This window comes from Macrotis lagotis, chromosome 6, assembly GCF_037893015.1.
Source record: "Macrotis lagotis isolate mMagLag1 chromosome 6, bilby.v1.9.chrom.fasta, whole genome shotgun sequence".
Classification (NCBI taxonomy): Eukaryota; Metazoa; Chordata; class Mammalia; order Peramelemorphia; family Peramelidae; genus Macrotis; species Macrotis lagotis.
The window spans coordinates 61,941,190-62,013,278 of NC_133663.1; the positions used below are offsets into that span (position 1 = coordinate 61,941,190).

The following is a 72,089-nucleotide window of genomic DNA, read 5'->3' on the forward strand; positions in this document are numbered from 1 at the left end:
CTGTGAAATTCAGTTCCCCCATACGTTATATTGGAAAACATCCTTCAAGTGGAACTTTGGACCTTAAAAATGATTGCCCCTCCTCCCTACCAAAAAAAAAAATCCTTGCCTCCGTTTTAAAATTCTGCACTCCTCTGAGCTTTCTTGAGAAGTAGTCATACTGGGGTGGCTAGGTGGAGTAGTGGATAAAGCACCGGCCTTGGAGTCAGGAGTACCTGAGTTCAAATCTGGCCTCAGACACTTAATAATTGCCTAGCTGTGTGGCCTTGGGCAAGCCACTTAACCCCATTTGCCTTGCAAAAAAAAAAAAAGAGAGAGAGAAGTAGTCATACTGACCACATCTTAGCCAAGATCCTGGCTGTATCTTATTTCAAGAGTTTCTATTAGCTTTCTTAACCAGATCAATCCCTCTTTACAATCTCTCTGTAAATGCTCTGTAATTTAGCATGAGATTTTGTCTCTGTTCTCATTAATGTGTGCACCTCTGTCAGTGTGTGTGTGTGTGTGTATGTGTGTGTGTATTTTAAAATATCTTATAATATCTAAAAGATCAAATGTCCATTGGGAGGCAGGTCTTATTTATCACAAGAATCTAACACTTTGCTCTAATAAAGTCCCTTAATAAATGCTTATAGTTGGCTGCAAAGACACCTCGATTGGGGGAATCACTACCTTATAATTAAATCACAGCGCCAGACAAAGAAACATTACTCTTTAGTAGAGGGGCTTTGCAATACAGGGGACTAAGAACTGGTGGAGGTCTGCAGAGAGAATCCTGGTCCCTCCATAGACTTCACAGGCCCTCCTGGTGTGTGTCCTTGAGGCTGAGTTCTTTATCTCTGTACCTTTGCATAAATAGCTCAGGTCACAGGCTACATTCCTGAAGATGCCTTTCCTGGTCCCTCCAGCTTTAAGTGCTTTTCCTCAAAGGTTATCTCCCACCCATTAGGTATTTAACCTTACAGATTCTATTAATGTGCATGTTTTCTCCATTCTTAGGATGTAATCTCCTTGAGGGAAGGGAGAGACTGCTTTCTTTTTGGTTGGTTTGTTTGTATCACTGGTGCTTGGCCCAATGTTGGATACATATAATAAAGTACATATATATATATATATATATATATATATACACATACATATATATATATAATACATGCTTGGTGATTTATTGTTTATAACCAGAGCTCCCACAAAGTTGGAGTCACTCAAAACCTGTTGCTTCAATTTTCTAGATTAGTCTCAGTTTCCATATGAGATCTGGAGGAAAAAACCTTGCCAGGACTTTATTAGCTCTAGGCTTCTTTGATTGCCCCCTAGTTACTTTGGGGGTAATTTTTCTCCATTTTAAAAAACTAAATAAGTATGCATATTTTAAGAACCTTCAATAGAATGTGCCAGGTAAGGTGCTTTGAAATCTCTGATTTCTTTGGTATGAGAAATTTTCAGGGAGAAAACACCCAGGTCTGCCCCTTGACTCTAAATCCAATTCCCAGCTCCTCTAGAGATCATTTACAATCACTTTTCTGGTGTCAAGATCCTCTTAGTCGTCTGGTGAAATTTATAGAGACCTTTGCAGAATAATGTATTTAAATACATAAAGCCACATACATAGGTTGGTAATACAAGAGATTTTATTAAAATAGTTATTTTAAAAAATCATAGACTCTAGAGTAGGTAGCTGGGATTTTAATTGAACCAACTTCATTTTTCAGATGGGAAAACTAAGACCTAAAAAGAGAAATGACTTAAGATATCAGAGATCTACATCTAGAAGGAACCTCAGAGACCACTTACCCCTCTCATCATTTTATAAATAAGAAACTGAGAGCCAATTTGGGTTAATTTACTCAGGGTAACAAAGGGGATATCTTAGTTTTTGAACTGATAGTTCTTGTCTCCATAGCATATCCAGCATCCTTTCTACCTCTCCTCTAAGCTTAAATAATTAGCAAGTAGAAGAGTGGAATTGAGACCTATAAGACAATACTCACTTTTACCTCTCCAGGCTTGACTATTGGTGCTTAACGGTTGAAGCCATGGCAGTGACTTTGGCAGGTGATAAGAAGCAAGCCTACAAACATAGGGGAAATGACCTATAATTAGGGAATCCCATGACTATGCATTCTAAGGTTTATAGTATTTTAGGGAAGTGATCTCACTTGGTTTTCACAATAAATCTAGGAGATAGGAGCTTCAATTATTATCTCCCAGCCTCAAATCTCTGCCCATCCCAGTCTATCTTCCACTCAATTAGCTACATGATCTTCAGACAGTGCAGGTTTGATCCTATTACCATCACCACCTACTCTTCTATTTAATAAATTCCCCTGACTCCCTGTTACCTCCAGGATCAGATATCAAGTTCTCTGGCTTTTAAAGCTCTTCATAACCTGGCCCTTTCTGTTTTTTTTTAAAACTTCTTACACCTTTTTGTCTTTCACTATTCAATGATCCAGGGATTCTGGTCCTTTCAGTGTTCCATGAACAAGACACTTTATCTGCTAAGTCCAAGTATTTTCACTGAGTGAACCAATGCCAGGAAATTTTCTGCCTCTTCATCTCTATTTCCTGACTTCCCTACTTTCCTTCAAGTTGAAGCCAAAATCCTACATTCCACAGGAAGCTTTTTCTGGATCCCCATAATTCTAGTGCCTTTCATATATACATACATACATACATACATATCTTATATAAATAATTATAACTATTTTGACAGTTATTTAATTAAATATAGCAAATAGTTCTTTGTGTGTGTGTGTGTGTGTGTGTGTGTGTATAAAATCTATTATATTAGTAAATAATGCTTTACTTGTGTCTTCCATTAGATTTCTTGAGCTTCTTGAAAGATAGGGTTGTTTACTAACTTCGTTGTATCTCCAGTGATGAGCAGACACCATGTGGCACTTTGTGATAATAATAATAATAATAATAATAATAATAACAAAGCTTATTATTGTGATTTTTAGGAACATGAGATCCTTGAAATCGAAGACGATTAGTCCAGAGTTAACTAAAAAGCGGTCAAGTTTTTGAAAAATCTGAAACCTCTGAGGTCAAATTTACTTTCCACTTCATCAGTTATGAAGGTTTGGGTGCTGTTTTTTCAATTTTAAAATGGGTCTGATAATACTATATCCTCTAAGGCTCAAAGCAGTTACTATATGGAGGGAATTTGGGGGATAATGGGGGTGAGGAAGAATTAGCTCTAGTTTCAAACCCATTCTCTGATCCTTATCTATCCAGAGGCCTTGGGCAAGTCACTTTACTGCTCTAGGTCTCTTCATCTTCATTTTTTTTAATTGGGGGGGAGAGGATTAGAAGTCTGAGGTTGCTTCCAATTCTACATTTATATATGTAAAACGCTGAATATATAACTATGCAAATATCAGCTATTGTTAATATACGAATCATTTTACATTTGTTCTTCCCAACAAAGGTTTGCCCATTTTTCAGATGAAGAAACTGAAGCCTATAGATGTAGCCTAGTGACCTTATCAATGCAGAAGAAGGGAACCTTTGAAGTCATCTAATCCAACCAATTGATTTTACAAATGAGGGAACTAAGGCTTGAAGAATCTGTGTGACTTACCCAAGACCCCTAGCTATAGATAATTAGGAATAATAGGTAGCAGAGAGCTCAATGAGACCAGCTCCTTGTTCATCAAATCCTGCATTCTTTCCTCTATCGCATTCTTTCTTAAACTAGAAGAGAGTGTGGAATTGGTAAGGTGAGGCTGAGAAGCATTTCCAGTTGTGCTGCAGCAGTAGCTCCGCTTGAGTTCTGTCCCTTCCTCCTCCGTCTTCCTCAGCTCCAGGGTGTGGAGTCCCAGAGAACCATGAACTCACAACTCTTTTACGTATTGCCCCAGAGGTTTCCTCCCAGCTTCTTTCAGTCCAGCTAGCCAAAGGTCATATGAACTGGGAGGAGTAGCTTGAGGAGTAAAGCATAAATAGTCCCAGGTAGGTTGGGATATCCCAGAAGAGGCAGGTTCAGGACCCCAGAGATATCTAAGGTCTTATAGGAGCAGCAAGGAGTCCTTTACCAAAGTAACCATGCTCCTAGTGCCACCGAGGGGTTGGTGGCTGCTGCTGCTGTTGGCCCTGCTCTTTGGTACCCATGCAGAGGGCAAACTCAGGAATTTGTTCCCTGGCAGCTTTCCTAAAGAGAAAGATCATCCAGATCAGCAATGGGTTTGGCAAAAACTGGACCATTTTGATCCGAAGTGCAAGGAATTCTGGAAACAGGTAATGGAAACTAGAAAAAGAAAAGAAAGGCAAGCTGGGGCTTGACTCCTAGAACTGACCAGGTACCCCACAACATTACTTTGGGCACAACCAAAGGAAGGAAGGTCCAGAAAAGACAACTTATCCAACCCTCTTATTTTATAAGAGTAGACACTTGTTAATAATCCAGTGAGATAACAAGTGGCAAAGGCAGGATTTGAACTCAGATATTCTGATTCCAAAGTGAATCCACTTTCCACTGAGTCACTCTGCGTCTAGGGGATAGTGAGGCTGCTAAGACTTAGGAAAGGTGAGGATCAATTACTGGGCTCTGCCTTGCGGGGGTCCAGCCTCTGCAGGGTCCTTGGAACCTGACAGGAGGGATAGAGTTGGCGAAATGAGTTGAGTCAACAAGGGGGTAAAGACAGGAGCAGGTTCACTGACTGTCAGCTGCTTGGATTTATTTTTATAGTTTCAGAATCATGTATGCTTCAAGCAAGCACGATGAGATCATTTCCTTGGTTACAAAAGTGTACAATTTTTATCATCAATCATATAATTCATGTGGTTACAAGTTTTAATCATGTGATTACAAGTTTAATTAATAATCATATAGTTAATTGATTTTTTATCCCTACTCAGACCATGATGACCTCAACCTGTCTGTTACCTTATTTATTACTACATTGTATAATTGTTAATTCATTTAAAGTTATTAATTAAGCAATTCTTTTAATGGAAAGTTTTTTATGTTTTTTGTGAAAGCAATGTTTTTCCATACACTTCCTTAACAATCTATAGTGAAGGTCTTTATGCTTGTCCACCCATGCATTAACTCTTACAATAACCAATTTTTCTTTCAGGCCTTGTTGGTAGAAACCACAGTTTCTGTGACTTTTTTATTCTTTCCCATGAAACTAAGGCTGCTGGAGTTCACATATCGGTCACCTGTACTAACTATTTTCTCACCATCTTTTTCATATATTCCTGTGTATGGTAAGGGGGGGAAACTATTAATTTCCCTGGAATTCTATCTGACCCATCTTGTATCTGTAATTCCCTGTATATATTCTGGCATCTCCTTGGAATTCCCAGTGTTGGGTTTTCCAGAGATTTCATAATGTTGAAGCCTTTTGTATGCCTCAGGGAGAGGCAGTCCTGTTAAATTTGGACAGAGTTTACAATCTGTTTTATTCAAGGAATTTTTCTGAAATCCTTCCCTTATAGTCATGCCCCTGTTAGGGTGAGTAAATATTGTAATCAATAATAGACCTATAAATATTGGTATGCATGAAATCCCTATGTATATTGAATAAGGAAATGTTCCATCAGGCAGTGTGACTGCCTTGAGTCTTCTTGCTGTGACTGTGTCAAACAGCTTAGAGACCCTGGCTCCCAACACTGCCTCATGGTCTGGAGTTCTTGGGGCTAGTCAATCATTTGTGGTACCAGCTGAAAAGTTCTTTAGTCAGCTTCTGATGACAATTTTTCTCAACTAATTTCAATTTAACTCGCTGTGCATTTATGAAGAGCTTTCCATAGTATGGGCCAGGTGGGGTGTTTGTTATGAACTGGGGATTTCTTTGGTATAAGGAACCCTCAGGAAGACAAAGTCCAAGTCTGCTACTGTTGTGTAATGTACAATCTTAGAGAGATTCCTAGAATTATTCATTCATGAGCATTTTGTAAGGTTTACTATGGACCTGCTACACATTGTGAGAACAAATGGAGATACAAGAACAAAATTCAAAACTGGCACAGCCCTCAAGTACACTTCATTCAGTCTGGGATATAATGTGTAAATGCATAGATTTAGACAGTATTTACTTGCTGGATCTAGCTTTAAAGGAGCAAGTTGATTGTAAAATTTTTAAGTGAAATTTGTATTTTGGAAATCAGCAGTTCCTACAAATCAGGGCTTGGTTTGTTTTCTTGGTTGACTAGTCATAAGAAAGTGTGATTAATACATATGAAATTAAATGTGTGTTCTGTACAGAGTTTTTGTCCCCAGAGAGCCTGGTTGTTAAACATTTACTGGCACACCTCAATATTGCTCTATAAACATTGCCTGAGGTCAGTAGGAATGCAGGAAAGTAAGCCTTGACCAGATTGGAGACCTGGAGAGAGGCAGGCTAATTTGGGAAGATGAAGCTCAGCTGGGCAGGTCAGGACCCTCCTCTTCTTGAATATGACATTAGATCTGAACTTTTTTTTCTTAGGTTTTTTTTTTTTTTAACAAGGCAATGGGGTTAAGTGGTTTGCCCAAGGCCACACAGCTAGGTAATTATTAAGTGTCTGAGACCAGATTTAAACCCAGGTACTCTTGACTCCAGGGCTGGTGCTTTATCCACTGAGCCACCTAGCTGCCCCTAGATCTGAACTTTTAAGACGACTACGACTAGGGGTGCTAAAGGGCCGAGGTGAGGAGGTATTTGAGAAAGACAGGAGAAAGACAGATGGGAGCAAGAGGGCTAGCTTACCAAGGCTGCTAACTGCATCAAAAGGAGATATGCATAATGAACCTGGAAAAGTAGGCAATTTGGAGACAGGTTGCAGGGCCAATAAACTTTCTAGGAATCATACAGAATATACAGTATGTGTCAGATGTGGAACATGAAGCCATTTTTTCTGATTCATTGGGGAGGGGAAAGAAAGAGACAGACAGCAGACAGGAGAGGGAGAGAGAGAGAGAGAGAGAGAGAGAGAGAGAGAGAGAGAGAGAGAGAGAGAGAGAGAGAGAGAGATACAGAGAAGAGAGAGAAAATGCTTTTCCTGCATGCATTAGACTACTCTCCATTTTAAACCTCTTACTGCATTTCTGTCCAGTGTAATACAAACTGTGGTCACTGATTAGCAGAGAAGAGGTTTTCACCTAGAAGGGACCAACAATTCAATATTTAATAAGTTTCCTATGATCTAAGCACTTTTATTTGCAGTATTGGCAATGAGAGGCTTCCAAACCAAACTTGTGAAAATATGATAAAATCAACATCTCCAGCCTTCTTCCATTTTACAAAGGGAGGAAAATACTTGCTTTACTTATCTCATAGTGTTGTGGGATCCCAAAGAGTATGTACAGAATAACTGACATTTCTCTGGTTCCTTTTCAACCTGAAAGGCCTTTAAATTAGTGAATTCATTTAAATTGTGAAATCAAGATGTCTCATTGTTGATTGATTAGGAAACTAAAGTTTGAAGCGATTCGTGTTTTACCCACTGATTTTACATAGTAAGTTTTGGAGGTGGCATTTGTATCCAAGGGAGATTTCCTGATTCCAATGCAGTACCTGATCTAACCAGTTCACAAATATCAACTACCACATCCAATCATCTTTGCACATGGACAAAGGGAGAAAAGCAATATTGATAGTCTGATATGTAACATCCATTTAGACCTAATTCAATTCAATTCAGTGGAAGGGGTGGGAGATAGACATTGGAAGCAGTTTTCAGTTTTACTATTGGGAGTCAATTCTTTGGGCCATTTGCTGGAATTATGTATCCACAGCTGAGGACCCACATAACCATCTATCTATCTATCTATCTATCTATCTATCTATCTATCTATCCATCCACATCCATCTATTATGGATCTCTGGATAGATACACACATGTGTATATAAGTATGTATCATGTGCTATATATACTATATATGCTATCTATGTATATATCCAGATATACACATATATTGCTAATTCATATTCTGTTAGACAAGTTCAAGTCTGCCTAAGGCCTAGTTATAAAATGGACCAATTGAAAAATTGCAACATATAGTAGTATTTGTTTATTTTTTTTTGTCTAAGGTGACCTTAAGCAAAGCAAGGTCCCACTCTGAGCCCAGTGTCCTTATTTGTAAAATGAAGTCTTGGAGATAATTTCCAAGATATCTTTTTTTTAAAAAGATTTTATTTTTTTTGAGTTTTACAATTTTTCCCCTAATCTTGCTTCCCTCCCCCCCCTCCACAGAAGGCAGCCTGTAGTCTTTACATTGTTTTCATGGTATACCCAAGATTTTCCAAAGCTAAATCCTCTGATCTTTTACCTAAAAATCAGCTTTAAAAGTCCATTTATCTGGAAACCTGCTAGTATGGGAGGGTAGTAGTTTTGCCTCCAATGGCTGGGGATTATACTGGAATCAGGTGAGCTACCTTCCACTGAAATGCTTCACAGAACCAGAAGAGGCAGAGGGGTGGGGGTGAGGATCTGCTTTCAGTTTTCTTAGGAATCCCAAAAACTAACCTCCAGACTTTAAAGTCATTTTTGCATATCATTCACAGTCCCATAATGTTTTTAAAGGCATAAAATCAAATTACAGATGATTACAAATGAAACCAATTATATTGAGATGCCATTTTCAAAACATTTTTTAAAAATCAATTCACAGGGCAGCTAGGTGGTGCAATGGATAGAGCACTGGCCTTAGAGTCAGGAGTACCTGGGTTCAAATCTGGTCTCAGACACTTAATAATTACCTAGCTGTGTGGCCTTGGGCAAGCCACTTAACCCCATTTGCCTTGCAAAAACCTAAAAAAAAAAAAAAAGAATCTAGTGGAACCCATCTCTGGTCAAACCATTTCTCCCTGACCTGATAAGTGACTATCCAACTCCCTTTTGTAGATACCACCTATGAGTTATTCTAATTCTTAGGAAGTTTTTCCTAATATACTGCCAAACTTTTCTTCACTACTACTCCTAACAATTACTCCTAATTGTGCATTCTGGGGCCAAGAAAATTACATTTTATTCCTATTCTATGAAAATTGAGCTTCTCTGATGTGCCAGGTGATATGGAAACAGAAATGAACCTCAAGGCTCAGGCCCTTGGCTAAGCTGAGGTTAAGTGACTTACCCAGGGTCACCTAGCTAATAGTGATCTGAAGCTAGACCAGTACTCAGGTATTCCTGCACTAGCCATTATATCACCCAGCTACCTCCCAGATTCTTTCCCATCATAGTTCTTGAAATTCCTTTAATACTCAGTTCAAGCTCTGCCTTCTCCCTGAAGCATTTCTTGAACAGTTTCTATTCCTCTCCCTCCCTAAATTGCCTTTCTTGTATTTTGGCCTTATTCTGTACATTGGTGTGTGTGTATACATATCTCTTGATAGAATGGCAGCCCCTTGAGGGCAAGCACTGCTTTACTTTTGTCTTTGTATTCCAAGTACCTAGCAGTTTCTGGAACATAGAAGATGTTTAATAAGATTTATTTGCCTGTACTCTTGTCTCCTCCAGGCTAAACAGTCTCAGTTCTTTAACCAGTCCAAGGTTGCCGTTAGTCTCCAGGCCTCTCCCAACCTCAGCAACCCTCTTGGCCTGCTCCAACTTTTCCAGTCCCTTCCTGAACAAGTCTGAAAACTGAACAGAGTAGGCTAGATGGGGTCCGAGGGGCAACAGAGTCCAGCAGGCCCATCTCTTATTCTGGATGCTGAGTTTCTGTTCATCCATCATCATATTACATTAGTTTTCTTGGCTGACTTGTGATTCGCAGTCCAGGAAGATTTCCAGATCACAATATCTAAAGTTTCTTAATGTTGTGAGAAACACTTCATGACTTTTATATAGTATTCTCTACTCCTTAAGAGTTAACTTATTTTCATTTCCAATTGCTGTAGTCAACCCTCTTAGAATAAACGTTCTTGGAAAGCAGAAATGATAATACTCAAGGTCTTGGGTCTGGAGTGAGATAAGGGATTCTTCTGAAAGGAAAAAATGCCACATTAGTACTGACAAAAAGCTCTCTCAGGATATCACTTTCACATTCACTTTCTTTCTAAAGACCACAGGCTTGTAGTTTAGGGAGGGAAAACCATTAGATTTTATCTAATCTACCTCATTTTGCAGATGAAGAGCCAAGAGGCCTAATGATTCTGTGATTATATTTGCTTTAAGAACTCAAATACATAGTTTTTTTGCAAATTGTCTCCCTTATTAGACTATGAGCTCCCTGTGGGCAGGAACTGTTTTCCTTTTCTTTGTATTTCCAGTGCTTAGCATGGGGCCTGATTATAGTAGGTGCTAAATAAAGTCTTGTTGACCTGATAGAACTGGTACAATAACTTATATGTTATAGATAATAAATGTTCATTAAATGAATTTTGAGGCTGCTGAGTGGCATAGTGCCTAGAGTTGACCTTAGAGTCCGGAAGCCCTAGTATGAAAGACTGGAAAATCTTACCTCACATATTTTTACCAGTTGTGTGATCCTGGGCAAGTCTTTTTTACCCTTTTGGAGAGTCAGTTTCCTCATCTGTAAAAAAGAGATTATGGTAGCTCCTATTTCCCAAGATTGTTGTGAAGATGCAATGTGAAATATATAGAGTACTTTACAATCCTTAAAATAGTGTCTAAATTATTTGTTGTCTAGACAGATATTATAAAAGGAAATTATGATTTCCAGATTGATCTATATGATGTGTATAATGAATTTATTTATAATTTAGGTTTTTTTTTTTGCAAGGCAAATGGGCTTAAGTGGCTTGCCCAAGGCCACTCAGCTAGGTAATTATTAAGGGTTAGAGGCCAGATTTGAACTCTGCCACTCCTGACTCCTGGGCCCGTGCTTTATCCACTGCACCACCTAGCCACCCCTATAATTTAGTTTTAAAATTTCATTTGCCCAGTAGCCTCTCACTTTGGAATCAGAGACCCAAAATGTAGCTTGAAATGATTCATTATTCTTAACGATCTCTACATTCCTATTCTTGTGTGTGTTAAGTGGAGTGAGTCAAAATTGGTGAATGTGTTCCCATCATCATAGGCAAAGTAATCATGATTCCCAAGACTAAGCAATCAACTTAGGCATTTCCACAGCATACATGGACACCTACATTATACTACACTCATGGGTTTGCATGAGAAATTTCTCAAGGCTTAGAAAAGATTTTATTGGGATCCACTTTCCCCCTCCCTTCCCACTTGCGATTTAGGTATGTAATCTCTGCCTCCATTATAGCAGGGCAGAGTTCTTTTCAGGAGAACTTCCAGTTTTCTTGTTCCTGCCTCAGAAAATAATTAATTAAACCGCTACTTCACGTCTGACACCCTGTCTCTGTTTTGACACTTCCAGGTTAGAGATAACGATTAAGCTATGGTCATTTCTGGGAAACAAGAGCACTGACTACACCACTTTTAGCATGTGTTTAGGTCAGCATTGTTTAGTGAAAAGAACACTGGGATGGGATTCTCCTGTTATTTTCTCCTGTTTCATGTAAGGACAAGTCATTGAGTCTTTGTTTCCTCATTGTCAGTGCTATGATGGATCTGTGATCTCTCATTGGAACTCTCTCCATGGGTACCAAGAATAACACAACTATGACTTTTCCTATATAATTTTCCTTTATTTCCTACTATAAGTCTTTCATAGGCAATCTATCTATCTATCTATCTACCCAACATGCTAGAGATTAAAGGTCTATAATAAGACCCTCTTTGGGGAATTTTGTAAACTTTAAAGTGCCATATGAATATTTGTCATCAGCAGCAGCACCATCATCTTTAAATATTTTTCTTTGCAGTGCCAGAATCTATTTTGACCAAAATGTTGTAATTATTTGTGACTAAATCAAAAAGTCTAATAAGTGATATCTTTGCTATTCCCTGAACTTGGAATTCCATCTCCTACTTCTTACCTCCTCTTGTATAGGCTGACTCTTGTCTGAGGGCATTTTCTATTCACCTCCACTTCTTAGAATCTGTAGCTTCTGTCAGAAAGTTCAGTTTCTACCACATCATTCACTGTAACCTTTCCTGATCTCCCCAGTAGTTAGCCTTTCTCCCCTTTCATATTATATTGGATTTTACACATGGAAACATGTATTTCCCAGACTAAGGGAAAGAGCTGTTCATCTCTGGGGAAGGTAAAGGCACTTAATAATTATATATTAAAAGGAAGAGAAAGGGAGAATTTCTTTTTTTTTTTTGCAAGGCAAATGGGGTTAAGTGGCTTGCCCAAGGCCACACAGCTAGGTAATTATTAAGTGTCTGAGACCGGATTTGAGCCCAGGTACTCCTGACTCCAGGGCCAGTGCTATATCCACTACGCCACCTAGCCGCCCCCCAGAATGGGAGAATTTCAATGTTGTTAATAAGGGAGTTTACAGGATAGTCTTTTAAGATATATGCCTCATTTTGCTATCATATTTCAAACTATTTTCAGTAAGGATTTAAAAGTCATACCGACTTACTTTACAAGGTGACATCTCTGGTTGGAAAATTTTATTCAGCTAGCATCCTTGACTGTACAGCTGCAGTCATTTTTACTTAGATCATTGTCATAGCTTCAAGTAGACTTCAGAACCACTCATCCTGATGAGCAGAAAGAGGTCATTACTGTGTGATTAGACACAAACAAAAGAATCTTTCAACTTAACCAAACAATGATAATCTTAAATTATCTTGTTATGTCTCTACAGAGGTACTTTATCACTGATTATTTCTATACACGAGGTGGCCCAGTTTTCTTAAAGCTTGGAGGAGAAGGATCTGCTGTTAATACATGGACAACTGGGAGTTCCTTGCTAAAATATGCTAAAAAAATGAGAGCCTTATATGTTTTGCTGGAGCATAGATATTATGGTAAAAGTCAACCAACCAAGTGAGTTGCCATTAGTATTGCTACTACTATCACTGCTTCTTTTCTAACACACACTTAATTTTAAGCTACCTCAATATTTGACCATTTAAACTGAGACAAAAGAGAAATAAAGAGATCAATAAGTTCCTAATATTTACCAGATCCTGGAATAAGTGCTGGGGGAAACAAAGAACAACAAAAAAAAGACAGTCCCTGTGCCAAGAAACTCACAATGAGAAGACAGTACACAAAAGGAGGCTAAAAGGGGAAGAAGGGCACTAGAGGGCAACCACATGGTGGGTGGAATGGGTAAGATAATGGTGGAGCCAAAGCAAGGCAGAGCAGTTGGTGGGAAATAAACAGTTTATACTAATACTGATTAAGAAAGACTTGGGAAGGAGTTTTTTGCTCTGCCCTCCAATCCTCCAACCATTGGGGTAGAGACAACTGAGGGTACTCATGAGGTACCTTTATACTTTTCACTAACTAGTTCTGTCTTCCTTCCATAAATATTTTGGATAGTATTTGATCCTAGAAATACACTGCTCAATAAGTAAATTTAAGATTAGGCTTCTATGTGGCCTATGAGGGAGTGGGACAGTTTTTAAACTACAACTACAGGTAGTTTTTATATAGCACTTAAGGGGGTAGGGGAGGGTAATATCTTAACTATTGATCCTCTCAATTACTCTGGGCAAGGAAGTACTGCCAGCACTTGGTCCAAAGTTCTTCCTGTTAACCCCTCCACAGTCCAGCCCAACTGACCTATGTCCCATTCTTCACCCAGGCCACTCACCTTCTGTCCCCATCTATATATGTCTATATTCACTGACTTTGATGAGCCAAGGCCAAATGTAGCCCTTCTTCACCTCCACCTCATAGAATCCCCTCATTTCCTCCAGAAATGAGCTTAAGTTTTTACATGAGGCCTTCTGTGATCCTTGATTCCAAGACTGGGAGATTGCACCTCTCTTCCAGCTACCAGAAACCAATTAGCTACTATTGACCATGTATCTACTTTGAATTTAGTTGTATTTGCAATGTGCCATGGCACCCAGAACTTCACCCCCACTTTCCACTCACAGAGAGTAGATACTCCTTGAGATCCAGTATTTTGGGGGATTAGTCCATATTCCTGTTACTTGTCACGTGGCAGAAACTTAATAGGTGCTTGTGGATCAATGTTGAGTGACCAATGTGATTGTGATTGCTGCCTTCTCACATTCTTTTATTTCCTTTCCAATAATTTCTTTAGTTCTTTCAGTTATACTTCATATTCCAAATTCAGTGTTACTGAAATCAGATACTTCTTGCTACCTGTTTCTTGTGTTTATACATCATTTCCATCAGAATATTTCTCTGGGGGCAGCTAGGTGACATAGGGCACTGGCCCTGGAGTCAGGAGTACCTGAGTTCAAATCCGGTCTCAGACACTTAATAATTACCTAGCTGTGTGGCCTTGGGCAAGCCACTTAACCCCATTTACCTTGCAAAAAAAAAAAAACCTAAACAAAAAAAAAGAATATTTCTCTGTGATTTCTAAAGATCATTTCAAGGTTTAGTAAGGAATAACAATGGAGCATTGCCACATTAAAAAATGTTTTTGGTATCCAATAAAGCTGATATCTTTTAGCATATTATAAATGTTTTTACAATATCTCCTGTGCTTCATTTTGCAGGAATATTTCTACAGACAACCTTCGATTCCTCAGTAGCAGGCAAGCCTTGAAAGATGCTGTTTACTTTCGGAAATTTCTTACAAAGAAATTAAAACTCTTTAGAAACAAATGGGTTGTTTTTGGTGGTTCTTACTCAGGATCCCTTGCTGCATGGTTGAGGGTCAAACATCCAAGGATGTTTCATTCAGCAGTAGCCTACAGTGCACCTATCTATGCAAAGGCTAATTTTTCTGGTGAGTGCATAGAAAATAGTTAATAAACTTGGAATCATATCTTGGTACTAGAGTTCCATGAAAGGGAACTAGAACTGTTTGTTCTCAGGGAGCTAAGGCTTTAAATTTTTGACCAATGTCTGCATCATGATTTCTGTGCTTCCGATGGAAATGGAAAATGTCCCCTAGAAATTCTAGTTTTTTGATATGCAATTTTTAAAAAAATTTCAAGGAAGTATCCTTCCTATATTATTGCTGCTATTGTTTTTGAAGCAAGTTATTTGTTGCAACACATCTGTAATTCAATACTCTCAAAATAGTCATGTTTTCTCAAGTTCTTTAAGGTTTCCCAAATCAGAATTTTCAGTTTGTTCTTCCACTAACTTCCTGGTATCCTTTTTTTGGTTTGTTTTCAATTCTTTAATTTCTCTATGTTAAAAAAAAAATAGAGATACGAAAAGTATGTGGATTAATGTAATTAGTCAACTTCTTCTATATCCTAGAATTAATGTAATCAACTTTTTCTATATCCTAGAATACCTGGAAGTCATACAAAAGGCCTTGTTTAGATACGGTCAATCTGAGTGTGTAGATGCTGTGCGAAATGCTTCCCAGGTTCTCATGCATATGCTTAAACACAAGGAATACCATTCCAACATTTCAAGAGATTTTAGGTATGTGACTGTTTTTTTGGGGGGGGGATGAAAGACTTCAAGAAAATGGTTCAATTGTTTATAGGGTGGGAACCTCTATTAACTCTAATGTTAGATTCCTCACTTTGTAGAATGTTGTACATTTTTGAAATATCTACATATAGAACAGGTGATTGTTTCTGTGATGTCCTTTGGTAAATCTCACAAAATTATCCCCCTTACTGGTCTGTGGTCTCCCTCAAATTCCCATCTTTTGAATTTCTCCTTTAGATTAAAATCACTGTGTGCAGAAGCTGATTTATCAATGTACCTAGAAGAAAGGACATCGTCTTAGAGACATTTTAACATTTTAGAGTTGTCAATTTATTAGATACTTATTTCTTTTTGATTGTGTTTTCAAGGCAGTGGGGTTGACTTGCCCAAAGTTACACAACTAGGTAGTTATTAAGTATCTGAGGCTAGATTTAAACTCAGGTCCTCCTGGCTCCAGGGCCAATGCTCTATCCACTGCACCATGTAACTGCCCCTTAATTATTTCTAAAATTGATTTTTTCTTTCATCTTCATTTTATCCTTAATTTATCATCTATGATTATCTTTATTTTTTTCTTGGTTAAGAATTCTCTCCTGAGTCAGATCTATGATCTTTTCTAATTTATTTTTTACAGTGTGATCTGTAATATTAAAGTCACATAGCTATTGAAATATATGGTAGAGTTTACCAGACATTGGGAAAACAGGCAGAAGCTCTAGGATTTCTAAATTCCTTTGCCCAAGACTAAAGAAGAGAGGCAGAAAAGTTTTGCTATAGACCATGGTGGATGACAAGGAATGAAACAAGAGGCTACAAGGGTAATAAAATTAATATAATTATAGTAGGAATATGAGCTTTGAAGTCAAATAGCAATTTCTAGAAATAGTTCTCAGTGCAGTTCAGAATATGAGATTAAGAGAATTTAAGTGACTTACACAGGGTTTCACTCTTAAGTGTCTAAAGGAAGGATTTGAACACAAGTTTTCTAAGTGCACGTTGTAGATGAGGAAGGTGAAGTCCAGAAACATTGTTTATGATCTCACAGTCTAAACTCAAGTTTCCTTGAATCCTAACTCATAGGATTGCCAGGCTTTGTTTGCTATATCCCAAGTTTAAAAGGTGCTTTTGACTTGTCCCCTAAGTGGCAGTAAGCCATTTATATTTTTTCCTCTTGTTTTTTCATGTTTTCCAGCCACCCAGTGACTGAGTCACTATGGGCAATCACTTAATCTCTCTTGTGTTTTACTTCTTCATTTGGAAAACACCTGGAGGACCTGCCTCACATAAAGGGAGTTTTCCAAGTTAAAATGTCTATAAGGTTCTTTGCCAACCTTAAAGTGATACAATATCACATGTTATTATCTGGTAATAATAACTAATAGTATTTATGTAGCATTTTTAAGGTGTGAAACAGTGTTTAAAGGGCCAGCAATGACCTCAAGAACACCAAGGTTCAAGTTATATGTCTAACATACATTAACTGTGTGACCATGGGTGACCTGACCTCTCAGTGCCTAGAAAGCTCTCTGAGAGTTAGTTTTATTTAGATGCCAACCTGTTGTGTCAGTGGAAAGAGTGTCCACAGTGGGAATTCCCTATTCCAATGAAATTAAAAGTCTGAACCAAGAAACAAATGAAAAACTGATTGCAGATCACTTGGGTTCTTTTTAGAAATTAAAAACTTAAAATTTTAATTTCATGTGATCAAATTCTATTAAGCTGAAGTTATAATCATTGGAATGATAAGAACAAGTGGGATACTGAGATAAGAATCCCTTAGAATGAAATGAAAATAGTGTTTAATAGTACATGTTAAAGCTTTCATTTCAGTCGGACAGTGATTTCTTAAAAGAAATCATATACTTGGAGTTCATGGGATATGAAATTCTTCCATTTTATTCATGGAGGAACTTAAATTTTTTTTGTTGTATCTGGCTTTCTTTTTAGTTTTTGCAAAGCAATGGGGTTAAGTGGCTTGCCCAAGGCCACACAGCTAGGTAATTATTATGTGTCTGAGGTCAGATTTGAACTCAGGTACTCCTGACTCCAGGGCCGGTGCTCTATCCACTGTGCCACCTAGCCGCCCCTGTATCTGACTTTCTATGACTGCATTTGGGGTTTTCTTGGCAAAAATATTGGAATGATTTGTCATTTCTTTCTCCAGTTCATTTTTACAGATTAGGAAACTGAGAAAAACAGGATTAAATGACATATCCAGGGGCACATAGAATGCATCTGAGGTCAAATTTGAACTCATGTCTTACTGACCTGGTTCTCTATCCATTGTGCCACCTAACTGTCCTTAAATTAGATGGATGATGATAACACAATTATGGCTGGCACTTTACACTTGGCCATAGATAGGTTCCTTACTTAGTCTGACCTGTAAAGACAGGAAAAGAATCAGGCTCCCATCCAGTTTCTCTTTCTGAAGACAGTCAGTATGTTAGAGGAAAAATATTGCGAGCCAGCTGCTGGAGCCTTCTCCTAGAAGATTTCTTTTCTATTGACTCTATGTCTACCTGGTGGGGACTTATTTATTTAGATGTTCTCTGTCCAGTATGAACTGGAAGCTTCTTGAGGGCAGAGATGGTTTGTGCCTTTCTTTGTAAACCAATACTTAGCACAAGTCTCTGGCACACTGTAAAGGCAAAATGAATGCTTTGCTGACTGATGTTTTTGGAAACATTATTTCTTTAATTTGTGTGCATGTGCTTTGCATTTTTCATATTTTCTGGACTGACTAGATTACACATTAGACTGTGACCTCCAAGAGGGCAAAAGACTTTTCTTTCAGAGACTTTGTCTATCTTCATATCCAGCAGTCAGCACAGTGTCTGACATATAGTAGGCTTTTATTGACTGACTGATTATATTCCTGTATATATTGCAATAAAATGCAAAGTAAAACCCCAGTTCATTGCTATGGCAAGAAATCCCAAATGATAGTCAGTACAAAGAAAAGTTTAAAAGAGCAATTAAAGAGACACAAAATCTTAGGGAAAGGTTGAGAACTGACAGCAGTGCTATTTCAGAAATCTGAAAAGCAGGGAGCAAATAAGAATCCACATTTTGAGGGGAATGTTGAAAGTATGGAAGAATTGGGTGGTTAAATAAGTTTCCTAACAAAGCTAAGGATCCAAAGAGAAATAGTGATGAGTAATGACAACCAAATGGAGCAATTTGAAAAGTAGATAACACTTTTTTTAACACGGTTTTAATACTATGTATATAAATGTCTATTTAAAAAATAAAATTTTTAAAGTTTTATTTATTTATTTTTGAATTTTACAATTTTCCCCTAATCTTGCTTCCCATTGTTTCCATGCTATACATGTATGTGTTGAGAGAGGATTCATATCCTTAGGGGAAAAAAATATAAGGGATAGCAAAATTACAGAATAAGATAACATTTAAAAAAATAAACAGCTTAAAATACATTGTCAAACTTTTATTTCTTAGATTTCATGAGTATACAAGCTCCATGCCAACCTGGTTAGTTCAGTTTCTTTTTTTTTCATCCTTATATATAGGTAGCCTTTTATAAATGTGAAATAAGATCAAAATATTTTCCTAGAAACTAAGATTTAAGAACCAGTTGCATGATATTTTATATTGATCAATGATCTATAACCAGAAAGGATCTTAATCTAATGTAAACCCTCATGCTACATAAGGGATAATCGAGGCTCAGAGATTAAGTGACTTTTCCAAAGTCACACAGGTACCAATCAACATAGCTTGCATTCTAACCATGATTTCTACAATGTTTGACTTTGAAAATATTTCCTTGGGTCTTACTTTTCTCATTTGTGAAATAATTGGACTCTTACAGTTCTTCCCTAAACTTTGATCATCTATGATTCTCTTGTAAAAATTAATGACCTGAAAGTAACATTTTGACAATAATGTAAACATTTTAAAGTTACTTATTTTCTGTCCAATATCAGTAATGTAAAATGGTATCCCCAAAACAGTAATTATCTGCTTCCTTTCCCTCAGATTTTGTTACAATTCAAGTATTGATTCAGAAAAGAAAATGTCCTATTTCATAGACCTTTTGGTAGAAAACATCGCTGGTCTTGTTCAATACAGTAGAGAGAGACCTTTGAATAAGGTAAGCAAGAAGACAATACAATAGATACCAAGTCAGTAAATAACTTTAATATTACAAATAAAAAAGGGAAAACAGTTATCAAACTTGAGCAAAAACATAGTACATGAGGTGTTTCAAACTAATAAATTTGTTTCCACTCCTGGAAACCACTATTACAATGGAATGGGTTCAGATTCAGAGACAAGGGCATGTCTTCTAAAAAAAAATTACCTTCTACATCCAACAATCAAATCCTATCTTTTTCTTACCATCTTTTACAGAGACAGAAAAAATATTGCCAAATATGGCACAGACAATCTATCAAAGTATAATTTATTTCCATGGAGTCTGTGTCTTTAGAAGCTCCCAACAATGGTTTTGAATGCTTTAGAATCAAATGCTTTAGAATCAAATTTGTCCTGAATTTAAATATATTCTAGTCCTTTGCCCCTCACTAAAAAATTCTCTACCAGTGATTTATTTTCCCTATATTTATTTCCTATATGTATTTTCACACACACACACACACACACACACACACACACACACACACACACATATATATAATGGAAAAAAATTTAATTTTAGTCTTCTGTGGGCTAATTATAATTGAAATGAACTTTAAAAATCTTTTGAACTATTTCTGGGATTTAAGCACTTTTCTGAATTAAAAGGAGTCTAAGTGCCATTTTGATTAGATTTCCTAGATGCCATGCAAATTAAACCTTACCAGCCTTAGTTGTCAACCTTCTATTTTTAACCACTGTCTAGATTTTCAAATCACCTTCTCAGACACCATTTTCTCAGCCTACTGATCATTCACTAAATTCATTGTTATCTTCTTTCCCTTTCCTGCAATGAGCAAGAACAGTGAGCAAAATACAAATTGTGCTCCTATAGAATTCATTTTCTTGTTAAAGATTTCATAATCTTTCATTTTTTTTCCCTTCTTGGGCTTTTTTGTCAAATCCTTCTAGTTTCTCTTTTATCCTTGTGGAAACAGCTCCTCCTATAACCTTCAATTATCTCTCACAAAAGCTTTGATAAAAAAATATCTGGAGAATATTCTTAAATATTCTCAATTGTTTCCAAATTTCTTCTTTTCAAATTCAAATCTCAGTCTTTTTTCACAAGTCTAAACCTCTCTAAATCAGCTACAAATTTTCCTTCTCCTTGACTAACCCAAGTCCTTCCTTCTTCCAATATTTGCCTCACAATATTCTATAGAAGTTGAAAGTTTAATCCTGAAGAAATAGCCTGTAATGTTTAATTGACTAGTGATTTTTCTCTAAAAATCAAGCACCTAATTCAGTACTAAAATGACAAGAAAATTCCACTCTATTGATGAACCTGATGGACTTTTCTTACCTCAGATCAACACAGCATCTCGGTATCATATATAAACATATATATAAATATAGATATAAATATAGACAGATAGATATATGTATAGATATATATAAAGTCCTTATAAGTGTTGAAAGAGGTGAATTGATATGATTTTAGATTTTCACAGATAAAAAACAGAACCAAACATTGACTTCAAGACCAAGTGACAAGAATTTGAGAGCTGACTCCATTTCTTCATTAAACTGACTTCATATATGGACTTCTCATAGGTTTCATTTGTTGCTCTTCTGCTTTCACCTTTGCCTTGGTAGAACCTCTGGCCTCCTTTAAGATGCAGATTAATAATAAATTTATAATTTCAAAATGTGATGGACATGAAAAAAAGTTTTAAAAAGATTTTCTATTTATTTAGCCTTTGGTTAAGGACCTTAAGATATTTTACAAATATGATTTGGTAGCAAATAGTAATATTGTTATTTACAGTGATAAAGTTAAAAAAAATTGTTAGAAATAGAACCTTCCCTATTCATTTTGGGTCTAACAAATTTTTGACTATTATAAAAGGCACACAGAAAAATCTGCTAGCAAAAATTAGATTACCTGTTAACTTCAACTACATTTTTTGCTTAGTAAACCATTGAATATGTGAATGAGACAATGCAAACAATCACTATAATCAACTCATATTTAACTCCTATAGTGCTTTTCTTTATAAGGATATCTTCTATGTATTTTTTATGTACAGATTTATACACATACATGGTACATACATATACATATAAACTCTTGAAGATCAGGAACTGTTTTTATATTTTCTTTTGATGACTAGAGCTTGGGAGAGTGCCTGAAAATAATAACTACTTTTTTTTTCCTATTTTTTGTTTTGGGTGGCAAGGTAATGGGGTTAAATGACTTTGTCCAAGGTCACATAGATAGTTAGTTATTAGGCTGAGTCCTGATTTGAGCTCAGGTTCTCCTGACTCCAGGGCCAGCGCTCTATCTACTGCATCACTTAGTTTCACCAATAATAACTACTTAGTAAATGCTTGTTAGTTGATTGATTGATTTGAAAAATGGGTGGTAATTCAGGTAATAGAAGTAATATGCAAATGTGCTATTTATAGAACAGTTTTGACACTCCTTTTCTGTTTTGCTTTGCTTTTTTTTTTAGGACCAAACGAATTACACGTTTGACCAAAAGCTGACAACATCCGATCTCACTCTTAATTATTTCTGTGGAGTAATGACTGCTGAGTCACTTGGGACACCATATGAGAGATATGCATATTTTGCTAATAAGTATCTTGAAGCTGACAACAAACCCTGCCAAGATGCAAATTATGATAAGTACATCGCGATGATGAGGAAAGTTGATTGGGATGGAGAAGCTGCAATAGGAAGTAAGGCATGCTCTAATATTTTCTTATACTATTCAGAAGGATCTAGAGTTATCATTTCATTGGATTATAAGATCATAGACTTAGAGTTGGAAATGAACCTTAAATGTCATCAATCCCACCTCTCCCCTTATTTACTGATGAAGGAAATGAGAAACAGAGAAATTAGCTGACTTGTCCAGAGTCTGAAGTGGCATTTCATCCTGATTCCAAGTCCAACAGTCTTTTTTTCATCCTGCTAAAACATGCTAGAATATCATTTCCACTCTTTTGTTATTGCTATTTTGTTTTTGCTTCCTTTAACATCCTGAACCTATCGGCCTCCATTGGTAGAAAAGCACTCTACTTGACTTTAACTATAGTTATCAGGATTTGGAAGATCCCCACCGCTTCTTTTTTTTATTTTTCTTTTCTCTTTTATTTATATTTATTTTTTGTTTGAAGTTATTTTCTTTTTTAAATATTTATTCTCATTTTGTGCAAATAATTTTTTATACACTAATAAAATATTCTTGTTTAAGAGTAAACAAAATACCCCCTCCCCCAAAAAAAATATAGACTCGCTTGAGCGATAAAGTAAACTTCTGTTCTGTTGTACTGACTTTTGACCTCCTAGCAACCCTGGGACTACGATTTCCTCTCTCTCTAGAACTCTTGGGGAGATACCACACTAAACCTCCATCAGTTGGTTAGTTGATCAGTCCTTGTTTTTTATTCTCGAATATGACATCAATTTGTTGGGGTTAAGATTCAGTGTGTTCAGGGGCTGCTAGGTGGCACAGTGGATAAAGCACCGGCCCTGGAGTCAGGAATACCTGGGTTCAAATCAGGTCTCAGACACTTAATAATTACCTAGCTGTGTGGCCTTGGGCAAGCCACTTAACCCCATTTGCCTGGCAAAAAAAAAAAAAACCCAAAATGAAGATACATGAAGTTTCAATAGAAATGGCTTTTGTGAAGCCATTGGAGGGACACTGAAGTGGAAAATTGGGAAGAGGAATGGAAAGAATAACCATCTTCAGTGGATCAGATAGAATCATGGAATTTTTTTTAGTTTAGTTTTTTTTTTTTTTTTGCCAGGCAATGGGGTTAAGTGCTTGCCCAAGGCCACACAGCTAGGTAATTATTAAGTGTCTGAAGCTGGATTTGGACCGAAGTCCTCCTGACTTCAAGGCCAGTGCTCTATCCAAGAATCATGGAATTTTAAAAAAATATATTTAATCAGTATTTTACTTTTCCCCAATTACTGTAAAAACTATTTTAACATTCATTTTTAAAGTTTTTGAATTCCAAATTTTTCCCCCTCCTCCTTCCTCATTGAGAGGGCAATTTTATATAGGTGTAGTCATGCAAAATGAAGTTCCATATTGGTCATGTTATTAAAAAAGACCAAAAAACTAAAAAAAATGAAGGTTTTTTTAAAAAACATGTTTTGATCCATATTCAGACTCCACCAATTCTTTGTCTGTGTTTGGATAGCATTTTACTTCATACATTTTTTCAGAATTGTCTTGGAATGTTTTCCTAGCTCTATTCATTTCACTATGCATCAAATCCAAGTTTCTCTGAGAGCATTCTACTCATTTCCTATAGCACAATAGTATTTTTTCACAATCATATATCATACCTTGTTCAGTCATACTCCATTTAATGAGCATCCCCTCAATTTCCAATTCCTTGTCACCAGAAAAAAAGGCTGCAACTAGATATTTTTGTATATACAGATCCTTTCTCTTTTTGCTTTTTTATCTCTTAGGATATAGACTTAGCAGTGGTATTACTAGTCAAAGTATGAATGGTTTTATAGCTTAGGTAGTATGGTTCCACATTGCTCTAGGAATGTTTGAATCAATTCACAACCCCACTGACATTGCATTAATATTTCAATTTTCTCATATTCCTCCCATCATTTGTCAATTTTTCTGTCATAGTAGCCAATAACATAGATATGAGGAGATACCTGAGAATTGTTTTAATTTGCATTTCTCCAATCAATAAAAACATAGAGAATTATATAGATAATCTTGATTACTTCACCTAAATACTGACTGTTCATATCTTTTGATCATTTATTAATTGAGAATGGCTCCAATTTTAATAAATTTGACTTAGTTCTCTTATGTATTTGAGAAATGAGGTCTGCATCAGAGAAACTTCCTTCAAAATTTTTTCACTGTTGATTATTAATTGCATTTCTCTCCATCCTATTTTCCCCTAGTAAATTCTATTTTCTCCTTTTATCTTGTTCCTCCTCAAAAGTGTTTTGCTTCTGACTACTGCCTCCCTAATTTATCCTCCCTTCTCTCACCCACGTTCTTGTATTTCCCTTCCCCTCCTACTTTCCTGTAGAGTAAGATAGATTTCTATATCAAACTGAGTATTTCCTCTTTGAGTCAATTCCAATGAGTAAGGTTCAAGTGTTCTCTGCCATCTCCCACAATTTCTCTACCACTGTAAAAGCTTTTTCTTGCCTCTTTTTCACCATTTGATGATCTACATCTACTGAGCAGATCTGCATCTCTCCATGTGGAGAGTTTCTTCCACTATTGAAATCATACTTCTGGACAAAACAAGCAAAGAAAACCACATATTTGGAATTTGGTGAAGGCTTCTTTGACTTGATAAAATAACCCTTGAAGAAGCTGATTCTTGTCACTGGGGATCAGCAAGATTAGAAAAAAGAAGAGATCTGAAGCAGAGAAACAAGAAAACTCAGGTGATCCAGCTATTACTGATCAAAGTCTAGATGAATGAAAGCTACAGATGGTGGAATAGAGATAGTGGGACTTCAACACTATAAGCTTGTATTAATAAGACCACAATTTTATCAACAGTGACCAAAAAGCTATAAGAAATATTTTCCACAAATAGCAGGAAGCAAACAGCTGTGAATAGGAGTAGTTTTAAATGGTGAACATTCAAATGAAAATGCCCTTCAGATGACTGAAAACACTGAGCTATAGAGGAGATGAGAGGGAATCAAAGAACAAAGCTAAGATTTCTAACTCCTAAGAATCATTCATTGGAGCACAGATCAACTTCCTGTGAAAGAGGAAGAACAGCAAAGCATCAAGGACTGAGTCTTGGGGAAGAACCATGACAAGTTAATGGTGAGAAAGAAGAGGAACAGACAGGAGTGAAGAAAGCGTAGTATTTAGGGAAAAAAATTGCTGTAAATTTTATCAAATTTAAATTTCTTAGTTAAAATTGTCCTTAATCATATACATTTTTATTTGTACTTTATTGAAATTTTCATAACAGTTGATTTAGAACATGAGATCTCAGAAGCAATCTAGGTCAACCTCTTCTTTGATGATTATCTCACTTAAAGGGCTTTCATGAGTAGCAAATGAGATAACATGAGTCAGTTAACCCTGGTTAACTGATTTGCTTAAGGATCAAAAACAGATAGTCATAAGAAAGAATAAGAGGTGGAATTCCAACCTAGGAACTTTTATTCCACAGGGAAAAAAACAGTATTTTTTTTCTTTTTTGCAAGACAATGGGGTTAAGTGACTTGCCCAAGGTCACACAGCTAGGTAATTATTAAGTGTCTGAGAAGGAATTTAAAGTCAGGTCCTCCCCACTCCAGGGCCAGTGCTCTGACCACTGCATGGCTGCCCCCAAAAGCATGGAATTTTTAAGGAGACAGTAGGTGATTCATGGTATTAAAAACAACACATCAGGAGTGGCTAGGTGGCGCAGTGGATAAAGCACCGGCCCTGGAGTCAGGAGTACCTGGGTTCAAATCCAGTCTCAGACACTTAATAATTACCTAGCTGTGTAGCCTTGGGCAAGCCACTTAACCCCATTTGCCTTGCAAAAAACCTAAAAAAACCCCCACATCAATCAAAAAGAATAAATAAGGAACATAGATTTTTGTTTAATAAAGATCATTGACCTGAGTAGAATAGTTTCATTGATGTAGATACAAATATGAAACTGCATATTTTTTTTATTTGGTCAGTTATAAATAGTGCAAATTTCTAGCAGTGTAAGAATTCCTTTAGCAATTTTAAATACCAATAGTTCCTTGTTTATAAAACTCACAATTAGGGGCAGCTAGGTGGTGCAGTGGATAGAGCACCGGCCCTGGAGTCAGGAGGACCTGATTTCAAATCCAGGCTCAGACACTTAATAATTGCCTAGCTGTGTGATTTTGGGTAAGTCACTTAACCCCATTGCCTTCAATAAATAAAATAAAAAAAAAACTTCACAATTACCCAAGCTCAAATATGCTAAGGATCAATCCATGATTCCCTTACCAAACTGACTGTACAGTGCAAACTTGTCTGAACATGGTAGCTTGTAATAGTCTGACTACATGTCTTAAAAGAAGTCCAATGCCCTAATCACATATAAGAAAATCAGAGGATCATCATGTTGAGATAAAAGGAACAAAAATTGGACATGGCATCTGAACCAGGTCCTCCAGCAATCAAGTTACCCTTTTTTCCACAATACCAGATATTTCAGAAGAAGGCAGTTGATGGGAAAGGTTGACAACTTGAGGGAACTTAATGAGCTTGCCTTATATCAAAAACTACTTTTTTAGTCCTAGTTAAGAAACTGATCCTGTCTTCAGATTTATTCCTCTGACATAGGGAGAAAGTAAATATGAACATGTCACTAAAAAATATGAATATGTCAGATGACATATTATTTAAATCCCCTTTCTTAATCAAGGAAATCAGTTTCTAAAACAAATACTGATGAAAGCAATACAATCTTCTCTCATTCCTCTGTCTCAGTTCTTTTCTTCTGATCCCAGTGATGTCAGTTATATTACTATCCCTTAGACAAGTCATTGATCTTGCTGTTTCATTCTTTCATCTCTCTGAAGTGGAACTAATATTTTGCCTTGTATTCCACTAAGATGACAGATTTTAGGTTATTTGAGATGTCTAGAGTGCTGTCAATGAAATTTAGTAAAAACTTGATGACCAACAACCCAATCCCTAATCTGCATTATTCAGTAATTATCTCCTAGATGTGTTTGAAAAAATTGCTCACTGATAGATGGAGCTAATGACATAGCCCTTTACTACTGGATGGGATGTTAGGAGTCAGCCCCTTCATTTTGAAGATGAGGAAACAGACCAAGAGGTTAAGTGACTACCTCAAAGTCAGAAAGGTAGAAGGTAGAAGGGCTAAGGTTGAAATCAGGTCTCCTGCATTGAAATTTATATATGAAAAAATTGAAAAGACAGAAAAATATCATCCTTAGTAATGCAATATTTGAGCTTACAGAATATTTTAAGCATATTTATCCCAAAACACTCTAAACTATCTTTATTAGCAAATAAGATGATGCCTTAACTAAATTAATAATTTATTTTTCAGTGAGGCAATGGCTTTATCAGACTTGCACAGAATTTGGATTCTTCCAGACCACTGATTCAAAACATCAGCCTTTTTTAGGAAAACCTCTGAGGTAAATATGCCACTTAAAATATTTCAGTTCTGTCCAGAATTACCACGACTTACTATTGCTGAATATTTTGAATTTAAAGGTAGGATTCTATCTCATAGACTAATTTCTATAGGTTGATGCCATTTAAATAGGAGAATGAAGGTCAAATATTTTCAGATGGAGGCTTTGCAAATCAAAGCCATGATATGAGATAGGATATGAGAAAGGTAGAGTTGTCTGAAAAAAAGTTACCTTCATTTCAAAGAGCAGTTACAATTCAAAAGATTAAGTAAGAGCAGGTACTTTGCCATCTCTGCCCCAATACTAGGAGAATAAGTAATTATTCTGTTACCTTCTGGACAAATAACTGAAATTTTATGTAATTCTTGATTGCTTCCAGAAAATTTTTAGATATATTATCTCATTTGCTACTCACACAAGCCCTTTAAGTGAGATAATCATAGCACTTTTTTATAATTACACACATACACAGGAATACACATAAAACAAATATGCCATAAAAATACATACATACACACACACACACACACACATATACTATATGAACATTTTTTTTAGCAAGGCAATTGTGGGATGTAAGTGACTTGCACAAAGTCACACAACTAAGTAATTATTAAGTGTCTGAGGTTGAATTTGAACTCAGGTCCTCCTGACTCCAGGGACATTGCTCTATCCACTGCACCACCTATCTGCCCTATGTTTAAACATTTTTGAGAGCAGGAAGAGCTACACAAAAATTTCTATGTAGTAAGATGAATGTACCAAAAAACAGAGATTAACAGCATTTTTACAGCAGAAGAAACCTCAGAAATCATCTGAAACAATCCATTATATTAGCTAAGGTAATAAATATCTAGAGAAAGTGATCATCTTGTCCTAGCTGCTCAAAGATGATGAGTGTTGGGGCAGCTAGGTGGTGCAGTGGATAGAGTACTGGCCCTGGAGTCAGGAGTACCTGGGTCAAATCCAACCTCAGACACTTAATAATTACCTAGTTGTATGGCCTTGGGCAAGCCACTTAACCCCATTGCCTTGCAAAAACTAAAAACAACAACAAAAAAAGATGATGAGTGTTACCAGCTTTAACTAGGGCCCAAGGGGATTTAAAGCAATAATAGAATTTGATAGTGCAACATAAATGTGATAAATTTGTGCTAATCAAACTAGAAGATATATATAAACATATCTAAAATTTAATTACATAAAATATGATTAAATATTGAAAATCAGTGCATTCATTCATAATTTTCCCAGTCATTTGAATGTTAACTCAATTGTTATAAACCATAAATTTCCTTGACAGCACTCTAGACATCTCAAATAACCTAAAATCTGTCATCTTAGTGAAGTACAAGGCAAAATGTTAGTTCCACTTCAGATAGATGAAAGAATGAAACAGCAAGATCAATGACTTGTCTAAGGGAATAGTCATATAACTGACATCACTGGGATCAGAAGAAAAGAACTGAGACAGGGGAATGAAAGAAGACTGTCCTGCTTTCATCAGTATTTGTTTTAGAAACATTTCCTTGATTAAGAAAAATCTTTTAATTCTATCTTATATTTTTGGTGATGATTATATTTCATCTAAGAGTCATGGAAGGCATAGGAGAAGCATTTCTAGAAGAATGAAAGAGTATACTTTATCAAAGAGAAGAATATTCAATATAGCAACCAAATGAGAGGCTGATCCAATTGTCAAAGTAAACTTCAGTCTGTTAAAAAAAAAAAGGCAAAAACTTCAGTTTTTTGATTTTTTGGATCAAAGTTAATTTCATGAAAACAGCATGCAGAAAAAAAGAATTGAAGTTACTATTCTTAGATAGCCCGAATTCATCTGGCCCTTTTAAGTAAGCTTGAATTCAGGCCAGGGGAAAATAATTGAAATAATAATTGAAATAATTCACTTTGCATGTCCCTTTCTCCTATCCCTGCCCTTCTCTCTTTGCAGCTATTTTATTGATCAATGTCAAGAAGTATTTGACTCCCGATTTGACCTTGATTCACTCCTTAAATCAATTAAGAAAACCAACAAACACTACTATATGCCCTTGATCAGAACTGGTAGAAGAATCCTGTTCCCCAATGGAGATCTGGATCCTTGGCATGCACTAAGCATCAACTCCAGAAGGAAAAGAAACTTAGTAGGGATATCCATTAAAAGTAAGTACTGTTTAATTCTGTTTAGAGGTTGCAAGATCATAATGAAAAGCATGAACAGTGTGGTGTCTCGGAGCAGGAGTTCTCAAAATCCTGGGCCGTCTAGTGAAGCCTATTGATTCCTCCAAATAATATTTTTAAATTCATAAAATGGAATTCATAGTATTGCAAAGAAAACCAATTAGATCAAAATATACACAGATGTATATGCATAATATATATACACATATATTTAGGAGCACTGAGGTCAGAACTTGGAAGTCAGAAAGATCTGATACCTGCTCTTTACAGAACATATATTTGAACAAATAATATTGATTTAACAGGGTCTATCCTGTTCAGAAAATAATCGTCAGATTTGCATCTAAAACAGATGAAAAATGATAGGCAGGATATTAAAATGGAAAAATGATTCAAAATCAACCTTTTGACTGACTGTTATGCTCAGTAGCTTTTCTTTAATCATTTGACATGGCTCCCAGTAATCAAATGAGAGGAGGCACATTGATTTGGTTATGAATCCTGGTATTCATTAAAACTAAAAGTGGTTATTTTCTTCTAGGCAGGTTTGAATGGTGTACAATTTATGCCCGGTACCCTTTCAATTCTTAGAGTGGTGAATTTGCATGGGAACCTATGATCTTTCTTTAGGATCTATTATCCCTAAATTACCTTTTCTAGGTTGTGACATAATAAAGTGAGTTTTAAGATGGATAAGTAATTTTTTTCATACTTGTTCAAATTTTTCTGTGTTTTCCTTGCAAAAATAAAAAATCTGTTGCTTATTATGTTAATGTGATACTTTTCAGAACCATCACCAGGTTTGTGAGTGCACTGAGTTCTCGTGACTTGGTCAATGAAAAGACTCTTAGCCATGCAATTCTGACAATTTTTTCTGATTTCTTAAATAATAGAAAAAAGTTTCAAGGAGAAAATTTTAAAAGTGTCATTGAAAATATCACCTGTTAAATATGGAGAGATGCAAATGTTAGCTACTGTTGATTCCTCAAAGGCATAAAAATCTAATCTGTAACAAATCATAGGGCTGTTTCAGAAGCTTACATGAGAAGGCTTGTTCTTTTATTTATATATTCTGGTATATTGGGTTGTTTCTTTATAGACAGTGGACCATTTGTTTACAGAGCATTAGATATTATGGAGTTAGAGATCAATAGTTCATATACTCAAGGATCTTAACAATCTTTCTGGAGGAGGCCATAGTTTATATTTTTTTTCTGTTTATGTTTCTAAACTATATGGCTGTGGGTGAAGCAGGCCCACTTTCCATGAGATAATCCGAATGTAGGTATTTATTGTTAGCCCATCAAAAGTTAGAAGAATAATTCATGTATTCTGTAAACTATTAAAGTAAATACAAATAGTTTCTCAAGTTTAATGTTAGATGTCTATCATGTTTCTATATTGGCCATAAATTCAGATTACTTGTGGTATATCAAGGGCAAATTTAAAGCCCAACTTTTGGAAAGATTTTCATTTAGTTATAGAATACCCCAAACTTTTCAAATTCAGTGTTCTGATATGAATTCTCTTCTATTATTGTTATGAAAAAAAATTACAATAATTGTCTTTCAGGTTGCAAGAACAGGAAAATATCTGCATTTGTAAGTTTCTTTACTAGGTATTACCTTTGCCAATAAAAACACAGAACCTGATAAAACTAAAATACAAAGTACTCTCCTGGGGTGGGGATGAAAGTCAGTTGGTGATAAAGACTAGATTACAGGGGGCAGCTAGGTGGCACAGTGGATACAGCACCAGCCCTGGAGTCAAGAGGACCTGAGTTCAAATATGACCTCAGACACATAATAATTACCTATCTGTGTGACCTTGGGCAAGTCACTTAACCCCACTGCCTTGTAACCCCCCCCCCCAAAAATACTAGATTACAGTTTTAGACTTCAAACAGTGAAGGGTTAGTTGTCTTTCTTGACTCTGAGGCATGCTCTCCTATCCACTACAGCATGCTGTCTCTCAGTTTCAATACTAGCTTTATAACTGATAGTGAAGAGAGTGAAAATAAAGGAGATAAAAATCCTTTTTTCCCTAGCTGAGTTTTGTTCATTCTTCCTTCACCCTGCTTTGGAGCCAAGTTTGTGGTGGTGTTGTTCAATCATCTGAGCTGTGTCTGATTCTTCATGATCCTCTTTGGAATTTTCTTGGCAAAGATAATGGAATCGTTTGCCATTTCCTTCCCCAGATTATTTTAAAAATACGGAAACTAAGGCAAAAGGGATTAAGAGATTTTCCTGGGGTTATAGAGCTAGTGAATGTCTGGGGCCAGACTGGAAGTCAGGGACATGAGTCTAGTTGCCATTTCCATAAGAACTTGCTTCCAGTTAATCCTTAGACAATAAATTCTTATGATGATGGAGGCTGACAAAGTCTAATTCGTTATCCTTTCAAGGGTATTGACACATGAAAAACTTAAAGACCTAAATCATCAGCATCTTAGTAGAAGTTTGTCTGGTGCCCTTGAGTCACTTCAGTGAACCACCACTCACTCTTGAAGCATCTACTGGCTGCTGGCCATCCTCAGGTCAAGTGCTGGAACAAGGAGCGTCGTGTTTATAATGTGTTTGTTTCCAACTCCCCCTTCTCCAGAACATACAAGTTTTTTTAGTTGATTTTTTGAAGCTGGTCAGGTCGCTCCTTCCTCTAAAATATATCCCCAGTCACTGAGTGTGAGCTAGGCCCTATGCTGAACACTCTATAAATATGATCTTGCATAATCCCCCTTACAAACAACCCTAGGAGATAGGTATTATTATCCTGATTCCATAATTGAGGAAAATACGTAGAGTGACTTGACCAGGATCAAACAGGCAATGTGTCTGGAGCAGGATTTGAACTCAGTTCTTCCTGATTCCAAGCCCACCACTCTGCTATGATGCTACCTAGTCAAGAAGGTTAAAATCATATTCATTAAAGCTATGGGAGTTAAGAATCCCCCTTCCCCAGTTTTCATTGGTTTGAATAATTGGCTAGCACTTTAGCTGAAGCAGTAATTAATAGTCATACTGATACTTGTAATATTTTCATCTTTCAGATAGTTCCCACTGTGAAGCAATGTCAGAAAATGATAAAGATGATCCTCAGAATCTTGAAAATGCACGACATTTTATCTTCAGAACCTTGTTCAGATGGCTGAAGTGGAAGAACTGAAGTGGCAGATGGACTGATGGAATCCAAAGACTTGCCTCTGATTTCATTGCTGAATAGGTGGAGTTGAAGGGCAAACACAGAATTTTAGCCAAGAGAATCTGATTCCTACGTGAGATTTTAAAAGAACAAAATTATTTGTTGAAATGAGATTTCCCCAATTCCTTCTCTTCCACATCTCCTAAGGATATTATTCTAATTTGCTCCAATTTAACTGCACTGAAGGATGTGGTGGTTTTCAAAGCTTCAGGTGCCACATGCTTATGTTGTAAGGTCCTTACTCCCTGCCCCTACCCTTGAACCTTGGTCTGGCTCCAACAACCTTTGGAGCCACATAAATTCCAGACTTCTCATCTCCCATCCTCCACATACACTCCCTTTTTCTTATGTCTTTGGAGCTCAAAGAATGAACAACCCTAGGTCTAGATCTAGAGTAGCCCTGGGTCCTATGTTAACCAAAGTCTAGGAGCTGTTTTGACACCACAAAATGTTGCTACAAGTTCAAATGCAGCATTTAGATTCAAATCTTAGTGCAACCTCAAAATGACAGCCTGGTTCTAAAGCCATGTTTCTTAGCAGAACCTGAAGACTATAAGAAGCAGTAGCTTTTGGAATCTCAGTGGCTTGCCCAATGTCACACAGCTAGGTAATTATCAGATCAAGTAGAAAATACTAAAGATCAGTATCAGCTCCTTGGAGCTTTCATTTTGCAATTTCTTTTAAGTGGCTTGCCCAATTATTAAGTGTCTGAGGCCGGATTTGAACTCAGGTCCTCCTGACTCCAGGGCTGGTGCTCTATTCACTGTGCTACCTAGCTGCCCTGGAACCTCAGTTTTTGCAGATATCCTATACTTCTTTTTGTTTAAGTTCTATTGTTCTAATCATATTCATTTGACTTGCAGGATTGGAAGACAGTCATTTAATATGAGTAATAAAATACAAGGTCCAATCAGTCAATCTACCTATAATCAATCATTTATTAATCTGTTTTATATCAGACATTGTACTATGCACTGGGGATATAACAAAATGAAACAATCCCTACTCGCTGTGAACTTTTGAACTACTTTTAGAGCATTCTAATTAAGGATATGAATTTTATACAAGTATATTTTTTATATTTTTATATATTTTTATTTTTGATAACTACTCAGAGATTTTCAAATTATCAGCTGAACCTATAATAGTACTGTAACCTTACTAATGTCCTGAAGGCAAGGATGATCGGCCCTTAGAGGCTGTAAGCATTAGTTGCCGTCATGTCTGAATTTGGATCATTGCAGTGGAAGACTGGTAACTCAAGTCCCCAGTAAGTAGCAGAGAGATTGAGCTTGGTGGTGCCTTCTTTGCATTTCCTTCTGATACTGCACTTTTGGAGAATATAACCTACAAATATCCATTTCTGCATCTCAAGTAAAACATTTAAATGTGGACACTAGTTGCCTCAGAAGTTCTATGCTCTTTGTTTTTAATTTAGAGCATTTCCTATTCCAAAATGTCTCAGTGCAAATAGAAGCAGAGGGTTCAAGAGGCAGCCTTCACATCTGCTGGAGGGAGTAGTTTGCTGCAGATTGAACCCAGTTTGCTCTTCTTTGTGGAAACTCTTTTCAATTTTTCCTTTGATTATTTTTCATTACCAAATTGTATTTAAATACTTGTCTGTGACTAGGGTTTAGAATTTTTAAGTTCCTACCTTCTAAATTATAAAATTAATTTTCTAAATGCCATGTCTATGGTTGGTTTTTCTACATGAACATGCTATTTTTTCTCATACTTGTATGGACTACATTTGAAAATAAATTTAAAAATCATTAAATGTTGCTTTATTTAATACTTGATTTCCTTTTCATGGTGACAGAGCCCTGAAGCATTTCCTCTGAGATTCCACTTCATGCCACTTAATAAGATGTCCTCTGATATAGGTTGGCTCAATACAGGATTTTGCAAACTAGGGAACACAACTGGCATATGTAATCTTACAATTTTGTTTACATGACTTGTCAGCCTCTCCCTGGTTCTCTTCCATCTTGGCCCGAGGATTGGCCTTGGCTTCTAGCCCAGTAGAACTAGGTCAGTGTTAAAAAACCAAAGTGGCAGAAAGAAGATGTGTGACTTAATCTGCCTTGTGAAAAGCAGAAGGGAAGTCCTGGCATCAGCACTTCTGGGTTACCCTGTGGGGCTTTTAAATTTTTTTTAAAATTTATTTCTTTAACATTTTATTTTTCTCCATTACATGTAAAAACAATTTTTAACATTTATTTTTAAAACTTTAGAGTTCCAAATTCTCTCCCCTCCTTCCACTGAGAAAGCAAGCGATTTTATGTGTTATAAATGTGTAACCATATAAAACATTTCCATAATAGTTATGTTGAGAAAGAAAATATAGACCCCCCTCCTCCTCCCAAGTAAAGAAGGTTCAAGAAAAATAAGGAAAGTAAAAAAAAAGTATGCTTCAATCTGTATTCTGAAAATCATCAGCTCTTTCTCTTGGAATGGATAGCATTCTTCATCACAAGTCCTTCAGATTGTCTTGGATCACCTTTGTCTTTTGTCCTTTGTCTTGGATCACCACATTGATGAGAAAAGCCATCATTCACAACTTGTCATCCTACAATATTGTTGTTATTTTATACACAGTACATTGCATTTTGCATCAGCTCATGTGCCTCTCCAGATTTTTATCAACCTGCTAAACATTTCTTATAGAAGAATGACATTCCATCATAACCACAAACAATTTGTTCAGTAAGACTCAGTTCTAGTTCCTCCCATCAGTTTTCAAATGGCATGAAATTAGTACTTTTAACCATCCTGCCTGCCTTCATAAATATTACCTCAATGTCCTTAAAATATGAAATGTCAAACTGTACACAATTCTCCATAATGATTTATAGTGAGAGCACAGAATACAGATCACACTATCATCTTTTCCTGGGAAGTTACTATTCTTTTCTTAATGCAACCCAAGATTATATTGGCTTTTTTCTTTGGCTATATTTGCATGCTGTTGATTCAATGGATTTTAATCTACTAATACCATCCCATTCCACTCACTCCAGGTCCTTTAATGGAGAGGCTACTAATTCCTGTGTCATCCTGATTGTGGCTCCTTAGTATTTGAACTGTTTCTTTCTGACTGATCTTCAGTATTTTCTACTTGATCTGATAATTTTGGGATTTGGCTAATATTCCTTGTAGCTTTCATTTTGCGATTTCTTTTAAGAGCTAATTGGTGAATTCTTTCAAAGATTATTTTACCCTCTTGTTCTATGATATTGAGGTAGTTTTCCTTGATAATTTCTTGTGATGTAGTCCAGTGCAGTTATCAAGGACAATCCTGAGAGAATTGTTAAGGAAAATGCCATCCACATCCAGAGGAAAATCTCTGGAGCCTAAATGCAGAGCAAAGCATATTATGTTCACTTTTTAAAACTTCTTTTATGTTTCTTTCCCTCTCATGTTCTTTTTATCCCCTTTGGATCTAATTCTTCATTCACAACATGGATATCATGGAAATATGTTAAAGTTAGCATGTACAACCTATATCAGATTGTTCACTGACCTGGAGAGGCGGTAGGAGAAAGTTGCCTGAAGAGTAATGGTACCAGAAGGTTCCTTTTTACTGTGTATGTCAACTAAGTTTTCCAGCTTACCACTTCCAATGCTCAACCAATTACAAAATACATACAAGCTAAGAAAAGCTTTCAATCACACAAGCACACATTTAACAAGAGGATAATTGGATATCAGTTTTCCAAAGTGCTTTTGCTTTACAAATTTGGTTTAGTATGACTATATGAATTAGACTCAAAATACTCATTTTGAATATTGTTGTCAGGTTTAATCTTTAATTTTTATTTTTTTTCCCAATTGATATTCTATTTTTCTAATTACATGTTTTGAAAGTTTTTCAACATTCATCCACATGCATATGCATTATTTGCAAGTTACATAATTTCCCTACACCCTCCCTTCCCACCCACCTCCTTTCAGTGACACACTGTGATAAACATTGTACATATACATTTGTTTGTGTTTAACATGTTAACAGATTAGCCATTTTTTATTTGAGGAATTAGACCTAAGGGAAAAGAAAGAAAACCATGGGATAGGAAAGAAAAACATAAGAGAAAATTTTTGAAAAATGAGCCACTTTATTTTTCAAATGTTTACCAATCACTTTTTCACTAGCTAGTTATAGAATTTTCCCAGGAATTGAAAATTTTGTCTCTTTTTTTATAAAAAATTCTGGAAAAAAAAATTTGCTTTTCTCTAGACTTAAGATACAACATTATCTTTCACATTTATAACTCATCATGAGTAGATTCACATAATAATTTCTTCCAAACCTAAAATTGTATGCATAATAGCAATCTTTATATTGGCAAAATTAAGCTTTTATCAAAATATCTTTTTTTCTCCTCCTAAGGATTTACTGGATCTGGAAAGTAGGTTTGATTGCTTTCTCAAAGAATCATTCAATAATGATTGATTCTTTAAAGAGAAAATTACAGGTGACTGAGTAGTTTCTCAGTCTCAATTCCAGATCCCTAGAATATCTCTTGTCATTTATTAATGATAAGCCAAAAGAAAGAAACAAAGGAGTAAGTATGAATACATTTGAGGCTACATAAAAGAAAACTAGATTAATAAGTTAAAACAGTAAAAAGACAATACTTTTTATGATTTATGCTTAAATGCATCATATGAATTTTATGGATGAGTGTGGTATTTGTACTTGTGGAACAAAAATACTTTTTAATATTTCAAACAAGCTGGTAGGCACATTCTTCTTGGTGAACGTTTTATTTTTTTAACAGTTTTATCAATGTGACCTATACTATATACTATCGGAACCATTCAGTGGGGTAGATGATATGCATTCTCAGTTTTGCTAGATAGGTGATATACTACCCACTTGGTACAGTTATATATTTTATGACATCTTGGGTTAAGAGAAGGGATAATCAGTCAGCTAGAAATTATTAAGCATCTTTTATGTACAAGCCACTGTGTTAAGCTCAGGGAATACAAAGAAAAGTTTAAAAAGCTCATCTTTTCTCCAGGAGCTCCTAGTCTGATGGGGGAGGCAACATAGGAGCAACTATGTAAAAGTAATGTCATGAGAGCCCAGAGGAAAAAAGACTATCAAAGAGAACAAAGTGATCAATAATGTCCTAAGGCGCAAAGAGCTCCAGAAGGATGAGGACTGTGAAAAGACCCTTAGATCAACATTTATAAGATCAATGGTTACTTTGGAGCAGTTTCAGTCCACTGATGGGGCTGGAAGCCAGACCACAAAGTAAGAGGGAAAGGAAGTGAAGGCATCAATTGTATACCTTCTGAAGGAGTTTACCATAAAAGAGAAGAGAGTTCTAGGAAAACAGCTGGCAGGATGGGGATGGCTCGAGTTGAGGTTTTTGTAAGGATGGGGAAACATGTTTGTAGGCAGTAGGGAAGCAGTCAAAAGACTGGAAGATGATTAAAGATAAGTGATAGTGTGGGCTGATGTTTGTCTTTCACTTTTGAAGAAGGCCATGACATCAGACAGGTGATTCTACGGCAAGCACATTTGGATTTGGAATTGGATTTGAGTGAGGGGATGCTGTGCTAAGTCCACAGACTCACTTTCTCCTCAGGAGACACCTGGGTCCAGTGGCCTGATGTGAATCAGGATGATTGGAGATGACCCTGGAGGGGAGGAAATCAGGGTTAAGTACTTGCCTAAGGTCATACAGCTAAGAAGTGTCTAAGTGTCACATTTGAACTCAGGTCCTCCAATCTGCTGGAGAAGATGAAATGGAGTGGAATCATTTGTATATGTAAAAAATTTTACCTTGGAAAGGAAATGGGCCACTTCTTCATGTGAAAGAGACACAGAGACATCTGAGTGATATGAGATGAGGAGAGGACAAGGAGCTCTTAGGCCTCTTTTATCAGTAAAATATGAGGTCAGGGTTCTCAGATGAGTGAGTCAAAGGAGGAAGAGTCTGAGAAAGTTTGAGAAGGGATGGAAAATTTTTGATGGGAATGGACCTGTGATCTCACTGTTATCAGAAACTCTAAAGTGAAGAAACCAACTTGGTCAGTAATTTGTCTGCAACATAATCTTAGAGAACTGTCAAGAGCCCTGAGAGATTAAATGATTTTCTCAGGATGACCATAGCCAGTATTTTTCAGGTATGGGTCTTAGTTGGTTTTCCTGTCTTTAAGACTAGTACTATTCCAAGCTGCCTCAGTGTTAGTGGATCCTTTTGGGACCCCCCCACACACACACACACTATTGTTGCCTAAGCTAGAAAAAAGAGGAATAGCAATATTTATCAGAATACAACCCTATACAGATAAATATGTTCTTGTAAATATGTGTGTAAACATGTATGTATATACATATATAAATTCCCAAATATACACATCTTATTTATATAACTTGGGTACCAAAGTCTTAGAGAAATTAAATATAAAGTTGTTTTTCCATTTACTACATCCCTTGTTATCCAAGGTGAACTTTTTCCCTATGTAAAATATATTCTGTGTCATGTAATGAAAGTTATATATTTCACCTTTTGTAAAAAAAAAAACGAATACAACCCTAATGTGTGAAGCATTAATTCTGGATGGTTGAGATATGTCAAGGGAATAATTTGAACTTTTCATATTTGTATCTCTTTTTATCATGATGAATGAGAAATTGCTACAGGTTTTCAAAAATCTGAAATTAACCCATGTGGTTTTCCCATATGCCATGTAAATCAATGAAGGGCAAAGAAAAAAGTTCCTACTGAAGAGACATCTTAAGTAGCATTTAGGAAAAAAGTATTTTGCAACTCTCAGGTAGACTGGATGTAGACTTATTCGTGAAGGAGGAGAAAAATGGGTTTTTGTTAGTAGTAAAGTATATATGAAATGTAAAGAAGGAAACATAACAAATGAAACTATAATAGCCTGATAGCCAAAGTGGAGAGGTTCCCTTCTAGGCATTTGGATCTCTATGTATTTGTTATACACTTAAATTTATGTAGTAGTTTTTTCTTTACTTCTGCATACATACAGGATAGCAAGAAATGAATGGTTTCTTGTCAATTGGAGGTATTTTTAAACTCCTTTCCATGTTTTATAAAACAAAAACAAAAACTACTTCACAATTCAAAGCAATATAACGAATTGAGAAATCTTAATAAAATTCGAAAAGAAAATTCAAGGAGTGCGCCATGGTGAAAATAAAAAAGTCATTACTTCAGTGCTTGTGCAGTTTTTTTGACTAAAGATTCAACAATAATTTTAACTGCTAGTATCTTGGAAAGATGTTCTTCTCCTTCCTGAGTTTTCAGAGTCCGTTGGCACATTTGAAGTTTAAATAAGTAAGGTTTAATTAAAAAAAAGTTGTGCACATACAACACACATTAATTCATGGATTAGGATGATATGGTCAACTTAGATTGGAGATGTGGTACTCGAATAGAGGACCTTAAACAAAAACCCTTCCAACAAATAATTTAATAATATTATGGAAAAAATTAAACTTCCATTGAATCTTGAAGCCCTGACAAATTTCAGTTTTGAAAACATAGAGAAAGAAAAAAGTAATTTCATTTGGGAGAAAAAGAACAAAGAAAGAAAGAAGAGAAAAGAAAAAAGAAATTGCAGTTTTGTTTCCTTGGGGATTAAAAAAAAGAGAAAGAAATGTAGAGAAAATGAAATTACTGTATTTTTCTTCTCCTTTTAAAAAAGAATACCTAGCTTAAAGAAAGAGGGAATCTGAAAATTGATTTCTTATCATTTTGTAATGTCATCTATAAAATATGATCTTATAAAATATTATTGGGCAGCAAGGTGGGGCAGTGGATAAAGCACCAGACCTGGAATCAGGAGGATCTGAGTTCAAATGTGACCCCAGACACTTAATAATTATCTAGCTCTGTAACCTTGAGAAAGTCACTTAACCCCACTGCCTTGCAAAACAAAACAAAACAAAGTTAAATAAACCTCACTTTTTTTTAATCTGCCTTAATCACTGAATGAATATTCACTCAGTCAAAGTGAAATCTGTTAAAGACCTTAACTTAAAAAGTCTGAGGTCTCCCACTATATCCAAGGTCTTCTCCTGTAGTCCTGATCTCTATCTGGTCCCTGGACCTAGATGGCTCTGGAGGAGAGAGACAGGTGACTTTGCACAACACCCCTTCTCTTAAATCTAGTCCACTTATCTGGTCTCAGACACTTAATAATTATCCAACCATGTGGCCTTGGGCAAGCCACTTAACCCCATGGCCTTGCAAAAACTAAAAAAAAAAAAAAAAAAAAAAATCTAGTCCACTCGCATGTTCGGCTATCACCACCTCCAAGGTTCTCTTGGAGAAAGAAGAACAAACACTACCAAGAACACACTTCATCTTAAACACAACTTCTCTCCAGTATGATAATTCCCTGAATATCACAATCTCCTGGTGTTCCCATCTTTGGTACTAGTAAGTTCTAAACTGAAAATGTGAAATGAACCCTTCTAACCAAAATCTTGCAGCTACTGTTTTTTCTATAAGTCATTTGCATTGTCATATGTGATGGGAAATTTTTACAAGAAGAGGCCTTTAAGAGGTCTGCTAATTTCTGTAGATGTTTTCCTGGTGAGTGTACCATGAGAGCAGAGAAGTTCTGCACATTGGCCCAGGAGTCTTGAGTTTATAACAAAAGAGCACAATGTGGAAAGGGTTGGCTACTCATAGTTCAGTTGATGTACGCTTCAATGTTGGCCAATGGCATCCCTTAAAAAGGTCAGAAGCCCTCTTCCTAAGACAACTGGCTCTTTTTTCTTTTTCAAATATCTAGCTGGGCTTACTGTTTTGTCCTGGTTATATACTTTCAAGCTTCATTAGTAGGTGGCACAAGAAATTCTGCAGTTTTCCAGTGAGTCTTCAGACTTTAATTTTGGATAAAGCAAAGCTCTGTTGTTTTTTGTTTTGTATTGTTTTTCAAAGGGCTACTTAGCATTTTGAGGGGAAAACCAATTTGATTCCAGGCAGTCTGAAGTATAATGTGTAATTTTCTGATTATACACTTGAAACATTTAATGTTTAAAAATCTCTTTTATGGAGAAGGTGGTTAAATACTTTAGATAGACAGCTGTAACTATAGGAAATTAATCTAGTAAAAAGATAACTTTCTCCAGTCATAGTGCAATGTGAGCTACTAAACACAAATTTTCTTTTTTTTTTATAGCTTTGTAGTAAAGGACTATACTTCCTTTTTTCCATCTCCACTTTACCTCTTAACATTACTTTTAAGATAGTTATCAATTTAAGTGATCAAGGAAGTGAACTTAAAGGCACCCTTTTATGTCAGGTACTTCACTGTTCTTTGAATAAGAAGGCTCTAAATGACCCCCCATAATTCCTTATTGATGTTTCCTCAGAATTTTTTGTTAATGATAATTAGCTATTACAAACATCAGAAAATAAATTATTGAAAAATTAAATATTCTAAAAGTTAATGATTTTTGGAAAATAAACTAAAATTATAAAAAGTAGTTTCAGAAAAAAGTAGTTTCAGACTATTTAATCAGTTTATCCTAATAAAATCATGTATCTGAAAAATGTATCTTTTGGGGAGATCATTATTTTGTATTAATATTCTTGAGTATGGAAATCAGTTCTCTAATTGACTCTATATGTTTTTTTAGTTTTCCCACTTTTTGAAACACTTAAAAGAATGAATATTTCTTTCAGTGAATGTAAGATTATTTCTACAGATGTAAAAATTGTCTTCAACTTGTCCTAAAATGATCCTTATGAAGCGCTTCCTTACTTTATTTTTAATCAGTTTTATAACTTTGATTCATACAATTAAAATCAGATTCTTCAAATAATAAAATAACCAGGTCATCATTTCTTTAGCCCATTGGTGGTCCATTACAATCATACTTTTAGATCACAGGGTATCTATCATTTTAATCAATCTGAGAGATAGAAGATGATATCTCAAAGTTGCTTTAATTTACACTTCTCTCTCTTTAATAATAATTTGGAGCATTTTAAATATGACTAGAGTTTTGATTTCTTCATTGGAAAAATTGCTTGTGCATAACCATTGACCATTTTTCAATTGGGGAATGACATCTATATTTATAAATATGACAAGTTTTTTTACATAATTGAGAAATGAGACCTTTATCTGAGAGACTATCCATGAAAAATGTTCTCCAATTTTCTTTTTAATCTTGGCTACATTGTTTTTATTTATACAATAACTTTTCATTGAACATAATCAAAATTATACATGTTTAGCCTCATAATACCCCCTATCTCTTGTTGATTCATGAATTTTTCTCCTTTCTATGAGTCTGATAGGTAATATGTTCTTCTAATTTTCTTGTGATATCTCTCTTTATACCTAGGTCATATATTCACTTTGACCTCAATTTGGTAAATGTTTAATATATTAGTCTATGGCCAATTTCTACCAGATTGTTTTCCAGTTTTCCTAATAATTTTTGCCAAATAATGAATTCTTTTCCTAGAAATCTAAAACTTTACATTTGTCAAAAATAAAGCTACTTATGGAAGCATTTGCATGAACTGATACTGAGCAAGATGAGCAGAACCAGAACATTGTACAACCTAACAGCAACGTGGGGATGATGATCAACCTTGATGGACTTGCTCATTCAATCAGTGCAACAATCAGGGACAATTTTGGGCTATCTGCACTGGAGAATCTGTATCCAGAGAAAGAATTGTGGAGCTTGAACAAAGACCAAAGACTATTACCTTTAATTTTAAAAAACCATTATCTCGTTATGTAATTCTGCTATCTCTTATACTTTATTTTTTTTCCTAGGGATATGATTTCTCTCTCATCACATTCAACTTGGATCGATGTATACCATGGAAGCAATGTAGATACTGGCAGACTGCCTTTGTGTGTGTGTGGGGGGGGGAGTGAGATTAGGGGAAAAATTATAAAATTCAAAATGAATAAATAAAAAATTTCAGATTTATTTGTAATGAAAATGTCAAATATGACATCAAGAACTTAAGGAAGAAAGTGTTTGAAAAGTTTTGGTGTATCTTTTTTCCTTCCTAGAATAATAAATTTGCATATTTCTGGAAAAACACTAGCAAATGTAATATATTATACTTAGCATTGTTAATGGTTTTCTTGAATGTATAATTTTTGGTAGTTATTTTAGAAGTAATAGCTTCAGTAACTAATAAAGAAAAATTCGCAATTATTGTCCCTTTTTAAACTATATCCATGCTTCATTTTTCCAATCATCTGATAGATGATATCTTGTATATATTTAAAAATTCATATATGGGGAAAATCTTATTTTCAGATGTTAGAGTGTCTATATCAAAAAAAAATCACATCCATCAATGTATTATGTTGGAAAATAGACTAAACTCTAGAGAGATTGAGGAATGGTGTTTTTTACTGGGGTTACTATATCTACCAGGCATGGATATTATTAAATAAATTGCAAAGAAATTTAGAATGAAGAAAAAATACTCTTAATATAGGAATAGTTCTGAAGGTCATTTAATACATCATTACTTCACAAGAAATTTCAGAACCTTTGCTTTAAATTCAATATGTTTCACTTCTGTAAGTATAAGCAATTAGAATGAACCTCTACCATTTGAAAAACATCATAAAAGGTTTTGTTTCTTTGTAAATAAATTTTTTGATACTAACTTGTATATTTTCCATTTGTCTCTTTATTATAAAGAAGGGTTTGAAACGTGGAGATAAAATCTTGGTTGAATTCTCCCGAGATTTTTGTAAATAAAATATTTTAGAAACAATTTAACTGTGCAATTTAATTAGATATTATTTATCCATCACTGGTAATAATCAACAATATTTTTTCTTCCAGAAGCAAAAACTGCTTTGTATTTAGATCAAAGGGTTTAGTAACTAGCCCATCAATCAATCTGAGGAAGAGAATTTATAAAAGCTGAACCTCTTGTCCTCTCTTTTTTATTAGCTGAGACTTAATCTTGCCTCAGGTAAGATTTTTAAAACTTTCTGCTGGAAAAAATAATACAAATATCTATTTAAAGAATCATAGGGGGGTGGCTAGGTGGCACAGTAAATAGAGCACCAGTCTTGCAGTCAGGAGTACCTAGGTTCAAATCTGACCTCAGACACTTGATAATTACCTAGCCATGTGGCCTTGGGCAAGCCACTTAACCCCATTTGCCTTGCAAAAATCTAAAAAAACAAACAAAAAAAAAGAATCATAGGATTACAGGTTTCTGGTCTTCTTACTATATCTTTCAACTCTTTCATTTTACAGATATGTAAACTGAAGTGTAGGAAAGTTAAGTGCCTTGTCCAAAGACACTTTGGCTTTTAGTGAAGAGGAAGGATTTGTGCCTATTTTCTTTATGACTTCAGAAATTCTTTCAAAGAATTCAGAATTCTTTGATAACAATTATTTTAGATTCGATAAACCAATTTATTTAATAATACAAATAATATATTTGCATGAATGTATTAATGAATAGTATAAATAATAATATTCAATAGTACAAAACAAATATTTACTAATACAAGTCACTGGAAATACATTGATAAACATAGGTCCTGTTAACAAGGTACCTACACATCAAGGAGAATGAGTACAAATACACAACAAATGGTAGGAAGGGAAGGTGAGGTAAGTGCCAAAGGAAGTTGGCAAAATAATGTGAACTTTGAACATAGAGATCATGTTCACCTGGGGCAATGGGAAGAGTTTGTCAAGAAGCTGGCAAATGAGTTTACCTTGAAAAAGAGATGAATATAAACAAAATGAAATAGAATTCATCTAAGGACTAAGGCATAGCAGAGAGGACAGAACAAAGAAGGAATAGAAAATCCAGGTTGATTGTAATGTGAAAGACATGAAATATATGTCTATGCAGGTTGGTGAAGGTCAGTTAAAAAACCCAAGTGATTCTGAACTAGAATAAATAGAACTGACCACAGTACCAAAAAGAGCAGCTGTAGTTTGGTACTTGGCACAACACCTCAATCCAGAAACTAAAGCTTGAGAGATGAGCAGCTCTATCTACTTACCTACCTACCTACCTATCTGTCTGTCTGTCATCTATCTACCTATAAACATATATATGTATATACCTATGTATCTGCATACTATTCCATTTTTAACCATTTTAATTATTTATAAATGAATAGAAATGAGAGGGTAGAGGGAAGTCACAAGCAACATAAACTTCCAAATGCTGAAGAGGAAATTAAAAGGGACAAAGAAATTTCCTTTTAAAATCCTCGATTTTCATTACTTATTAGAGAAATGCAAATTAAAGCTTCTCTGAGGTACCACCTCACACCTCTCAGACTGGCCTATATGACCAGAAAAGACAATGATCATTGTTGGAAGGGTTGTGGGAAATCTGGAACACTATTACAATGTTGGTGGAGCTGTGAACTCATCCAACCTTTCTGCAGAGAAATTTGGAACTACTCCCACAGGGCAATAAAAATGTGCATACCCTTTGATCCAGCAATACCACTACTGGGTCTATACCCTGAAGAGATGATGAATAAGGGTAAAAACATCACTTGTACAAAAATATTCATAGCAGCCCTGTTTGTGATGGCAAAGAATTGGAAATCAAGTAAATGTCCTTCAATTGGGGAATGGCTTAGCAAACTGTGGTATATGTATGTCATGGAACACTATTGTTCTATTAGAAGCCAGGAGGGATGGGAATTCAGGGAAGCCTGGAGTAATTTGAATGAACTGATGCTGAGTGAGATGAGCAGAACCAGAAAAACACTGTACACCCTAACAGCAACATGGGGGTGATGGATCAACCTTGATGGACTTGCTCATTCCATCAGTGCAACAATCAGGGACAATTTTGGGGTGTCTGCAATGGAGAATACCATCTGTATTCAGAGAAACAATTGTAGTAAACAAAGACCAAGGACTATTATTTTAAATTTAGGGGAGGAAAAACCTGATATTTTATTGTCTGATCTATCTCTTATACTTTTTGTTTCTTCCTTAAAGATATGATTTCTCTCTCATCACACTCAGTTTGGATCAATGTACAACATGGAAACAATGTAAAGACTGACAAATTGCCTTCTGTGGGGGGTGGGGGGAGGGAAGTAAGATTAGGGGGAAAATTGTAAAACTCAAAATAAATAAAATCTTTAACTTAAAAAAAATCCCTGATTTTAAATTTAAAAAAATAATATTACTGTATAAATGTATGTCATATAGAAAGAGGCTATATAAGAAAGAGTAACTCCTTAATAAAGCAGAGAGACTCAAAGGAAAAAAATATGGTTTTAAATTACAATAATACCTAAAGAAATGAAGCAAAAGAAAAATCAGTAGCTGAAACGAAAGAATTAGAAGGGGAAAAGAAGGGAGGATAAAGGGAATATGGTTGCACAGAACAGAAGGAAGGAGGCGGGGTGGAATTTACTCTTCAACATAATTGGAAGGCATGAGAAGAAACAAACATTGAGGGCAATAAGGGAAATGGGAATCAGTTGTGAACCCCATTTATCTGAAAAAGAAAGTAAAATTGATTAAAATTTGCTGCAGAAATATATCAAACTAAACAAATGAATACAAGTGGGAGAGTAGAGGGAAGTCATAAGCAATATAAACTTCCTAGTGCTGAAGAGGAAATGAAAAGGGATGAAGGAATTTTTTTAAATTTTTGATTTTAAAGAAATACCCATTACTTGGAGAATGGATGAATTTTATATAAATGTAATGGGATATTGCCATCTAATAACAAATTATAATAGTTAACATCTATATAATACTATTTCCAAAACTTTTTTTTAATCCTCACAACAATTCTAAGATATTCTCATTTTATAGATGAGGAAACTGAAGCTGAAATGACATTTCCAGTGTCACAACTAGTAAATGTCTGAGGCAGGATCTGAAATCAGTTCTTTTTGAATCCCAAGTGCCCACATACCTGCCTCATAAGAAATGATGACTTCAGAGAATCTTGAGTAGTATGAATGGATGCAGAATGAAGTGAGAATCTGGAGAACAATTTATATGAGGATATCATCAAAAATACATAATCACAACTTTAAGAGACTTAAGAACCCAGCCAGATCAATGTAATGAGCAACTCTGTCTCTAGAGGACTTGTGCCATACCATGTGACCCATCTCCTGACAGGGAAATGATGGTCTAGATACAGTGATTAAAGAAGGAATCAACAATTATTAAGAGCCACTATGACATTCTTAAGAATAGGCTATGTCTCATTTTCTTTTCTAAGAGTTATTTCCCTGGTGGATCAGGGGAGTGCTATTTATTTAGATTTTGATAAAACATTTAAACAAATTTCTCATGTTATCCTTATGTAAAAGAGAAAGAGATAAAATAGATGGCACTAAAGAACAAGAAAGCTAATTTGTTTCATAACTGGTTTAAATGATCCAGTTGAAAGAGAAGCCTTCAAGAACCTATTAGCAATGAGAAGAGAATATTCCTTGATATGGGATATATATATGTCAAAGTGTATTTAAATATAGCTATATTTTTGTCTTCATTCTTTTTTTGGGGGGTTGTTTTTTTTTGCAAGGCAAATGGGGTTAAGTGGTTTGCCCAAGGCCACACAGCTAGGTAATGATTAAGTGTCTGAGGCCGCATTTGAACCCAGATACTCCTCACTCCAGGGCCAGTGCTTTATCCACTGCGCCACCTAGCCACCCCTATATAGCCATATTTTTAAATATAATTTTTATTGTTTTCATTTTCAAATTATCTAATTTTCTTCTATATTCCTCCCCCCCCCATTTCCCTTCCCAAATACCCTCCCATAATTAAGAATATTTTCTTTTATTTTAGTATTTTTTTTCAAGGCAATGGGGTTAAGTGGCTTGCCCAAGGCCACATAGCTAGGTATTTATTAAGAGTCTGAGGTCAGGTACTCCTGACTCCAGGGCCGGTGCTCTATCCACTGTGACACCTAGCTGCCCCCAAGAATATTTTCAAAAGAAAATATGAGAAAAAACTGATTATTATATTTTAAAAACTCTAAAATATGAGTAATGTTTCACAGCCATGGACCTTCTACCACTGCAAAAGAAGGAATAAAAATGTTTTCTCCTTTCCCTTCCTTGGAGCCAGGCTTTTATACATATATATATATATATGTATATAAATTTTGCAACATTTATTTTCAACTGTTTTGTAACTGTTCTTTCCAGTTACATTCTTGTGATCATTCTATGTGTTGAGTTTTTTTTTGGCTACCTGCTTCCCTTTGCAAAGGTTCATTTAAATCTTTCCATTCTTGTCTATATTCATATTTGTCATTTCCTATAGCATAATACTACCATTTTCGTCACATTCACATACCATGGTTTGTTTTTATTGTTGTTCAGTTGTTTCAGTCATCTGTGATCCGTTATCATTCCATTTGGGATTTTGTTGGCAAAGATAGTAGAATCATTTGCCATTTCACAGATGATAAGCTGAGGTAAACAAGGGTAAGAGACCTGCCCAGTATCACACTGTTAGTAAGTATCTGAGGCTGGATTTGAACTCAGGAAGACAAAATCTTTCTGACTCCAGTCCCAACATTCTAGATCTTAAACTAGATTGTTTGTTTAGCTATTCCATAATTGATGGGCAGCTGCTTTGTGTCTAGTTTTTACTACCACAAAAAAATTCTGCTATGAATATTTTTGCATATAAAGAGTATTTTTTTTAACAATGACTTTCTTGGGGTATAGGCCTATGAGTTTAATTTCTGACTTAAAGTTCTATAACAAATAAGAGCTTATTATGATCTTTATATGCAGAAAGTTTATTCTTCCTCTCTTTTGGATCTGAGTTAATATTTCATATGTAGAATTCCAATGAAGATTGGTACGGATAAAAGCACCTCAACTGTATATTTGATGCCACATTTGAGGGAATAATGGGACCCTGTCAGAGAATTGATATTACAAAAAGCAGCACCTTTCCCACCCCCCTTTTTTCCTTTTTTTCTTTCCTTTTAACCTTAAACATAGTCAGGAAAATCTCCCTCTTTTTGCCTAATAATGTAGCGTTACAGGTAAAGTGTCCTATAAGTTATATGACCTTGACCTATTATACATGAAACCCTTATCCAATCAGAAAACATTCTTCTTTTTACACTCTAACCATCACCCACCAGAAAAACCCTAATTACTCTACTCAAATGATCCAAAAGTTCAGTTGTAGGGATAACATTTATTATGACCTTGGGATGGAGGGCATCACTGTACTCTGAGGGCTTCATCTACAAATAAAGATGCCCTAAAGCTCTTTTCTGCTCTAAAGTTCTCTTATTCCTGATACTAATCATGGCAGTAGATATGTAGTAATCCTTTCACATATTAAGCATCCTTTGTTTAGTTTGTAGAAGACATATATATTCAATCACTATATTGAAGCTCCCAATAAAATGACAGGCCTGCAGATTTTAGAGACTTGAGATATGACCCAAATGAATTAAGCATAGGCATTATTTCTATTTTCAGTTTTTTGCAATAATTAGATTTCAGTAAAAGTATAGACTACATTGTGAACTCTTTGGATGATAAGAGAAATATTTTCAATGTATATAGGATTTATGATTTTTTTTCCAAATCAGCAAAAAAAATGGCATGCTAAGGACAAATCCCTAGGGCACTCCATTAGAAACCTTTTGGGTCTGGTTATTTATTCAGTCCCAAATTCACCCTCCTGTGCTGTTTTCTGTTCTCTATATCTCCATGCTGTTCACAACAAAAGGAAACTCTGGCATGCAGTTTGCCAAAATCTAGATAAATTATATTTTTGTCAATAAAGGAAATAATAATTGTAAACTGCTTAACATAGTGCATTGCATATAGTAAGCACTAGATATTGTTCTTCTTGTTAAAGTACTATATAACTTTGAGCCATGATCAATTCTCTGCTCTGTTTTAAAAAAAAAAGAAATTAGGTTAGTTGGACATGATGCATGCACTGAGTATGATCAGTATTGTCCTGGGTGATAGCTATACCTAATGAGAACTTTGTTCAGTCATTGATGATGTTTCTTTATACAGTTTGGAAAGTCAGCATTTGCCCCATGAGGTGACAACATCATTCTGGAATGAACAATGTCTCCTTGATGAGGCACAAATGACTTGCCTGGTCCTAGGTTGTCACTGTGACCTCCCATTTTGGATGATTCACAATCATATCATAAACCTGGGTTATATCTTTGGACTTTTCCTGTAAAAAGAGAGCCTTATTTAGCAGAGAAAAGGAAAACAGAGACATATAGGCTATGTACTTGTACAGTTTTTGTGCCTACTCCAAGGAAATATGTGTATCAGAGAAACATGTCCATCATGAAACTCTGTACACTAAAGAACCAGCAGTAGATGAAGAGTTTCAAGTGTAAGAATTCCTGAACCAAAGGGAGGAATTTCTGAGCCTCACCAACTTCAGGGACCAGTTGAAGCCAGAATTGAAATGTGGGTAGTACAAGGTGTGAAGGTCCAAACCTCAACTTTGACCTTCACTATGTAGACTGGGCAGGACAGGGAAACTGGGCTCATTCCTTAAAGAGCTAGGGACCTTATCCTTACTGTGAAGGACAGAGTAATATAGTAAGTTATATCTCTCTATCGATATGTATATATATATATATATATATATATATATATATATATATATTATATATATATCCTTAAGGTGGGGGCTCATTAGGAAATCTCAAGGTAAAACCATAAATACTGGCCCTGGGAGGTGGGCATCACTTCAGGAGTAGGTTGCCTGACTTTCTTGTCACTCAATTTCTTTCTTCTTTTGTTGAGGGTAACCTAAGGTGATACTAAAAGACACCAGGAGTATAGGATTCATCAGAGATCCAAGGAGAGGTGTCTTAAGAGTTTGTGCCCCCCTGAGAAGCCTGGAAGGATTTGCATGAACTGATGCTGAGCAAGATGAGAAGAACCAGAAAAACACTGTACATCCTAACTGCAAAATGGGGCTGATGATCAACCTTAATGGACTTGCTCATTCCATCAGTGCAACTATCAGGGACAATTTTGGGCTGTCTGCAATGGAGAATACCATCCGTGTCCAGAGAAAGAATTGTGGAGTTTGAACAAAGACCAAAGACTGTTTCCTTTAATTTAAAAAAAAATTCTTATTATGTAATTTTGTTATCTCTTATACTTTATTTTTCTTCATTAAGGATATTATTTCTCTCTCATCACATTCAACTTAGATCAGTGTATACAATGGAAACAATGTAAAGACTAACAGACTGCCTTCTGTGGGGGGTGGGGGGGAAGGAAGCAAGATGAGGAGAAAAATTGTAAAATTCAAAGTAAGCAAATAAAAGAGTTTGTGCCCCTGGATACAATCCTTTTGCTTTGTGGACACTGAAATTAATCCTGGTTTATATTTTTTTGTCTTATTAGCCTAAGATTTTGCATGGAAATTGAGGGACAACATCATTCTGCTCTAAAGTTCTCTTATTCCTGATACTACCTTTTTATAAAACTTTTTACCTTTTTTTGGTTGTTTCCATAGACATCTACAAATCTTGGGACAAATTCTACCATTCCAGGAGGAAATCATAGGTAAAAGAAAAATGAGTCAAATTTTAATATTTACTTGGAAAATTCTACATGACCGAAGAACAATTATGGAAGAACCTTTCAAAATTGAATTCAGACCCTGTGAAACTTCCATTTCTGAACTACTTCAATTATGTCTGTTTCTAATGATGCCATTCTGACTCTTCATGATAACCACTTCCTTTTTTGACATGTGTGTTCAGGAATTTTGTCAGAGGTGTAACCTAACAGCTATCATTTGAAGATTCTATTCTCCTCTCTTTTATGAAAAACCATACATCCTTTCTCAGATCCTCTAACATCTCTCTCATTCTCCACAGTTTTTCAGAGATTATCAATTGTCCTTCAGCATTCACCTCCTCAACACCCTGGGATAAATTTGTCCATTTCTGTTGAATTTCATTGATTGTTTAGATTCTCTCCTTTATGAACACAAGACTGGGAACAGCTAGGAAGTGCAGTGGATGGAACACCAGTCCTGCAGTCAGGAGGACCTGAGTACAAATCTAAACTCAGACACTTAATAATTGCCTAACTGTGTGACCTTGGGCAAGTCACTTAACCCCATGGTAAAAAAAATACAAGACTGGAAGGGATAACTAATAAATTGGTTATAGTATTAAGATCCAAAAAGATCCTGATAGAATTTTGGGTCAAATGGAAATTTAATAGGAATAAATCTAAATCTTACACTTTTTTTCAGAAAATCCATTCAGAAAATCTCATTCTCTCACAGTCTCTATCTCTATATATAGTAATATATTTCTGGATACAAAAAATATATTTAGAAATAATAATATTACAACCCCCTTGCCTTCAGGGAACTGATCATTAACAATATTATTATTATTATTATTATTATTATTATTATTATTTATTTTTGCAAGGCAATGGGGTTAAGTGACTTGCCCAAGGTCACACAGTTAGGTAATTATTAAGTGTCTGAAGTCAAATTTGAACTCAGGTCCTCCTGACTCCTGGGCTGGTGCTCTATCCATTATGCCACCTAGTTGCCCCACAATATTAATTTTTTTTTAAATATTTTAACTGTTAAATGTACTCTTCAATGAAGGTCTGAAACACCAACAAATTTTTGCAGTAACACTATATTTCAAATAATCGAAATTAAAGTTGCAATGTGACTGAGATAAAAGCAGCTAATGGATATTAGCAGTGAAGTATATCTGAGTTGCAGACAGTCCATTGGCATTTGTTGATAGAACTGCATAAAACAAGCCTGAAGCCTTTTGTTCCTAATTAGATCTCTGATGATTTCTACTATAAAATGCAGGATAAAAAGATTTGGAGAGGAAAAATCTCAACAAAGATAAGTTTCATTTGGATATAGTAGAAAAATTGATATCAGTAGCATCCCAGTTCCATTTCTGATTAATAATAAAAAATCGCCTCTCTCCCCATATTCTAGATAAAGAAATGGAGTCTGAAAGTTGGGAATTATTTCTCTCAGGGTCCTTTGCAAGTTTACTGTTGAGCTAGAAGTTCATGATAACATCTCTTTTATCTCAGAGATAACATAAATTCACAAAATTGGTCCATACTTATCAGAGTAAGCATGAGGAATTTATTGGGGAGATTATTTGTTCTCCTACCTTAAAAAAGGATAAAGATCACCTTTCCTTTAGTCAGATGTTGTCTAGTTGTTTTTAGCATTTATCCCATTAGCAAATGTCCCATTCGGTGTTTTCTTGGCAAAGATAATGGAGTGATTTGACATTTCCTTCTCTAGCTCTTTTTACATTTGAGGTAACTGAAGCAAACAGGATTCTATGATTTGCTCCTGGTCATCCAGTTACTAAGTGTCTGGGACCAGATCAGAACTCAGAAAGATTATTCTTCCTAATTTCATGCCCAGAACTCTATCCATTGCACCACCTAGCTGCCCCTTAATCAGATCTTAACATTATGTATTGCATAAAGGCTGGCTCAGAAGTCAGGAAGATCTGGGTTCAAGTCTTGCCTTTGATCTAAGCAAGCTGTGTGAATCTGGATAAGTCATTTATGTTTCAGTGAGCTGTGGAGGGAGTTTATTCACTGGGAGTTTCCTATGCCAATGAAATCAAAAGTCCAGTCTGGGAGTTGGCAGGAAATGGAAGGTAGTGCACAAAAAGATTAAAGGGGAAAATACCTTCATGGAAAAAGAACTGAATCAAAAGAGCAGTGGAATGAAGAAATCCACCCATCTATGCCATTATTTTCAGGCGTTCCTAGTGATAAGGACACCATCTTTTGTTAAGCTGGCAGGTAGCTTGACCTTGTTCTGAATTTCAGTGAGTCACCAAGAAAACGTAGAATCTTTAGCATCTTGGAAATAGTGTCTGAGGACACTTTGGGTTCAGTGTCTAGAAGCTTTGACTTCAGACCTATATAAGGTAAGCAGCCTCATTTTGAAGAATGTGAAAAGGACAGAAGATGGAAAGAGAAAAGTAAATTAGGTGGGCTTTGGTTTGGGTTTGGGTTTTTTTTTTTGAGAGCAAAGCATCTCCTTGCGTGCACTGTGTGGCAGACGACTATACCTTTCCACAATCATTCTGATCATCAAGAGATGCAGAATCAGCTTGTCAATGATTGTAGAAGAAAGACAAAATACAGCAAGTGGGAATTCCAATAGTAACAATAGGAAAAACTGACACTGGAAATTGTGGAAACTCTATAAATACTACTTATAAATGATTGCCAGGGAGACTTAATAGAAAAACAGAGCTTTCCAGACAGGGAGAGACAGGACGGAGGAAACATTTAGTTAATAATAATTAAGTGCTTTTATCATTCATATTCATATTTAGTGTATATTTCTTCATTTATTGTTAAAAACCATCAAAGGGGGAAAAAGGCAATAGAGAGCAATATATCAGGTTCATATTAGACCTGAATCCTTTTAATGATTCTCTTTATCATTGTTGACTTATGGCTTTTAGAGTAAGATGGAATCTCAGAGGCTGTAGAATCCAACCTACTCATTTGACAGATTTAAGCTGTAGCCAAATGGTTTTGTTAAATAAGCTTATTTCCTACTGATTTGTCACTGGGCTGCTAAAGGTAACTAAATATACCAGTTACAGATGAAGACATGACATTTTATTTCTGTCCATGGAAGGATTGCTAAATGGTTCTCATAAACAGGTGTTTAGGAATTGTGGTTTTGCTTGTTTAGTTTTTGTTTGCATTTTCTTTATCATTTCAGTAAATGGTATTCTTAATTCACATAATCAAATAGAGTAAAATCATTAAAGTTTTGTTTTTTTTTTAACAGTTTAACACTGAATGAGTATTAAAGTATTAAATTGTCAATGGACAATTGGCAGCTAGGTGGTGAAGTGAATAGAGCGTCTGGCCTGGAGTCAGAAAGATTCATCTTCATGGGTTCAAATTTGACTCAGATACTTATTAGCTGTGTGATCCTGGGCTTAACACTGTTTCCCTCAGGTCCCCATCTGTAAAATGAGCTGGAGAAGGAAATGGCAAACCATTCCAAAACCAACAAAATGCCAAATGGGGGCACAGAGAATTGGATACAACTAAATAATAAAATCAATAATGGAAAACTGTGACAAAAAAGGAGTAGGAGTAGAAAGGGTACTATATCGATAATTGATCTTTGCTAACTGGGCATCCATTTAATCACTCTGTGCTACATTGTATATAATGTGCTACCTTACATGTAATGTGTTACTATATGTTTATATGCAAAAAATAAACATATATATATATATATTAAGATATTAGAGAGCTAGCTGTTGTTCAATGTATAGGATTATAGAATTGGGTCTGGAAGGGAACTTGGAGGTCATCTGGTACAATCTCCTCATTTTGAGGAATGAGGAAACTGAGGTCCAGAAAAGTAGCATGACTTGCCCAAGGTCACAGAAGTAATAAATAACAAAGCCAGAATGACATTCTGAAAAAAAGGAAGACTAAAAAATGGTCAGAACCTTGCCCAGAAGGGACCACTTCAGTAATGGGTAGCATGAAAGGATTTGTTTCTTGCATACTATTCTACTATCTGCTTCCTACTATCTATTTTTTATCTTTCCTACTAATTTAGGTAAACTATCTCTTATAGCATTCCTGTTCTCTTTATCAGAAAAAGAGTCTAGCATGACCTTATCTTAATGGAGTTATGTTGGTTCTCTATGATCATCTTAATATTTTTTAGAAATTTAGTCAGGAAACAAAATCAAGCTCACCAGCCTGCACTTTGCAGTTTCACCTTTCTTCCCTTTTCAAATATTTCTTTAAAAAATCAATCCTGGGGGTGACTAGGTGGTGCAGTGGATAGAGCACCGGCCCTGGAGTCAGGAGTACCTGAGTGCAAATCCGGCCTCAGACACTTCATAATTACCTAGCTGTGTGGCCTTGGTCAAGCCACCTAACCCCATTGCTTTGCAAAAAAAAAAAACTAAAAAAAAAATTGATCCTGTGCCTTTATTCCAATTCTCTATGATCTATTAAAAATCATGTTCTTTCTTGGGTCCTCTTCTCCCTCTACAACTTCAATCAATGATCTGATCAGCTCCCCCTGCTATCATCTTTGTAATGCTGATTCTCAAATTCATCTCTCCTTCCCCAACCTCTATGCTAAACTATTGTAACTGCCTTCCAAACTTCATGTTCAGCAGGCATCTCCAAACTCAAGTCCAAAATGGAATTCTTTATCTTTCCCCCTAAATTCTCTAGTTCAAACATTATTCTAAAGCAAAAAGAAACAAAAGGCAATGACAGTTGTGAAATCATCTGATTCAAGGATATTCTGAGTATCCACAGCAGATGAGACATAAGACAGGGAGTCAGGCACTCATCTAAGAGATTCACAAACGTTAGGAAGATCATTTGCATAGTCTGGATTTTTTATGGCTGAAGAGCTGCATCAAATATTCCCATTAGTATATGACATATTATTTATTGCATTTCCCCAGGAATATTTCAAGGTCTCCTCTGTGAAATCCCCCCCCCAAAAAACAACAACATAAAAAAGGTACCAGATTTTAAGAGAATGATACAGTTGGGTACCCATTAATGCCAATAATAAATTCCATGAACTGGTTCTATTCCTATTAGGTTCAAACCAAAGACCAGATTTTACATAATTGCATCACTAAACAGTAAAAATTCTGATACATGTGATAAAATCATGAGATTTGTAATATGTACCAATGAGGGCCTAGCTCTTTATGAGATTCTGTGAAACCCTACCTCATTTCTCCTTGAAATCTATCAGTGACCCCAATCACATTCTGAGTGGCCACAAGCTAGTTCTTTGGAGAATCTAGTAGTCAGGTAACTTGATCATCACAATTTAGGGTGATAAAAATGGATTTTAATTCACTGAGGTTGGATTTTAGAACAAAAGCCAGTCCTTTCGAGGTCAGAATTGTAGACTAGTTCAATGACAAGGGCTATCCTATTTATATTCCCTGCTATCCTATGCTTAATAGTACAGATACCTTATTCCCAATGAACTATTTTATTATGTGGGGCACTATGTTAATACTTGGCAATTTTCATTTCATTCTATCCTCACAAGAAGCTAGGCACATAGGGTGTAATCTAATCTTATCCCCATTTTCCAAAGAAACACGAGGCAAACAAAGGATAATTGACTTGCCCAAAGGTGGATCTGAACTAGGGTCTACCTGTCCTCCAGGACCAGTACTATAGATAATTTTCTATATCTATTTCTATATTCCAAAATTCTGTTTGAGAGTCCTAAGGGAAAGAGCAGAAGAAAAATGATGAGAAGGTACAGGAGATATAGTTTCAACCTAGTCTGGGAACAGCCCTAGAGACTCAGAACACCTAGGACTTTTTCAAGGGGGGGACCTTGGTAAAGGTTCATTCAATTAGTTTATTTACATAGAAAATTCTTGAATCATTCTGGGGGAAAATGTGCAAAATAAAGCACCACCATCACTATTAAAATGACTATCAGTTTTTGTTCTAAAATTTCTAAAATGACTTTTGCAAAATTCCCAACAAATTGGAATTTCAAAATCAAGTAATAGACGAGCTCCACCAAGACCAAGATAAGGATTGGTGACAGTTTAACCAAAACTATTTTGTGTGTTTGTATTACCAGCCCTTAGCATCAAACATATGTGTGTGTGGATGTATAATAAATGCTTATTGACTTGATTGCCCTAGTTCTGCATTTTTCTATGACCCTTCTTTTCTTCCCCTCTCCTCATAGCAGCAGTCTGATATAGGTTGTATATGTACAGTCATGTTTAACATATGTCCTTATTAGTCATGTTATGAAAGAAGAATTAAGGGGCAGCTGGGTGGTGCAGTGGATGAAGCACCGGCCCGGAGTCAGGAGTACCTGGGTTCAAATCCGGTCTCAGACACTTAATAATTACCTAGCTGTGTGGCCTTGGGCAAGCCACTTAACCCTGTTTGCCTTGTAAAAAACTAAAAAAAAAAAGAACTAAGGAGAAAAACCATGAAAGAGAAAAAAAAAGCATAAAAGAAGTTTTAAAAAGTGAAAACATAGTATGTGTTCTGCTCTGCATTCAGAGTCCATAGTTTTTCTCTGGATATGGATGCTAATTTTCATAACAGATCTTTCAGGATTGTTCTTGATTACTGAACTGTTGAAAGGGCTGAGTCCATCACAGTTGATCCATCTCATAATGTTGCTATTGATGTGTACAATATTCTCCTGGTTCTGCTCACTTCACTCAGCATCAATTCATATTGCGTGTCTTAAAAAAGAAGTAAGTGATCACAAATTCAAGACAGATGAATATGGGGATTGGAATTTCTGAAGGATGAAACGAAAGGGCAGATAACAAAGACAGAAAATAGGAAAAGCTCTGCCAAAATTTCCACAACAAACTCTTTGGTCAATCCATGACTGAAGAGTTGCCACATTTTGACTTTCACATCACAGTCCTCAGTGATCTAAATAAAAAATCAAAGGAGCAGCAGGACCACAACAACTATACTCAGAAGAGATCCATTCTGAGACTGACACGATTTTAAGGGAATGAAAGAGACTGGTTTCCAAAATAACTGAAAGAAGAGCCAGGGGAGCAGCATGCTTGGGGAGAGAAGATGAACCTTATCATCCCACAAGTAAATAAACAAAACATATATACATATAGATATATGTACATTTATTTTTATACATATATGTGTATTATCACTGACACTCTTCAGGGCTCCTTGTATTCTTTCTCCAACCCACCATGAGGTGCAAGCAGAAGGAGAATGTAGATGCCTTTAAGACAGGAGTCATTTTTTTGGTGCCTGACATATTCAATTAATCAATCATTAATCAACCAACAAGGGCAAATTACTCTGCCAGTCACTGAGCTTGGGTATAAAAAGATAGAACGAAATAATCATGGGACTTAGGGCATTTCTCATTTTCTTGTGTCTCATAGATCTTGTGTGGTTTGGTTTGGTTTTTTCCTAACTGAAGCTTTGTAGCAACTCTGGATAGAGCAAGTTTATCAGTCCCTTTTCCCACCAGCATATGCTTTCACCACGCCTCTGTGTTGCATTTTTGTAATTCTCACACCAGTTCAAAATTTTTTTCATTATTCTCTTTTATGGTAATCTGTGATCAGTAATCTTTGATGTTACTATGATAATTGTTTTGGGGCAACATGAACTTCTCCCATGTAAGACTGCAAACTTGGTTGACAAATGTGTGTGTTCCGACAGCTTCACCAATCATCATGTCCTGGTGGGAGACACAACAATATTGATAATAAACCAATTCAAAATCCTACAATGGCCTCAAAGTATTTTGTAGTGAGAGGTAGAATCAATCAATGCTGCAAACATCATTGTTGTCTTATTTTAAGAAACTGCCACAGCCATCCTAACCTTCAGCAGCTACCACTCTGATCAATCAGCAGCCATTAACATGGAGGCAAGACAAAAGCAAAAAGATTATCACTCACTGAAGACTCAGGTGATGGTTGGCATTTTCAGCAATAAAACATTTTTAAATTAATATATGTAGGTATGTATTTGGTCATAAGGCTATTACACACTTAGACTACAAGATAGTGTGAACATCACTTTATATGCACTGGGTAACCAACAAATTCATGTAACTCCCTTTTTTTAAAACAATATCTAGGGGTGGCTGGGTGGCACAGTGGATAGAGCACTGGCCTTGGAGTCAGGAGTCCCTGGGTTCAAATTGCCTCAGACACTTAATAATAATTACCCAGCTGTGTGGCCTTGGGCAAGTCACTTAATCCCATTTACCTTGCAAAAAACCTAAAAAACCCCAAAACAATATTTGCTTTATTGAGGAGGTCTGAAACAGAATCTACAACATTTCTGAGGTATGTCTTTATTCAAAATAAGTCTAAGGTCTTGAAGCAGGGGTTGGGGCTGCGCTAGCAACCAGGGGAACAGAAGGACTTCATTTAGGACATGACTTCTGAACTGAGCTGTGAAGGAAATTAAGAGAATCTAAAATATAGGCATGAAGAAGATGTATATTCCAAGAATTAAAGACCAGTTCCTTAAAAAGCAGAGAAAGAAAGATGGTGCATCGTGTGATAAACATCAAAATGGACTATTTGGCTAAACATCTGATGACTTGAAAAGAAATAATGTCAAAATCTAGAAAGGAAGGTTAGAGCCAGGCTTAACAGAAAAGTTTATATATGATCTTAGAGGTAACAGGAGCCACTTTCACTTACTGAGCAGGGGAATGACAGTCAGACCTGTGCTTTAGGAAGGTCACTTTGAGAACTCTGTAAAGGGCATATTTTAGAGAGGAAAGACTTGAGGCAGAGAAAGCAATTAGGAAATCTTTACAATAAACTGGGAATATGGTATTGAGAAACTGAATTACAATGGTGAGTGAATGAGAGGATGGAAAGGGAATGAATTTAAGATATGCCAGGACCCTGCAGGTCACATGATACATTTTAGTTGCTTAATAAATATTTGTTGAATTGAATTAAACCAGATCATCTCACCTGGTAGCAAGAAGTTCATAGATTCTGTTTGGAAATGACTGTAAGAAATCAAATCCTGAAAAATGACACTTAATTTGCAACTTTGGAACTTACCTTTTATGCAAGGACTAGGAAAATGAGATGAACTGGAGTCAGGAAGACCTGAATTCAAATCCAGCCTCATATACTTACTAGCTTTAACCTCTTTTTACCTCCTCAGGTATACTTGTTTCTTCAAGTAAAAAATTGGAATTAAGAATAGCACCTTCTTCCCTAGGAAGTTGTGAGGATCAAATGACACAAAGCACTTAGTGTTTAAATGCTCCTTATATACACCCATTGTCATTCTAGATTGTCATAGTTAGGAGTAGAAAATGAGTCAAGTATCTCGGAAATGCAGTGTTCATTATATATGATACAGGTATGCAAGTCATTCAATAATTTTCTACTTCTCTGTTCTCTCCCCACCCCAAAACCTTGGGGAAAGACTTCCAGGACTTTGGTTGGATTTTCTCTGGAAGAACCAAGGACAGTGATTGGATGGGTTGTGATTAAGGGAAATACCTATTTTGATGAAATGACAAATCCTTTGATAATACAAGAAGTAAACTTTTAGGGGTCATAAGTGTTAATGATAAGGAGTCATGGGAATGCATTTCTATCTGAATCTGGTTTGGTAGCTATTGGCTAGAGGCTAGAGCATATATCACCCACCTCTGGAATTCAGCTCTGCAATTCACTATTTTGGAAGGCTTCCTTCAAGTGGAACTTTGGTCTTAAAAATGATTCCTGCTCCCTCTTCCAAAAATAATTCTTGCCTCCATTTTAAAATCCTGCATTCTTCTTCAGAGATTTTTGAGAAATAGTCATACTGACCATAACTTGGCCAAGACCCTGGCTGGATCATTATCTTATTCACAGAATTCCTATTAGCTTTCTTGTTCAGACCAGGACCAGCCCCTTTTGTGAACATGGAAATGCATTGTAAGTTAGCATGAGATGTTGTGGTGGTCTCATTGTTGTGTGCCTCTGTGAGTTGTGCTTTTTAAAAATGTCTTATAATACCCACAAGACCAAAAGTCCTTTGGGAGTCAGCTCTTATTTTATCACAAGAGTCTAATCCTCTTCCCTGCTCTAATAAGGTCCCTTAATATAAGCTTGTAATTGAGTGCAGACAACTCAACTGGGGGATCATTAGTTACCTGTAGTCATCATTCTCTGTTAGAGGGGTTTTGGAATTCATAGGACTGAGAGCTGGAGCAAGTCTGCAGAGAGAATCCTGTTCCTTCCACAGATTCCACAGGTCCTTCTTGTGTCCTGGAGGCTGAGCTCTTTATCACCCATCTTTGTATCTTTACATGAAGAGATGTCCCCTTTGCTTGTTTCCATGTGAGGTCTGGAGGAGGAAAAAACTTTGCCAGGACTTTATTAGCTCTAATCTTCTTTGATTAACTCCAGTTACTTTGGGAGCAGTTTTTCTCAATTTTAAAAAAATAATTCAACATGCATTTATTTAGACTAGTATCGTATGTGACAGATAGGGTGCTAGGGGCTGGGAATTTCTTTTGAAATCTCTGATTTCCTTATTATAAGGAACTCTTAGTGAGAAAGTTCCCTGGTCTACCCCTGCCCCAATTAGCCCATATAGAGTACATCTGAAATCATGCCTTTTTGGTGGCAAGATCCTCTTGTCTGTCTTGTATACTTATAGAGCCCTATGCTAAATAATGTATTTACATGCATAAAAATCACATATATAGGCTTGCAAGGGAAAGGAAATTCCATTAAAATACAGTTATTAAAACTTTGTAAAAAAAAAGTTCACAGATTTCAGATTCAACAGCTGTGATTTTAGTCTAAGCCCTTTTTAATTCAGATGGGAAAACCGAGACCCAGAAAAAAAGAAATGATTAGGATTTCAGAGACCTAGATCTCTAAGACCACTTAACCTTCCCCTTCTTGTTTTATAACACAAACTGAGAGTCAAATTGAGTTAAGTAATTTATGGAAGGTAACAAAGAAATATCTTAATTACTGAACTTATTATTAATTATTAATTACTTATCATTAATTACTGAACTAATGGATCTTCGCTCTCAGGTATATCCAGTATTTTTTTTTTGCCTCTTCTCTATTGTTAAATGGTTGACAAGTTGGAGAACAAGGCAATGTTTACTTTTACCTCTTCAGAACTAACTTCATAGTTAAGAGTTGAAGTTAGGTGGCAGGAAGCAAGTCTGCATAGATGAGGAAAAATAATACTTGGCGTTGTTTTATTCCCCCCCCACCACCTTTGGAAGTTGTCATTCCCACTAACAAAAAACAACTTCCATAAGAATAATCTTTGGAACAGTGTTTATCTAGAAGGTGGTTTTATAGACCAATTTTAAGTGTCTTGTCCATGTATCAGAAAGAATCAAAAAGAAAGAAAAAATTGTTTTTAAAACAGACCACAGGTCATCCTTGTGTGTAGATATTTTAGTTGATTTGTTTCAATATTCCCTTAGCATTTTGAAAAGCTAAAAGGATCTTAATTTTCACAGGAGCACAAAGCTCACAACAGCTGCCAGTGTGTTAGCCTATCTGGCTATTAAGCATATTTCTTTTTCTTTATGCTGATCACCTGACCTAATTACAGGAATTTAACACAAGACATAAGATGTTATTTTCCAAATAAGGCTAGGTGGATGACCAAATGCCTTGAATGAGATTTTTAAATCATCCCGGTGAGACGTTTCCCATGTTGTATTTGAGAAATTAGTTAGGAAAGTTCAGTCTCAAAACTCACTTCCCCAACCTCGCTCAATTTGTTACTTACAAATAACAAGAAACCCCATAAGAGCTGCTGGTCTGATAGTCATGGGTGCAACCTAAATTTCCTTTATACCTGTATTCCAATCACAGAAGGCCAAATGTTCAGTCTCATGAGGTCCTTAATAGCAATTTCCTAAAATCAGTCATGAGATTTAGCTTTAAACGTTTAGTCTAAAGAAGCAGAATATGCCACACGGTGACTATAATCTTTCAGTGACAACAAAATTATTACAGAAGAACCTCACAACTCAATTTTATTGTTGCACATAAGGACTGTGGTTAAAAATAATAAACTTGGGATCAAAAAAAGAAGAAAAAATCAATAATCCCAAACCCCTTGAAACAGGATTTAATAAAAATGATAGTGAAATGTTTAGTTATTAGTCATGTTTATAAATATTGCTTTTAGAATTCTTTTAAACAATTAGAAAATAATTTCAAACAAAAACAATCATAAGAACAAACAGATTTCCAAGTAGGGTAACACTGTATTTTCTCTAACCATGTTTTCATATTCAAATCCTATGTCTTAAAACAGTCAAAATAACATAGAGCTTTAACCTTATGACTATATATATATTATTTTATAAATTTACTTGTACCCAAATATGCTCATTCTGCAAAGAAAATGAGATTCTTCAGGAATCTAATCTTATATAAATAATTTCAAATATAACTTTTGCTTAGACCTTGGATTGGAAACAAATTTAGATCAATCAAAACAACAACACAATGAAAATATACAAAGTTCCCTGTCTCTGATTTCATTAATCAAAGTTGGACACAGCTGTCAATCATCACTTACAATGAATTAACTTACAGATGAAAGGAGGCTTTTTTTTACATTTTTTCCCACAGTGTTAAATCATGCTAAACAGATGGTTCACTTATATACTTTAATTTATATAAATAGATGAAACAAGCTTGATCATTTTAAAACACTTAAATTAACCCCAAAAACCTACCTCAGGGATGATGTGATTAAGGATATATGGGTGAAGAATTGTAGTTTAAAGATTTAATCCTTTCAAACTAGTCCCTTTGTTTTGTTACAAGAGGAAATTTTTTTTTCCCTTTTGCCAGAGGAAATCCTTATCAAGGAGGGGCACCAAAAGTTCATTTACCTCATCTCAGGAACTAGGATGGGGTAAGGCCTCTATTAGGGTATGAAGAAACAGTTTGGACAGGAATAATTCCCTGTCCAAATTGTTTCTTCATACCCTAATAATTCAAAATATAAACTCACAGTTTTCCTAAAATCATTCCATATACATATATATATATATATATGTATATATATATATATATGATTATCTAATTAAAAACTGAATGTATAGTGTGAGAAATGTAGAGTGTTGGTCTTCATAGGGTGTGGAGGGGAGCCCTTAGGGAATCTATTACAAAGAGAGAATGGCCCAGCCAATCATAAGACTGGAAGAGTCTTCCTAATCCCATTGCAGAGATACCAAACCCCAAAGGTCAAGAGTGACCTACAGATCTTGACCTAATGCTACTGAGTTTTTGTAATACGGTAATTGAATATTAACCTCCCCCCCCCAGTGAAGATTGGGGTTCTTTAGCATATCATGTTTTGGATGATGTGGGGGGATGATATTAGGGGCATATCATGAAACGGGCAGACCTTTTAGATTGTAACTCAAATTCTGAGAGCCTATGAACATCCAAGAGGGAGGGGAAAGAGTTTCTGAGGGCAATAAATGACCTGACTCCTGAGACTACGATGTGCCTCATGCTGTACCTTGTAAGGTGTATCTTGCAAGGTTCATGAATAAAATGTACAATTTTCTCTCACTCTAGCAGGTTTTTCTTTTCATTCATTATAACATATAGCTTTAAAACTTTTTTTTTATTTCAGTAGTTCTGTTCCATTTTCCTTCAGAGCTAAATTTTGAATAAAAATCGCACACATATATTTCTGTAGACAGTTCTCAAAAAGAATAAAGACTGTGTGCTGGGATTTTAAGGGATATGGTCTAGCCCTCCTAGCCAGTGGAGACTAAAGAAGAGCTGCTGTGCTTTAAAAATGTTATTATTTCTTTTAATCATGCTTATTAACCAGCCAGAAAATAATTTTAGAGCAATTATAATTTTCTTCAGATACCTCATATGTATAAAATTTTAAATAGCCAATTAATAAATGAAAACTCTGTCAGTCAAACAGACCAGAATAAAAAAAAATTGGGAAGAAAAATAGAACTCTCTTCTTCCCCAAAAACACAATCTTCAGGAAAACCTGTCTGTGGTGCTAAATTGAAGTTTCTGGAAATGAAAAAGATTAAATTTGAAAAGGGAGATTTAAGAGGAAAGTTGGCCAGTAAGAACACAGAGATAGCAAACCTGACCAGGCAGAGAGCCAAGAGCTTCACTCTGCCTGCACACACAGAACACACAATTTAAATAAACACTTATGAAAAACATATATATCCAGTTAGAGCACCTCAAACCAGAGAGACCCCCAAACTACAGGAAAAAATCCATTGTTCTAGAGTCCTGGAAACACAACAAAGACAAGAGAGTGCCAAACAAGCCTGTCCATTCTAGGGACAAGTCTCCAGCACCCACCTGGCTAGAAAACAAAGGCAATTGCCACCAAAGGTGACAGTCTTCAATCAAACCAGAGGTAAAAATCCAGCAGGGTGTGGGGGTTGGGAACTATAGAAGAACCAGGAAGGACAATGGGTAAAAATGGTCCTGTCCATGAGTAGCAGAAAGAAGTTTTAAATGCCTGGAAAGGCTTCGAGGATGGACTTTTTAATTTTCGGTTTTTACTGCTTTCTAAATCTCCAAGAAGAGATTTACATTGTTTTTCCAATGTCCTGGTTTTTTGCAAAAGTAACAAAGCCTTGTTACTTGATCTTCAGCTCCCTCATAGTGAAAGGCAGATTTTAATTGGGAGATGTTAATTGCTTAAGTTGCATAGTGAATATTTTATCCTTTTTTGTTCCTAATTCCCTTTTCTCCTGAAGATCTTTCTTTCTGTACAGTTAATGCCTACTGAGCTGCCAATTCAGCTACAAACTGGGGATGTTTATTTTGCCAGTCTGGCTGGATAAGTTTAATATTTCATGACAGAAGGTTGGAGATTGTTAACAAAATAAGAGAAAATGAGTCTATCCTCCTCCTTCTCTATCATGCTTTAGACCAGAATTTGCATCAAAAGCCTCTGCCTAAACAATAAAAAAAATTGAAATACTGTTTCATCTTTGATGTTTAATTTTCGAAAAATCGACTGGTCAGAGAAAAGCAAATGGGATGGCCTCTATTAAGGCATCTCCCAAAGCTTTTGCCTCTATAAAGTGCCCTTGCTGAATTGCATAAACTAGCCAATCTATTTCCTGAAGCTCCTCAAAGGTGGCCTGTATTTTTAGCTTTCTGCACCAGTTCTTGGCTTTACCCTTCCCAATTAAAGCTATGATCAACCTGAAACTGTCTGGAATCCCCGGGCAATAGGACAGTAGTGTAATTTTAAATTGTTCACTAAAGCCAATTGGATCTTGACAGGGATATGGGAAATCTTTCTTTGAGGCCTGGAACTCACCTCTTTCCTAGGACTAGAATTTATACTGTAGAATAGTATAAACTTTAACTCCTGATGCGACCTGTCTTCTATTGGTAGACGGTAGATGGAATGACCAGAAGACATGGTCTATTTACTACTTTGGAGGGATAGATACTGACAGGACCACATTTTTTCACCTTTTTTTGCTGGAGCTGGAGAAACTTCATTAGAAACAGAAGGAAAGAGGGGTGGTAGAGACAAGGGGAGGAGTGGTGGAGATAGTGGAGAATAGGCAGAGGAGAGAAAAGATGAGATAAAGGATGAGAGTTGGGTGGGCTGAAACTGAATAGAAGAAGCAGAACTATAGGAGGGAGATGGGATAGGAATGCAAGAAGAAGGAATTGTGGGACAAAGAGGTCATGGTGGAAGTAATATTTGGGGAAGAATTTTGAGGAGAAGCAGAAGACATTACAGTGGGAGAAGAAATTGGAGGAGAAAGATTAGAATAAGGAGAGAGAAGGAACTGGAGAAGGGGGAAGGTTGGAGGAAGAGTAGTTATAGTGTGAAAAGAAATTGGGGGAGAAGGATTAGGATAAGGGGGATAAGAGAGCTGGAAAGAAAGATGGAATGGGGCAGCTAGGTGGCATAGTGGATAAAGTACGGGCCTTGGAGTCAGGAGTACCTGGGTTCAAATCCGGTCTCAGACACTTAGTAATTACCTAGCTGTGTGGCCTTGGGCAAGCCACTTAACCCCATTGCCTTGCAAAAAAAAAACCCCTAAAAAAAAAGATGAAGGGGAGGAGATCTGGAGGGCAGAGGGAAGGGGTTACAGAGGGATAAAATGACACAGAAAAAGGAAGGAGAGAAATTTGAGAAGAGGTAATGGAGGGATTAATGTTGGGGGGAGAAGAGGGATAGAAATGAGTGGAAATAGGAGAAGAAAAAGAGGGATTAACACAAGGAGAAGGTAAGTGAGAAAAAAGAGAAGAACAAGGAGGAGAAGGAATTGAATGAGGATGGAAAGGAGAGTTAATGGCGTTGTAGGCAGAGGACACAGAGAGGCAGAGGTTTCCTTAAAATTACGTATACAATGAATGAAAACAGAAGGATTATAATCCAAGTTTTCAAGAAGAATGGATCCTCCAAAACCAGAGTCTTTCGTGAGTAAAGAAGGCAAGGGATAAGGAGGAGGTACAGTAGCTGAGAAAGGACTAGAAGCTGAAACTTTTGGAGAGGGAAGACATGATTGTTTTGAAGATGCCAACAATTCCATAGAGGAAGGGGCTGAAACTGAGGAAGGTGAAAGATCTAAGAAAAGAGTCAGCTTCTCAGGGGGAGAAGATGCCTTTCTTAGAGCCTTAAATGAAGAAATTTGAATCTTAAGCTCTCTTTCCAACATTTCACTATACCAATGGTGAAAATTTTCCCATTCCTCCTTAGATGTCTTATTAGTTTTTAAAATAAATTTTGTCTGGGGATGGCTAGATAGTGGCACAGTGGATAAAGCACCAGCCCAGGAGTCAGGAGTACCTGGGTTCAAGTCCAGTCTCAGGCACTTAATAATTACCTAGCTGTGTGGCCTTGAGCAAGCCACTTAACCCTATTTGCCTTGCAAAAACCTAAAAAAAAAAGATTTGTCTTAAGGTAATTCACTTTAGATCTTTCAAAAGATTCCGATCTTGACCAGCATAATTTTGGGTCATCATTGGTTAATTTACACCACTGCTGACAAAATATGTGGTCCTTAGAATTATAATTTTAATCATATAAAGAACTGGGGTTCTTTCTACTGGATCTCTGGAACTTGGATTTGTTTTGACCACAGGGTCAGATACAACAACCTATTAAAGAGCAATACATAAAAATCAAAACACCAAAAGACACAAAATGACATTAAACAAGCAATCAAAAAAGGACCACTGGATATATGACAGGGTTGCTGGACAAAATCCTCATTCTCTATCAAACAAAAGAGCCAGATCTAATAACTAGGTCACTCCAAAGAATGTCATACTTACTATTTAGATTTAGAAATAAGTCTTTAGCACCTGATGCAGGGAAAAGATGTAGAGAATTATGAATGTAGCTAGCAGAAACAAAATCTGTAATCTTTTTGTTAATGGGTGGAGGTTCCCCCGCTCTTGAGATGTAAATCAATCACCATTATTTCATTTTATCCTGATCTCCTCAGTCTTCAACCCTTTACCTAATTCTGGGTCCAATAAGGGAGCAAGGGAATTCATCTTTTTTGGGCTGGATAAGGAGCAAGACCATAAAAATCTGGGCTGGACCTCTGCTTGGGGCCAGTTGCCTCTGACTCCCTGTCCGGGTCAACTCTGATCCATTGTTCTTTTAACTCTGTCTCTGTCTCTGTCTCTGTCTCTGTCTCTCTGTCCACCCCCACCCCTGCCCCATCTGTCTGTCTCTCTCTTTATGTATCACTTTCTTTGGGGCTGTAACTTCTTTTAATAAATCTCTATTTTCTTCCACATCTACATTCCCAGGTCTGAATTGTGATTCATCACAGGTGAATAATCAAACTCAGGCTAGAGTTCTACACACCCACCTGGCTTCTTCAAGCCCAAAACAATTCTCACCAACCTGTGAGAATCCCAAAACTAACAGTAAAATTCCCAGAGAAACTTCAAGAAACAGAACAAGAACCAAAAACAATAGCTCCGACTAGAGCAGTTAAGTTTGAACTTTATCTTCAGACAAGACCACTGTCTGTTTCCTTAAAAACACTGGTTTGGAATAGAGCTGGGATTTTAAACGTTACAAGCCTTTTTCTCCCAAGGACTACCTCTGGCTACAGACCATGTATCTATTTTATAGACCTCTTTCCTTCCATGGAGCATGTCTAAATCCAAACAGAGGCATGCCCCTCTTCAAAATTGCAAGTTCACACTGGCACCATTAACGCTATCCTATGTCAACTATTATTTCCCTTTGGCTAAAAAGAGACAACGAAGTTAGTTTATAAATGAAGTTTAATTCTCTAAGATCTTACCAGAACCCATGGGTAGATGGCATCCTTACAAATGCCACCATTGACCAACATTTTGGGAATATTTTTATCTAATTTAGACAAAGAGCTGTAAAACTTTGGTGGCCAACCAATGAGATTTCACATAGATGACATGGTTTTACAACTACAATTTCTCTCAAATCTTATAATATTTACTGAAAATTCTACTTATGCTGGAGTAAATGTTTACAAACAACAATCAGATTTTTCTCTCTGCTCATCCAGTTGTAAAATGGGATAACAGTCCCTACATCCTCCAAGGCTCAAAGAAGCTACAATGTGGAGGGGATACTGGGGACAATGGGGGTGAAAAAGAGTTGGTTCTGATATCAGAGACCCTGGTTTCAAGACTATCCAGAGGCCTTAGGCAAATCACTTTACTTCTCTAGTCTCATTGTTTTTATCTTTTTTTAAATTGTGAGGGGAGAGAATTAGACCTGAGGTTCCCTCCAGCTTTACATCTATATACTTGTGTGAAACACTGAATACACAACACAAACATCAGCTAGTATGATATACAAATTATTTTAAACATATGATTCCATTTGTTCTTTCCACTACAGGTTTGCTTTTTTTTTTCAGATGAAGAAACTAAGGCCTATAGATCTATTCTAATATTCTTATCAATGCAGTGGAAGGGACCCCTAGAAGTCATCAAATCCAGCCACCTTATTTTACCATCGAGGGAACTAAAGTTTGAAGAATTTGTGTGATTTGCCCAAGATCCCCCAGCTAGAGATGATTAGAAATAGTAAGTGGCAGCCCTGCCCCCTTTGGTCTCCACGTCCTGCATTCTTTCCTCTATCCCATTCTTTCCTAAACTACAAGAGTGAGTGTGGAGATGATAAACTGAGGCTGAGGTGCATTTCCCTGTTCTGCTGCAGCAGTATCTCCCCTGAGATTCTCTCTCCCTCTACCTCCCTGAACTCCTGTGTTGAGTCCTAGAGAACCAGGAAACTACAAATCTTTTACATGTTGCCCCAGGGCTTGTCTTCCAGTGCCTTTTGGTCCTAGCATTCAAAGGTCACAAGAATTGGGGGGAGGAGTATAAGGAGTAAGACATAAATTGTCCCAGATAGTCTAAGAGGTCCCAGAAGAGGCAGGTTCAGGACCCCAGACATATCTAAGATCCTGCAGGAGCATCCAGGAGTCCTTTACCAAAGTAACCATGTTCCAAGTGGCTCCGAGGGGTTGGGGGCTGCTGCTGC

At 36.1% G+C, this 72,089-nt stretch overlaps 1 protein-coding gene across 2 annotated transcripts; it reads left to right on the forward strand.

Moving 5' to 3' along the window:
• Positions 1-3,994: 3,994 nt before the first annotated feature.
• On the forward strand, positions 3,995-34,674 carry LOC141491659 (putative serine protease K12H4.7). 2 transcript variants are annotated; one of them, XM_074192542.1, is made up of 9 exons: positions 3,995-4,245; positions 12,636-12,817; positions 14,476-14,708; positions 15,223-15,361; positions 19,376-19,490; positions 21,991-22,219; positions 27,560-27,650; positions 29,602-29,813; positions 32,878-34,674. In XM_074192542.1, exons 1-9 carry the CDS (start codon positions 4,054-4,056, stop codon positions 32,991-32,993), a joined length of 1,509 nt encoding a protein of 502 aa, XP_074048643.1. In that variant the 5' UTR covers positions 3,995-4,053; the 3' UTR covers positions 32,994-34,674. The 2 variants fall into 2 exon arrangements, with proteins under 2 accessions (XP_074048643.1, XP_074048644.1); XM_074192543.1 differs by lacking the exon at positions 3,995-4,245 and adding an exon at positions 6,311-6,388.
• The last annotated feature ends 37,415 nt before the right edge of the window (positions 34,675-72,089 follow it).

Bases quoted from the DNA above. Each gene is read 5' to 3' on its own strand.
- LOC141491659 (XM_074192542.1), top strand. From the start codon at position 4,054: ATGCTCCTAGTGCCACCGAGGGGTTGGTGGCTGCTGCTGCTGTTGGCC. The intron at 19,491-21,990 runs GTAAGCAAGAAG...TTTTTTTTTTAG, and splicing joins GAGAGAGACCTTTGAATAAG to GACCAAACGAATTACACGTT. The intron at 29,814-32,877 runs GTAAGTACTGTT...TTCATCTTTCAG, and splicing joins AGTAGGGATATCCATTAAAA to ATAGTTCCCACTGTGAAGCA.